Source organism: Mytilus californianus, unplaced genomic scaffold (genome assembly GCF_021869535.1).
Source record: "Mytilus californianus isolate M0D057914Y unplaced genomic scaffold, xbMytCali1.0.p SCAF_12, whole genome shotgun sequence".
NCBI lineage: Eukaryota > Metazoa > Mollusca > Bivalvia > Mytilida > Mytilidae > Mytilus > Mytilus californianus.
This window is the reverse complement of record NW_026262604.1, coordinates 33,311,532-33,378,752: the sequence shown is the minus strand read 5'-3', so window position 1 is coordinate 33,378,752 and position 67,221 is coordinate 33,311,532. Positions and strand designations below refer to the sequence as shown.

The following is a 67,221-nucleotide window of genomic DNA, read 5'->3' as shown; positions in this document are numbered from 1 at the left end:
TTCGGTCAAGGTAAAGGTAGGATTTTTTTTATCAACTAAGACTTAAGAATTGGTTTTAGGTTTTACGAAAATTTTAATGAATTTGTCATAACAGTAAAAAAATACTTTAAAATTCGGACTGACTATGCATTACCTGCCATTAAGGCTAGTTTGTTTGCCATCATTCAGTATCCCAAAAAGGATTGACGAAGTGTCTCCTATCTACAAAATGAAGATGATCTCGACGAGTTAAAACCACCAAACATAACAATTATTATGGACATCATATCTGGACAGTATGTATATATATTCTATATACTAAAACTGTCAAAGTTGATATTGAGCGTTCTCGTTCTTCCTGACAGTGCAATTGTGTTGTCCTTGTTTCATATCTGACTACTAAATGTCAGTCTTTAAACACACAATATCACTATCGACAGTATAGTAATTGACAAATTCTGACCTATGAACATTCTGTTAAGGTGTTATTAATTTACCAATTTTTAGCTCACCTGGCCCGAAGGGCCAAGTGAGCTTTTCTCATCACTTGGCGTCCGTCGTCCGTCGTCGTCCGTCGTCGTCCGTCGTCGTCGTTAACTTTTTACATTTTGAACTTCTTCTAGAGAACCACTGAATGGAATGAAACCAAACATGGCATGAATGTTCCTTATGAGATGCTGACCAAGTGTTGTTACTTTGAAGCCGATCCATCATCCAAGATGGCCGCCAGCGAGGGGGACTTAGTTTAACATAGGACCCTATGGGAAATACATACAAATGTCTTCTTTTAGAGAACCACTGAATGGAATGAAACCAAACATGGCATGAATGTTCCTTATGAGGTGTTGACCAAGTGTTGTTACTATGAAGCCGATCCATAATCCAAGATGGCCACCAGCGGGGGACTTAGTTTAACATTGGACCCTGTGGGAAATACATACAAATGTCTTCTTTTAGAGAATCACTAAATGGAATGAAACCAAACATGGCATGAATGTTTCTTATGAGGTGCTGACCAAGTGTTGTTACTTTGAAGCCGATTCATAATCCAAGATGGCCGCCAGCAGGGGACTTAGTTTAACATGGGACCCTATGAGAAATACATACAAATGTCTTCTTTAAGAGAACCACTGAATGGAATGAAACCAAACATGGCATGAATGTTCCTTATGAGATGCTGACCGAGTGTTGTTACTTTGAAGCTGATCCATAATCCAAGATGGCCGCCAGCGGAGGACTTAGTTTAACATGGGACCCAATGGGAAATACATACAAACGTCTTCTTTTAGAGAACCACTGAATGGAATGAAACCAAACATAACATGAATGTTCCTTATGAGGTGCTGACCAAGTATTGTTACTTTGAAGCTGATCCATCATCCAAGATGGCCGCCAGCGTGGGACTTAGTTTAACATAGGACCCTATGAGAAATACATACAAATATCTTCTTTTAGAGAACCACTGAATGCAATGAAACCAAACATGGCATGAATGTTCTTTATGAGGTGCTGACCAAGTGTTGTTACTATGAAGCCGATCCATAATCTAAGATGGCCGCCAGCGGATCTTAGTTTAACATAGGACCCTACGAGAAATACATACAAATGTTTTCTTTTAGAGAACCATTTAATGGAATGAAACCAAACATGGCATGCATGTTCCTTTTGGGGTGCTGACCAAGTGTTGTTAATTTGAAGCTGATCCTTCATCCACGATGGCCGCCAGATGGGGACAATGTTTAACAAAGGACCCTATGGACAATACATACAAATGTCTTCCTTTAGAGAACCACATACTGAATGGATTGAAACCAAACATGGCATGAATGTTCCTTATGAGGTGCTGACTAAGTTTTGTTACTTTGAACTTGATCCTTCATCCATGATGGCCGCCAATGGGGGGACTTCCTTTAACATAAGACCCTACGGGAAATACATACAAATGCTTCTTCTAGAGGTGCATTGAATGGAATAAAACCAAAACATGGCATAAATGTTTCTTATGAGGTGCTGATGAAGTGTTGCTACTTTGTTGCCGATTTACTGTTCAAGATGGCCACCAGGATTTTTTTTTATTAAATTACAGGACCAATATTAAACCAAATTTGGCCTCACTCATTATTAGGGTATCTGTTATGATTTTAATCTATTTTTACATGATTTCCAAAACCAAAGTAGAATCAGGTGAGCGACACAGGCTCTTGAGAGCCTCTAGTTAAATAAAGTGAATCGATTAGCAAAAGACAAATCCAAGGTAACAAACAGAAAATAAGCGAGCCCTAAAGCGTCGACGTATGTTGAAAATGTTGTTAGTTCTTCAAATTATGTCTTTTTATTGTACACATACACGCCAGTGAAATTTTAAAATAATAACCACCAAAACAAAATGTTTCATTCCTGTTGGTTTTCGTTCAGTTTCTTTCAATTAAATGAATTGAAAACTGATATTTTACAAAAATTGCAATCTACATATAAGATGTGTCGGAAATCTACCTTATGCAAATAAATATGAATACATCTGTTAACCTGGTTCGGGTTGCAAAAATCTATGAAAATTTTGTAACTATTTGAAAATTTTAGTTGTTATAGGAACCATACAAAACAGACCAAAATTTGTATTTTATTTCGTACTTGGATGTTCCAAAATGAACACTGTTTAATGCATGTACATGTATACGTGCACTTAGATAAGGTCGATTTCTATACGATGCAGCTCATTTGTTGAGAATAGAAGCTTACCTTAAATACTGATCTCTTTCCTTTCACTAATTTTTATAATAGAATGTGTTGTGAATATACCTATTTTCGAATGTAGCAAGAAAACAAGTCCGGTGACCCCATTTTTTTCTTTATTTTTTATTTTACCTGAAAAAATAACATTAGAGTTTTCCTCTCATATGTTTTCTTAAAACTCTATGGTTGTAGGTTTCTTATTATCACACAAAATTGGGATTTCCCTGCATACAAACCTTTTGCTAATCGATTCACTTTACAAAATCTGACAATTTGCAACAACCTGTAGCGTGAAAAAAAGCCCGGTGACCCATACTTTTTATCATATTTTTTCACAAATTACCAAAAACCTTTATGGGTTTTAATTTAGACCCCCCATCTACCTTAACATCATTTACAATACTCTTGATAAAATTAGTAATAGCAGACACACAACGCCAGTGGGAGAGACACCACTGAAAATTAGCAAAGAATCTTGGATGATTCAAAGTTAGCAGGTAGGGTCAGCAATTCCGGCCCAACAACTGGATTATGAAAAGATCTTTTGACAAAGGGGATTTGCTGAAAAGTCATAAAGAAAAAGAACCCATTAAATATAAATTTAACACCGACAATTAGATTTAAACTGTGACCATCTGCTAGACTTATAATTTGCCATGTTCAACTACTCCTGATAAATGCCGAAAGTATTCAAAGAGATGATTTTAACATTACAATATCTTTATTAAATTTAAATCTGTCTTTAATACTTATGTTGCAACACCAATACAAACAAGTAATACTCGAGACTTTGCAATTGACCCGACATAATAATTAAAAATCATATTTCGAAATAAAGGTCATATGGTCTTACGGAACTTTATATACATACACCATGGAAACTATATTGGTAATTTGAAATGTAATAAGCCTCTTAACGATATTTTCTCATTAAGTTGACAATGATTCTTTACTTTTCTGGTTAAAAAGCATCCAAGAGGAAGCCTGAAGATTTTTAAAGGATAAAAATCTAAAAAGTCTTAGGTTTTTCATGGGAATAATCATTTGTTCTTTGACAGTAATGGATGGTTTCGTTACCGAAACGAATACAAAATGATATATTGTAATTGGAGGCAAAGGATAAATGCTATAAACTGGAATCATCGAGGATGACTTCAGATATTAGCACAATCAGCAAAAACAACAAATTTGCTATTCAGGATAAAATGTTCATTTGTTCGAAGTCAGCTCGATAGACCAATTTTGTTTAAAACAATTTCTGATTTCAATTTAACCATATTGTGGTTGCTTCACCTATCTAACGACAATATCATTCCCCCCCCCCCCCCCCAAAAAAAAAAAAAAACAATATCTTTTTATTTACGTAGGCACAAAGTTTTAAAAAATTCTGTATTTAAGATGAGAATAAATGTGACATTTTTAAATGGTTGAGTTGGGTTTTTTTCACGAGAGAAAGTAAGAGAGAGAGAGAGAGAGAGATATTGTCTGTATTTTCTTTTAAAGATATATGGAAAAAAGTAAAATAACAAAAATACCGAACTCCGAGGAATATTCAAAACGGAAAGTCCGTAGTCAAATGCCAGAATCAAAAGCTCAAATACACCAAACGAATGGATAACAACTGTCATATTCCTGACTTGGTACAGGCATTTTCTTATTTAGAAAATGGTGGATTAAACAAGAGGAATGTATCCTCACCCTAAGCACAGAACGTTTCACATTAAGCATAAGACTATTAATAGCTGATAGAATAGAGGTAAGATCAACTGCAAAAAAATATTTTTTCGAACTATTCGTTGAGCTAGCAATAAACATTGTAAGGACAAACTGTGTTTCGTATGAATAAAACAAAATATAAGGTAAACTTAAGTGAACCAAACAAAATAAAATCGGAGCATACACCCAGAGGGTAAAAATGGCATTTAACAACAAATAGTTCTTTACGTCGTTGTTTGTAATCGTTCCGGAGTTTAAACAATCTGTAAAGAAAAGACTTTACCAGACTTCATAAGTCAGTGAAATTTGTGTCCGATCATATCTGTCTCTTGAAATAATTTAAATAGTTATAAACAATCTGTAAATAATGTAAAGCGAGACCTTCCTGTTTAGATAAGAATGTCATATGCGTATGCTGTGATGTAACACTACTGTTTCAGGTTAGGGTGAAGATTGACACCTGTAAAAACGTATAAATCCGCTGCATTTGTTTGCATCTGTCCTATATCAAGAGCCTGTTGTCCATTGGTTGTCATTTGTTGATGTGGTTCATAAGTGTTCCTCGTTTCTCATTTTTTATATAGATAAGACCGTTGGTTTTCCCGTTTGAATTGTTTTACACTAGTCATTTTTGGACCCTTTAAAGCTTGCTATTCGGTGTGAGCCAAAGCTCCCTGTGTTGAAGGCCGTACTTTAACCTATAATTGTTTACTTTTTACACAATGTGACTTAGATGGAGAGTCATTGGCACTTATTGCACATCTCCTTAATTCTATTCATTATCAACGACGAAAAGATCAGGATGTCAAGAAATACCAATTACTTTAAGGCTTAAACGAAAGGTTTGTCATCAATAAACATAACTTTGAAGGAAAATGTAGCTAAAAAATATATACAAATTTACAAGTGACCTTGGGAAAAAAGCAGCAAATGAACGAGTCAGTTGTTGACCAACCATCTCCCTTTTTAGTTGGAATAGCGTAATCTTTAAATTAAAATGAACTTTCATTAGTGCCTGCATTAAATAAATCTTATTGTTCTTTATTCGTTTGAGTAATAACCCAACTTTCGTTTTGCATTCATATTTAATATAAATTGCAATATAAGGTTTACTACGTGTCTAATAAGCAACATAATCTACACAAACTGTACACTCACAAATCCATCATCGAAACCTCATGCAAGTTCATATGTTTATAAGATGGAAGCATACGTTTGATTTGTTCTTTTTTTTAAATAGATCATTGGCTTTAATATAAATAGCAGTGTTTCATCGTCTGATCTTTTTCCGTAACTTGAGGTGTTTTTTTTGTACGATCAAACACATACCATATTGGTTTTCATCAATATCTATTCACGAAGCAACTGATCGAATTGTCATTTTTTATGTTTCATTTGTAGAATATTTAAAAACGGAGATTTCTGTCTTCATATTCAAGTTTATGGTGACATATTCATGTCATATTAAAGTTTAAAAAATTGTCTTATTTTGGGTATTGGTTCTAATGTGAAATAGTTTTAAAATATATTATTGATATACCCGGTAAACGATCAATATTATTGGTTTTCTGTTTTGTTATGATATACTCCTGATCAATTAGTTGAAAATAAGTTTGGAATGAATTAGACACCTTTCTGCTTAGGCTTAGGATAAAAGATATTCTTGATATGTTATAGCGTTTGAAAGTATATACTGTTGTTCTGAGATAATTTGTTTAAACAATTGCATTAAAGTTCTATCGAATTTGCAAACCTGTGTATACGTATATATATTCTTGAATTGGAAGTGGAATAGAAAATAGTCTGAGATGTAAAGTTGTCCTGTCATAACGTAAGTGCCTGCTCTAAAAAACATACAATGATTTTATAATGGCAATCCTTATTTTCCGTCAATCCTTTTTTGCAGTTAAATTATAATATGTTATGCAAATGCGTTTTACATACTAGTAATCATTTTTAAAAAATTTATTAGGGTAACAAACAGTTATCAATATAGGCATCAGTAGTTTGCCAATGTTGAAATATCAGTTATAACAACATTATATTGTACCTAAAACACTGTTAATTTAAAGTAATATATCCATACTGAGTTTTTGTCTATATAAATTAATCTTTCAATAAACCATAAGGTTATCAATTGTACTAATATTCATTTGACAACAGTAGATAATTCGGCGGTCATTGTGATTTGACAACAGAGGATAATTTGGCGGCCTTAGTGATTTGGCGGCTGTAATGGTATTTTATTTAGCCACTCTTTTTGTATCTATGAGATGATCAAATAGTACGGTTCACATAAGTATATATAAGGTTATGGTTGTCTTTCTGATATTGTTTAACATCTCACCCCTTATTTTATTGATTTTGTATTTACATTGTGTCATAGATCAAATTTATTCGTTAAGTGTATGTTCACTTGTTTCAGTTAATATGTCTTTCGATTAAGTAAAGTCATTTCAATTGATATTTTATAGTGTGTCTTTCTATGTTGTGATGTTACACTTTGTTTCAGGTAAGGGTGAAGGTTAGTACTTATTCAAACGTTTAAATCTGCTGCATTTGTTTGCACCTGTCCTAAGTCAGGAACCTGATGTTCAGTGGTAGTCGTTTGTTGATGTGGTTCATAAGTGTTTCTCGTTTCTCGTTTTTTTTTATATAGATTAGACCGTTGGTTTTCCTGTTTGAATGGTTTTATACTAGTCATTCTTGGCGCCCTTTATAGCTTGCTGTTCGGTGTGAGCCAAGGCTCCGTGTTGCAGACCGTACTTTGATCTATAATGGTTTACTTTTTAGAATTGTGAATTGGATGGAGTTGTCTCATTGGCACTCATACCACATCTTCTTCTATCTATATAAGGTTTCGTTTCGGAATTTTGTTCTTGAAATAATTTTTGCTAAGTTTTGTTTCTATGTTGTCAATTGATTAAATTTATAATGTTATATTTTGATTTGTTTTGTTTTTGTTTTGTTTTTTTCGATGTTTTTTTCTTTCTTTTTTTTGCTTGTATGCCTCGTTTCTTTTCTTTTCTGTTTTTTCTTCTTTTGACTTTCCTTGACTTAATGATTGATTTATTTATCGGTTGCGTGCGTTTGTTTAAATTGTTCCATATTCTTTCTCACTTTGATATATGTACGAAAGACGATGCTTCTTATGCCGTAATATAAATGTGTTGATATTTGGGATTTAAGCGCAATTAGTGTTAATAAGGGAGAGAACAGAACACAATTTTATTTTTCTCAATCAGTTTAGAGAACCATCCATACACCTCATAAAGTCTTTTATTCCGTAATTTCATTATTTCCAATGTCAATACATAAGCAGCGCACTACAATTAACATGTGTTTAAAGTACAATTGGAGGCAATAATTTGAAGATGGCATGCTTTGACCAATGCTTTAGTGCATTACATGTGCGAGTGGAGCCCAAGGTAATACTTCCGGAGCACCTGAGATAACCCCCAGTTTTTGATGGGGTTTGTGTTGCTCAGTCTTTAGTTTTCTATACAGTTGTGGTTTGTGTACTATTGTTAGTCTGTTTGTCTTTTTCTTTTCTATCCGCGACGTTGTCAGTTTATTTTCGAATTATGAAGTTGAATGTTCCTTTGGTACCTTTTGCTTCTCCTTAGGTTTCAGCTGAGTTTGATATTTTCAAATCACGATTAACATAAAGAATGCATATACTATCCTGGTCAAAAACGTTTTATGACACTTTTCACGACAAGTGTTTCATCAGGTACGTTCAACATCAAACGTTTACACTTTCAAAAAGTTTTCTTTAACTTCAGATGACAGAAACATAACAACCTTCTACCTTTTACCGCAAAAAATCCTTCTTTTAAAAAAAAAGTCCAATACGCTGTTATAATACTGTTGGACATATGTTTTCAATTTCAATGGTTAACATAAAATTACTAAGTGAAGAAACAAGTTCCTTTTTGTGCGATATTTTACAATGAACTCGGATAAGCAAGTTAACAAATCAATTGTTTTCATTTTAACATGACTTTTTTCCTACTTTATTAATATCAATATTTAGATTCATTTAGTGTCTTATCTTGCAATGTCCATTTAGATATTTCGCTATTTCTGTACATGAGTTTTCAAACAATATGAAGAAAAAAAGAAAATATAATTTGAAAACAACTTCCTTTTAACAGAAAATAATAAAAAATCCTGTTTATCTCATACGTTGTATATTGTAATCAAGCCGTAACATGAGGGTCTGGATGAGGGCCCTTCATTTCTGTATTCGTTAATTTTTTATGCCATTTTTTCTCTATGCTTTAAGTTTTTGCCCCCTTTTTCTCTATTCCTTATATTTGTGGACCCCATTATTCTCTATTCTTTATTTTGCGGCCAATTTTTCTCTCTTCTTTATTTTTTTCGCCTTTTATTCTCTACTCTGTAAACCCCAATCCAAACCCTGTAGCATAATTTGTGTTTTATTGGTTGATTGACTAACTTTGCTCCTCCCACTTTTAATAGTATGTTAAAGCTAGCATGTAAGATAACATAACACTTGTTCTCTGTTGTCTACTGGAACTTACGAAATTTTTTTTTTTAAAGTTCAGAGTGGTTACAGGACATTTAAGACAATATGTTACGAGACAACTATTAGCAACTTATGCATGGACATGTACAAGGCATATTCTGAGGTGAATATATTCTTATTAATGAACCTATTTCAATTCCAAATATTTTTGAATATAATTGGATAATATAATTCTTAAGTTATTACAGATGTTCCAGACTGAAAGATAATTGTAGATCGTTTATCAAGAGTAACTTATCGCTAAATAATATTTCTCAGCATGACTGCAAACATGTTCAGCACACTATATTTTTCTTTGATAAGAGTTATGATTTGCGACCATATTTATTCGATTTCTGCTAAGATTCAAAAGGGAAAGTTCCTGACGGAAAAGAACATCAATATATCATCAGCTGGAAGTCCTACTAAAGTATACATAAAAGAAAGGTCCCTCATGGAATGTAGTCGACGGCTTCTTATTAATGATGACATTTGTGTCGCAAGTTATGATACAGAAACGCACATGTGTATGATGTATACTTCTTGTTTCTCTCCTTTAATCGATGTTTCAAATACAGAAACCTTTCTTATTCACAGAGACTTATCAGGTATGTTTACTAAAGAAAGAGAAAAGAAAAGTTAGATGAATAATATCAATAAATTACTTTTTTAATTTATATATAATTATCTGTTTCTCATGTTTTTATATACCGTATTTTCTCTTTTCAAATATTTTGTTATCTGAACGTATGTTAAAACAACACATTAGAGACGTAGAAATAATCTATAGGTTAGATTTACTAACAGTGAACTGTGACATGATTGTTTTATGTTCTCTAATTGTTCTTGCTCACAATTATGTTTAGGAAAAATAAGCAGTCTGCCCACATAGATCTATCTTACGAATTTACGTGACTTCTACCAGTATAAATGTTAAACATATATATTCCAAACACATACTTTTGTTTTAAATTATTGTTTTATTTTTTCTTGTATACATGCCGTTGCTGGACCTTCTGATTAGCCAACGATCAAAAGTATCCAAAAACTTTAAATTATCTCATATAAACTTTATCAAGTTCAATATCAAGCCGTTCTTGAGTCATGTCCTTTCGGATTGTTATATGCAAGCGGGGGCATCATCTGTGTCCAATGGACACATTGTCTATTAATATTTTCATAAGCAGTTCTATATAGTTTGCTGTAGGATATACTTAGAACCTTGATGTTTTCTCGTAAAATTATTGAATGAAAACAAGAGAAAACTTTGCACAGCCGAACAATTCACATATCACTTTGTGAAGCCTAAGTTCCTTTCCTTTTGACCTGCCCATTATGATTGCATATTTCGATAAATAAATATCATATTTGAATAAACATTCACCTTGTCTTCGTCAAAACGCAAATTGATATCTTATGCCATCAATGAAAAAAAAAACATACATTAAAAAGAACGATATACAGTGGCGGAAATGATGATTAGCAACCTGAAAAGATTTTCTGTTCTGGATCAATGGAAACACATGTGTTAAAATGCTATTCGTTTATGATTGCCCTTAAGCAGATGTTGAAATGTGAATGGTTATTGCAAATGCAGAGTAAATGCAATATCTTCAAATAGATGCAAATAAGAGCACATGAAAAGTTATGACTCCGCAACATTTGATTCAGTTCCTGCTTTGTCTTCAAAACAATAAAATCTTCATGTTGTTAAAAAATTTAACATATGGTTATTTTTATACGAGAATATAAAACTCACATATAATGAGATAATTGATCTTATGAGATATTGTTTAATAGTTCTACGCCCACGTGACTGCAGTGACATCCACCCAGGAAGTTTATCAGGGGTATATATCATTTACCCAACAGATGAACAGTTTGTTGTTTATTGTGACATGGATACAGCTGGCCCTGGATGGACTGTAAGTATAAGTAATATTTATTCAGAAGTAAACAGGATATAGGTGGAAGATACCGTTTGGACATTCAAAACTCATAAATCGAAGATTAACTAACAACGCCATGATAAAAACGAAAAAAAAAAAACCGACGAAAAGACGAAAAGGGTGCACTAAACATTACATAGAAAACTAGACTTAGCAACACAAACCCCACCAAACACGGCTGGAGGGGAACTCAAGACCTCAGGTGCAGATCTAGCCGGAGGGGGGTTAAGATAAGATATGAATTATGTACGGAAAAACGTGTTTTTTTCTCTCAATAATCTTTATCGTGTTCGTCTGAGACATAACGTTTGGTATGCCAAAAAATAACAAATGTCACTTAGTGTCTCATTTTATTCGTACATACTTTATTTTCGCGGCATTATGTGAAATGTTTGTTCTTTGAAGTCCAGTTACAATCATTCCATTCATATGAATATTTAATACATCCTACATCTTTTACAGACAGCAATACACTTATATTTTCTTAAACCAAAAAGCTTCCTTTAACCAAAACTGCTCTAAAAGAGTAATGTTGAACAACTACTAAAATTTTTATTTACCATCTTTATCCTATTCCCGATAGTGATACTTTTACCGAGTATGGTTTCGTATGGCCGGAACTACGTGCATAACAGGCGACGATTACTCCTTCGATACGCCTAGTCTCGGTTCTTTTGGAGTTCCTGCGATTCCCCAAGTTTTTGTCTGTTACCATAGTTACCATAATTTGTCTTTGTAATCGAAAAACTAGATTTTTGAATACTGTTGCTTTAATTTATTAACTATTATTATTTGTTCATATTAACAGGTTTTCCAAAGGAGAACGGACGGAACTATCGACTTTTACCAGGGATGGTATGAGTTTGAGATGGGGTTCGGAAATTTGGAAACAGAATTTTGGTTGGGTAATTTTCTTTTTTGATATCTGCTTAAAAGTTTGGTTTTTGTTTTTAACTTTTCTTTCATCATTGTTTGTGATAGCAATTTGGGCAGACTCTTGAAAACCAAATTACCTTTTATTTTTATCTCAGTCTTTATTAACTTTCCAAAATCCAATATTCTTAGAATCAGATACTTTGATGGTTACCAGTCTGAACAAAACCAAAAATAGTGTATATTTGATAAGCCTTTGATTTTCAAATATTTCTGCCTCGAGCATCACTAAGAGACATTGTTTGTCGAAATACGCATCCTGGCACAGAAAAAATGGCACCATTTATGTTATTATATAGCTAGATATATAACCCAAAACAACATTTCTTACAAATATTACTGAAGTTGGAGACGATCAAAGTTTGATTCAAACGGTGAAAATTTCAAAACGCTTCTAATTAAGCTGATACTCTTATGATTATCTTTTGGTTTAACCCTTTTAAGAATAAACGTCGTGTTGTACGTGGTATATTATATTCACGTTGTCCATTGAATACAAGAAAATCTCTTTAAACTACACGATTGACGTCATTTCTGTCAATATGACGTTATACAATTATTTAATTGAATGCAAAGGATCTTAAAAAATAAATTTTTAATACTATCTAAGAAGTAAATATGTGTATTATTCTTTATTTTGTTTGAAAAGTTATGTTGACATATTCTAACGGGTGATAAATAAGAGCCTAGCGCGGCCTGCCGACAAGGAACATATATGCCAATAGCGCGGCAGAACGGTTAACCAGGATCAGTTGAATCAAACGAACTAAATTTAATTATTTATTTGTTAAAACTTGTTATGGAATTCATATACGAAGAAAAATGTTACACCAAACAAAATGCATATAGTTATTTGTACTTGTCAGCGTTTGTATTAGGTTTTGGATTTTCAAAGGTTTTGACCCCATGAATTACTGTAGAAATAATAATTGTCTACATGCTCATATAGTGCAGTCAAATTGATATTTTTTAAAGTTAATATGAGGATCTGGACAGGCTTTACGGAATAAAGAATAATTGAGAAACAGTGCAGAATAAAGGGCTAGAAAACAGAAAAAAGAGAAAATTAAACCAAAAAATAAAGCATGGAGAATAACGGGGTGCTAATATACAAAGAAAAGAGAATAATAGGCAAACTTAATAATGAATAGAGAACAATGACCTATATAAGTTAAAGAATAAAGAAATGAAGGACTCCCCATCCAGACCCTCTATCGTGTGTTTATTGATTCAAAAACTACAACATGTACAAATCAACATATCTCAATATACAACGAATTAAATTTCAAAATGTATTTTAAATTAAATTATTTTCTTAAAGACTTATAATTGTATAGTGTATGTGCTTATATTGTTTCTAAATTTGGTCTTCCACAGTAATGGTAATGAACATGGTGGTGTGCGTTTGCTTTGCTTCTTGCCGATCTCATTAGCTAAGCCCTATTCAACTTATTTTTACAATTTATTCTTCCGTTATGTAATTACACTACTGTCCAATGTCAGAACAGGTATGAGTGCTAAAACATATATTAAGCTCCGCCAAATTTGTATGTGCCTGTCCCAGGTTATGAGCTCGTAATTTCATAGTTTTCGTTGTTTGTTGTATGCAAATTTGTTGTTCGTTTATTGTGTTATGCATGCATCATGCCGTTGATTTCAATGATTCACATTTTATTTTTAATGGTCTGCACTGGCATAACTTATGGTATAGGTTTTGCTCATGCTGAAGGTTGTTAATTAGCTTATAGTTTTCTGCATACACTTCCTTTGGTCTGTAAAGGATAGTAATTTGACAATCATAAAAAATCTTTTTATTTTAAAACTGATATCAATTTCTGTATAAAACAACACAATATCGTTCCGTGAACATATGTTCACAGTATGGTCTAGAATTCATATGACTTGGTAAGAATATGTTAAGCTGCGTGATCATTTTTGGTTAATTGCATTGTATTTCATTGTCGAACAGGAAATAAATACATACACCTTCTTACCTCTATTGGAAAGAAAAAACTTTACATCTATCTTGAGGATTTTGAAGGAAATTCGACATATGCAGAGTACAGTGACTTCAGTATAGGTGATGCCACAACGAAATACACTTTGAATGTTGACGGATATAATGGAACTGCAGGTATAAATAAAAATACAACTGATTCAAATCCAAAATTATAAGTATGTATTTGCATGGTGGGTAATGCATGCATAATAAGAAATGCTTACCATGTCGATGAACCCAGTCTCGCTTCTTTTGGAATTCATGGAATAATTTCAAGTTTTGTTTGCTACGTTGGTTTGTCTCTTCCTTATCAAATTGTGAGATTTGAATATTGATTACCTCCTAATTATACTTGTTCCGTTTTGTACTCTGTTATAACGAAACAAACTGGTTGGGTACAGCATATTTTGTTTTAACAAAAAGTATTTTGTAAGGCATTACTCTCAAGTGTAATACAACGTTCGGTTAAAAGGTCTTGACGTAACATTGAAACCTGTATGAATAGCTTTAACGTTTTTTTCTCTCCTGGAAAAAAAGGTTCAATCGACATGTTTTTTGTAAATGTTTAAACTTCACCGATGAAGTTGGAACCCTTTATTACACCAGACGACGCCATTCAAGTGAACAAAACATTTACTTTATCAGAGAACGATTCTACCAAAAACGGCATTTTATAGCCGGGAAACATGTACAATGATCTTTCGATATTCTGAAAGCACTTTATAATGAGACATTATTTAAATTAGTTTATCTTCTGTTCGCATGCTGATGCTTTTCTCTGTATAATCCATACAACATATATTATTTTTCCACAACCTGTAGTTTGAAAACAAGCTCGGTGACCTATCATTTATATACAACATTATATGCTTAATTTTGGCAAAGTATGAACAAATAAGTTTTCATTTATACCCCTATATATAAATTTAATTCAACAATTGGTGTTGAGTGTTATTAATGTTAATAGAAACCACTTTATCAAAAAAAAAAAAACCAAACAATTCTTTCCAAAAAATAAGATATAAATTATTTGTAATCTGATAAGTACTTTCACATATATATATATATATATATATATACATTTAAATGGATACAAATAAGGCGTATGAGAATTGCTCACTATTTTATGAGATAATAGAAAAAAAAACAATAGATAAATGAGATACTAGTAAGTACATTATTATTGCCTTTATTTTTTACGATTGTATTGTTAAATTTATAAGTATTTATGTTCATTTGTATTCTTTTGTTTTTACATTCACAGGAGATAGCCTTATGATTCCTGGTACTAGAAACCATAACGGTATGATGTTTTCTACTAATTTTTTGTTTTACATTCACAGGAGATAGCCTTATGATTCCTGGTACTAGAAACCACAACGGTATGATGTTTTCTACTAATTTTTTGTTTTTTCATTCACAGGAGATAGCCTTATGATTCCTGGTACTAGAAACCACAACGGTATGATGTTTTCTACTAATTTTTTGTTTTTACATTCACAGGAGATAGCCTTATGATTCCTGGTACTAGAAACCACAACGGTATGATGTTTTCTACTAATTTTTTGTTTTTACATTCACAGGAGATAGCCATATGATTCCTGGTACTAGAAACCACAACGGTATGATGTTTTCTACTAATTTTTAATTTTTACATTCACAGGAGATAGCCTTATGATTCCTGGTACTAGAAACCATAACGGTATGATGTTTTCTACTAAAGATAGAGATAATGACAGATATTCTCCCTACAACTGCGCACAAACGTACAAGGGAGGGTGGTGGCACAAAGCGTGTCATTATGCAAATTTGAATGGAGCATATTTAGGTGGACCGCATTTGTCTTTTGCCGATGGTATCGAATGGTTTACATGGAAAGGATATCACTATTCGCTGAAGTCTACTAAAATGATGTTTAAAGGAAACTAAGAAAGACGGTGTTTTACCTTCCTTTTTAAAGTCCACAAGGACAATTAACATAAAATGGTTTAGAGTTACAACAGGACGAAGCTATATGAACTAACCTTTTCGAAACTTCATTCTCTATGAATCTAATAAAAACGTCTAGTTATCATCTCATAATATGTCTGAAACAGACCATTTAGACCAGTTGATATTGGAAAAGATGTAACGTTGAAAGTAAAATAACAAAATACCGAACTCCAAAGAAGTTTAAAAAAAACCCCGAAAATTCCCTAATAAAATTGCAAAATCAAAAGCTCAAACACATCAAACTGATGGAAATTAACTGTCATATTCCTGACTTGGTACAGGAATTTCTTAATATAGAATATGGTGAATTAAACGTAGTTTTATCATGTTTATGGCTAGCTAAACCTCTAATTTGGATGGCCTTCGCATAAAATTCCATTGTATGGACAGAAATGTGTTGTAAGCAAAACAAACTGAAATAAAAAGGTACAGCAGTCACCATTGTGTTCAAATCATTATCAAAATGAAAACACACATCTATGTCAACAAAGACAGGCAAAATGGCATATAACATGTATAATTAGATATAAGAAGATGTGGTATGAGTGCCAATGAGACAACTCTCCATCCAAGTCACAATTTATAAAAAAGTAAACCAATCAGCATATAAGCAAAAACGAAAGACCATAATACAGAAAATGTCCATAGCATAATAACACAATGGCGGGATATATAAATACAGAGCCACGGCAGAAGGTATTACCAAAAATAGACTAAACAGTAAAGGTTAAAAATATACAAATATAAAAAGAAAACTATAACACGTCATTGAGATGATAAAACGCGCTTAGCCTAGTATCAACAATTTATACTTCAAGACAATCGTGTATTATTTGTGAAGTTAATAAGGAATATTTATCACTTTATATATCTTTCGATGCACGTTTTAAGAAGAAGCACAAAACGTTCTTTGACATAACCCTGGTACGTCAACTTTCTGCTCAGACACTGTTGACGCTTTATAAAGGAGCAGCTGCAACAAAAAACAGAATGAGTTGGGAAATGTATATCCCATAAGCAGGTGAAGTTGGTATATTGATACTTAGGTGGACTGTATAATTTCACTTCTGTTCTCGTACTATGAACAACAAAATTATCTATTTTGTAAAAAATATTTCCGTTCCCGATTTATACTGTATACCTTACAACAAAATTATTTTCATTTAACTTTGTACATTATTCTATTTGGCGGCATTTTGTTCAAGGTTATGGTTGTTTTTCTGAAATTGTTTAACATCTAACCCCTTATTTTATTGATTTTGTATTTACATTGTGTCATAGATCAAAATTTATTCGTTCAGTGTATGTTCACTTGTGGTAATATGTCTTTTGATTGAGTTAAGCCATTTCATTTGATTTTTTATAGTGTGTCTTTCTATGTTGTGATGTTACACTATTGTTTCAGATAAGGGTGAAGGTTGGTACCTATTTAAACGTTTAAACCCGTGCATTTGTATGCACCTGTCCTAAATCAGGAATCTGATGTTCAGTAGTTGTCGTTTGTTGATGTGGTTAATAAGTGTTTCTCGTTTCCCGTTTTTACTTTTACAAATTGTGACTTGGATGGAGAGTTGTCTCATTGGCCCTCAAACCACATCTTCTGATGTCTATATATGATATAGTACACCACTATTATACTATTATACTATACTACAAATTTTACATAGAAATAATTTATGATACGACCAGTAAAACAAAATAACTTCGTGATTTATGAAGTTATGAACCCCTTAATTGCAAGAACTTTTTTCAATTTACCAAATCGAACCAGCCACTTTGTAACCAACAACTGTTATTGGCAAATTAAAATTTTATATTGTATATATTAATGGCATATTCTAGATTAGGTATCAAAACTAAAAATAAGCTAAGGTTTAAAAGATCCTAGTTTCTGTTGACATGATACGATTTTGACTGTTCTGTTTTAGATTTTGTAACTTAACGGTTTAATTATTTGACTACAAATTTGGTCTTGAACTTCTCTTACAAAATGTATTTAGATACGCATGAAGAAGGTTTGTCTAGGCAAACGTACCTTGAGCATTTCAACCAGTATCATTTATGTCCATTTGATACTAGACATATCTTAGTACTTCCGTTAGAGAGTATTTCTCTTTCTTCAACGTAATTTACATTGTTTCATGGTACTGTATTTTTATTAACGAAAAAAAGTATCGGTGAGTATTTTGGGGATGGGTTGCATATTACATTCAATGACGTGCGAGGAAAACAGATTAAAATAGTATAATTTTGAAATTTTACTGAATTAATTATTTGTATTTTGTCACTGGTTGATTATAACTTTTGTAAACAAATACAGTAAACCTTTATTTTAGTCTGACTTTATTGTTTTAACAATTATTTGTGCCATGAAAATTAGTTCACCCTTTGATTAAAAGACCAAAATAAGACCTACGGCGTAAGTTTGAATTTTTACGTATTTTGTGAAAATGATGCTCCATAACATATTTAATTTTTAGATAAACAAAGTCTAAACTCATAATTTTAAAGTTCAATCATAACAATCTCAAACTGCTTTTGTAATTCCATATAAGTTCATATAATTGTTTAGCCGAACAACTTTCAAAAACTAGCTGGTCAATGCGAAGGGAATGATTGTAATTTCAATGAGGCCTGTATGCCACGGGGACCGGACTACTATTGTGTTCATTTACCTATTAAGTTATCAGAAAGTAGCACACGTAAGTTTAATATTTTATTGCATATACATCTACACAAATTAATCTGATCAACAAAATGTTTTCATTCATGACTTTAAATGTGTTAACCCTCAACATTAATTATTGGAGTGAAACAGTATATTTCTCGTGTCTTTGCAACAGCTTATCACCAGCTTTTAAAAGATGAAGTTTCATGTAAACCTTCTATTTTCAAACACTTTTGTCATATTCAAACTTTATTATGTAAACGATGTTCTTCAGTGCTCGAGGTAAAATAGTTTTCTTGTTATTATGTCGTTTCGTATGATCTAAGACGAAATTGATTATACAGATCATTTCCGTTATCTTCTCTTTTATTATTAGAAAAGTGAAATTACGAATAGTTTAAAGAATAGTAAAGAAGGTACTCTAGATCACTGATACAAAAATATTTAAAACTTAAGGTGGTACCTAACACTACAGGGAGATAACTCTGTAAATATCAGCTAAACGTTTTAATCACGTTGTTTTGTTAAGGAAATATTACGCTTCTCAATGATCAAAATTAGTGTTTGTCAAACTGCTATGTAACCAACGAAATTTTTCTGATAAAGTGGTTGGTTCAAATTCTTTGAAATTTTTATATTTTTGTCAAAGGGTCAAAGTAAACATTATGTCAAAATTTTATGAAAATTAAACGAGCCTAATTAATTTTAGTCAAGGTGTTGGGTACCACCTTAATAATCAATAAAATGTGTTTCACTTGATAAGTATGACATTGCAAAATTGCAATCTTCATCAGTTACACCACACATGCAACACGAACAGACATGGTCTTGTTTCAGTGGCGACAGGTTCTTTACAGCAAGGACCAAAATGTAGAGATGTTAAAAAATCTGGAAAATGTTAAGCTTATATCAATATTATTATCACAAAGTGTCATCCTTCACTCATTATCCGTGCACTATACGTATATATTATCTGATATTTGAGATAAATATGAAGTAATAAACATAAAACAAATATATGTTTTAAAATAACTTCAGACCTTCGCATACGGGACTGCAGTGACCTTCCACAAGGAAGTTTGTCAGAGTATATACAAGATATCCATCAGACGATAAGATTGGTGCTTACTGTGACATGTATACAGCAGGATTTGGTTGGATTGTAAGTGTAGTGAAGAAGTAGATTTTATTCAATTGTTGTTTTAATGTAATAGCATCATTTTATTCGTACAGCATACAGATATTAATGTTAAGTGCATTTTACTTTTGAAACATTGGTGTTCACTTTGTCGAACAAGTGAAATGAATACCAGTATTTATAAAATATATTTTACACAACACATTTGTCGAATCAAATGATTGTTTTTTTTTTCTTTGTTAGCGCTGTTTTTAATTTCCTTTTTGTTTTTACGTATTTGCTGTTTGTGATAGGATAGATACAGTTTGTTTCACCTTCTGTCTTATTCCCGAGTTATTTCTTCATAAAACTCACGAAATTTGTTTAAGCTAACAGTCTGTTTGTTTTCTAGATCTTTGTTTCCATTTACCTTTGTCGTCTTAACTAAAAGGTTAAACCCTGTTCGATGCTTCTATTCGCTGAAACTCGATTAAAAAATAATGACAATTCGAAATTCAGAAATCAGATTCTTTCAAATTTCGTAAATATTGTAAATAACTTACATTATTCAAAATCTTTCTCTATTAATTTTCTGTTAGAAGAGGTAAATCAATTAACATTATATAAACGTATTTGACATATACGATATATATTCGAATGAGGAAAACACTTTTTAACATGATCAGGTACACTTGATTAATAATGTTTGGATATCTTGTGAAGATTTAAAATGCAGATATTCATATCTAACTATTTATATTGATCCATAACTGTTTATCAATGCGTAAGGACCACCAAAACTGTACTTTTAGCTAAAGTTTGATTCATATCATCTTTCAAAGTATTTAGAGCTTTCACATTATATCTTAAGAATTGCCAGAGATTTTACTCTCGATAAAGAACAATAAATGCATATGAACTGAATTTGCTTCTTCCGATTTCTTGATTTACCTTCATTAATAAAGCTTAAAAAAAATAAAATATGAAAGCGAAAGAGGTACAATGTGTTTTATTTATATTGAAGATAGCGTTTGCAAAATTTGTGATGAGGAGTGCAAGAGCAGTTAATTTATATGTAGTGTAACAAATTTAGACATGCACGTCCTATGTTGACCCGCTAATGAACTATAGCTGGTCTTCCTCTGATAACGCGATTTAATGGTCGAGCCCTTTAAATCGAATTATAAGAGATAACACTTGTTAAGAATAATATATATTTATTGGCGAAGTAAGATCACGGCTTCTGTCGCTTACCAACCCATGAACAAAGGGTCTTTGGGTAACCGTAAATTAAAATCTTTAAAATAGAATAGATAATTAAAATTGAAATAAAACTAAAATGTAATGAAGTTATGAATTAATAGTGTGCTGAATTGAACCCTGGCAAGAGATGTCCAAATCAACATGAGAAACTACGTTTGAAGTGTAAATGAAGATTAAATGGATTAATATTTTAAATTAGATAATAATAAATCAAGTTTATCGGTACTGGTGCAGCCTATAAAGTTCGCCGTCCATGACATCTGGCATAACATCATCTTTGATCATTGCATTATTATTGTCAATACATTATCACTTCTCCATATGAATGTCATAGTTCGGTGAATTGTGTTTACATAAACACAAACAGATACAGAAGCCTTGACAGGTTTTCTTTAAAGTTGAAGTATATGTACAACACACATAAATCTGTAAAATAAAAACAAAAACAGCAGTATCAAAAATAAAGGGAGAGGCTGGGTGGGTATCAAGTAATCATGTGTATACTAAATTAACTCAATAATCTGACCTAAAATCAATATAAATCCTTGAAGATAGCGCTTGCAAAATTTGTGATGAGGAGTGCAAGAGCAGTTAATTTATATGTAGTGTAATAAATTTAGACATGCGCAACCTATATAGACCCGCTAATGAACTATTGCTGGTCTTCCTCTGATAACGCGATTTAATGGCCGAGCCTTTTAAATCGAATTATAAGAATTAACACATTTTAAGAATAATATATATTTATTAGCGAAGTAAGATCACAGCTTCTGTCGGTTAGCAACCCATGAACAGAGCGTCTTTGGGTAACCGTAAATTGAAATTGCAAATCAAATCTTTAAAATAGAATAAATAATTAAAATTGAAATAAAACTAAAATGTAATAAAATTATGAATTAATAGTGTGCTTAATTGAACCCTGGATTGAACAGATGCCCTAATCAACATGAGAAACTACGCTTGAAGTGTAAATGAAGATTAAATGGATTAATGTTCTAAATTAAACAATAATAAATCAAGTTTATCGGTACTGGTGCAGCCTATAAAGTCCGCCACTAAATAAATTCGAAATTTTCTGTCATAACAGAATGTTTGGAAAATTGTTACCGCCAACCAGTACTATGAAGGTGATTTATTCAAAAATAAAAAAACCTGTATGTTAAGGAATCTGACCGCCGTACCTACAAGCTAACAGATTCCCGAAGTCATGGACCCACTTCGCCGTTTTATGGACAAATTGTATGTGAAAATTTTATAATGTCAAATAAGCCTTGCTGTATCCTATACAAAAACAAATCATTTCCGATATCTGATAAATGAACACCGTCTAAAAATAAATCTGGGTTCGGATATTTCTTAATATCTAATATAAGCACCACCATGTTTGATGATATATGTAGCTGCTAAACTATTTAATCTAACTCTAGCTCTGTAAAAAGATCTGTGTACAATCTCATTCCTGTATTTCAATCTGGGTAAAATTTGTGACCAAAAAAATTTTGACTGTGGTAGTAAGACCCGGAGGCAATCAATTACTTTTAAAATATCGTGTCCTAATACACATGACACTTTTTCTCCGATATCATTTCCACCACAGTGAAATACTAATACTTGCGGGGGTTCTTCAAATGTAAGCAAATGTTTGACTTTGGGTATTATCTCACAAATCCTCATTCCACTTTTTCCTTGCCACCATATAGTAGTTTTTATTCGTTCCAAACCTAAATTTACACCATCGACAGACCTTCTAGCATGTACAAATGCATGTTTGATGATTGAAGAACCCACAAACCAAACACTCTTTTGTTGACCTGAAAGTCTTAAAGTGACGATCAGGCGAGTATATATTCAAATTTTAAATTAATAATGCACAATATATACAAACAAATAAATGATGACACATATTAAATTTGACTTGCTAACTTAAGCGTTGGTATTCTGATATATCTTTAATAAGCTTTCAATTTCCAACTACCAAAATCCTGAATTTCATCATCAGAAAACCCCATTTTCGAAGATTGAGATGCAGATCCGATGACTTTGAAAATTATCCAATGTAATATTCGCCACATTCAGAGCTTTCTTTAGAACAGCGTTAAACTGATAACGTGCAACATAGTTTCCACCGAAGTGTATGAATGCAGGACCAATACTTTTGGGCCTGGCAATAAAATATTTCTTTGATAAATGAACAGGACATACATGAGAATTAATTGAAGGTATAATTATTAAACTACCTTTGCCTAACTGATCAGTTTTTGAAAATTTAAGGTTGATAGAAACGTTATTTTCCGAAAAACTAAAATCATCTAACGACAAAGTGTAAGAATGTGCCAGTGATTTATTGACTACTAATTCCCCTATCCTGAAAAGCCGAAATAGGCCAAACTAAACAACCCCGAAAAGAATAAGGTCTCATATTGTGACAGATATACAGATGGTAATAGTGAAATCAATTTATCTAAAATCTGTGGCGTAATTGGCAATCTTGAATCCGCTCGTTTGTCAAGCCTTTCCATTCCAATTAACATTTTCTTAATTATGACATTTTGAGTGTTATCAGTAATATTTAACATTTTACATTTAAAGGCTATACCAAAAATATAATACTTGACAGTAGACGGAGCATAACCTCGCACAGATAAATATGCTATAAAGTTACAGATAACATTAAGCGAGGGTGGCCAAGCAATGGCATGTCCGTGTGAAGATCTAAATTGATCAAATGACCTGACAGCAGTTCCATAAGTGTCACTTGTGTTTGGTGAGATTGACACCGTTAACAACTTGTTGGATTCAAATTTGAGATCACTTGCAGAAAAGACTGTGGGACCTTTTCTGGTTCTTGTAGAGCCTTTTGAGACATGCGACGAAACCGTGGCCACTGTTGACGAGAAATTGCATCCGCAATACAGTTTTTGTTTGATGTAATATGCATTAACCTTCTTGATCTAGACGTTTTAGAATTCAAGATATGAACAAGTGCTTTATTGTCAACGTGTAAGATATTTTTTTTATTCGCAAAGGTCTCAAACCACAAACGAAAGGCTAATACAATAGGTAATAACTCTAAAAATGTAATGTCCTTTAATATATTGTAACTTTACCAAAATGACGGCCAAGGAAAGAAAGCCCAATAAGAATGTTAATACGAAGCACATCCGACAAACGCACTCCCAGCGCTATCAGTAAATAACTCCATGTCATCATTTGATATCCAATCGGAATCGGGAAAATAAAATTTGCCTTTCAAACAATCTAAAAATAACGACCACAGCATTATGTCTTCCTTAATTGACGCAGTGAGCCTTATATGGTGCCGAGGATTTGATATTCCTGACATTGCATCATAAAAACGTCTGTTGAATGCCCTACCCGTAGGGATCACTGTCGAACAAAAATTCAAAATGCCTGTAAAAGACTGGAGAACACGTAGCGTTGTTCTTTTTTTGCCTAACAAGTTTGAAATTATTGTTTTCAATTTCAGCTATTTCTCTTGGGGAATTTTTACTGACATTTAAATTGTATTACTTTCAAGCCCCAAAAAAGTAAGAACATGAGTTAGATTGACGATCTTGTCATGTGCCAAAGGAACTCCTAAGTGATCACATTAACAATCAAATTCACTCATCAGTTGAATCAGCCCCCGGGCCTGCAAACAAAAAATCATCTAAGTAGTGTATAACACTATCCGATCCCGTTTTGTCCTTAAAGATACATTCTAAAAATGTTGAGAATTTCTCAAATGTTGCACAAGACAGACTACAACCTTGAGGCAAACAGCGGTCCACGAAGTAAAAGTCCAAAAATTTGAAACCCAATAACTCGAAATCATCCGGGTTTACTGGTAAAAGCCTAAATGCCTAGCTGATATCTTTTTTTTCCATTAAGAGCGAACTTTCCTTGGCTACCGACCATATCTAGTGCGTGGTCAAACGGCGTATAAGTCACAGAACACAAGCCCTTATCAATATAACATCTACGCTTAAACCGTGTGGAAACGATAAATGCTGTATAAGCCTCCAAGAACCATCCTTTTTAGGACATAAGCCAATCGGAGACAATCTTAGATTAAAAAGAGGTATATTGTTAAAGGGGCCAGCTATTCTACCCAAATTAATTTCTTTCAACAATTTTTTGGCATCTTTAACTTCGTTGCCAAAAACAGAAATTAGATTTCTACAATCAGTTGTCATCCTAGCTTCAGTGTAATTTAGACGAAAACCTTCCAAAAATCCCAAATATAATTCTGAAGCGACTATTTTATTACTATTATTTTCCAAAAACATCAGATCTGTTTCCCTCAGTTTTAGTTTGTAACCCGGATTTGTTTTCTCTCAATGGGTTTATAACTTATGAACAGCGGTATACTACTGTTGACTTTTTCTATCATCCTCACATGAAATAACCATTAAAAAAAAAATATCACACAACAGCACAAAAGTATACAGACAACACTTTCTTGGTAGAATCTCTCATGTGTTGTGAAAAACGGGAAAAGGGTTTTTGTTTTGTGTTTTGATTTTCAAATCGTATAAAAAGTCAACAGTAGTATACCTTGCACTATGCCCGGCGCGCTAGACTACTTGACCACCTATGCTCGACTATAGAAATACAACAATAACATTAAGAAACAAATAGAACATGTAGAATGTAACCCAACATCTGAGCAAAACTACAACACTCCGGTGGTACTAAATAGCAAGTTATAAATCGCGATAAAGATTGAGCAAATCTAAGAATTACCACTAAGATACGCTTAACTACAAAAAAGAAATACACAACAAAAACAGTAACTTTGGACAGGTAAATCGATATTTCGTGAATTGAACTTATTCCTATCCCATGTCGATATTGTCATCAGAATTTGTGGATTTCTAAATGTGTGTTTATGATTTTTGTTATGGGGTAGGGTGTTTTTCTTATATTTATATGGGAAATCTTGTATAAATGACATCTCCTAGTTAGTTCCTGTGTTATTGTTTTACCTTTGTTTTCCTATGGCGATAAAGAGCTTGATGAACGTGACCTACCAAATTAGACGGGTTTGTACTAAAAGGGGGGAGGGGCGAAAGAAACCAGAAGGACATTCAAACTCATAGATCGAAAATGTTTTTTACTAAGGACCAGGATAACGCAAAAGATTCAGTTAACTGCGCACAATCCAGTAAGGGAGCATGGTGGTACAAGTTCTGTTATCATTGTAATTTGAATGGGGAATATTAAGGAGAACTACACATGTATCCACACCAAGGAATGAAATGGAAAGCATGGAAAGGGTATTTCTACTTATTAAAATCTACTAAGATGATGATCAAACGACACTTATAACCATTTAATGAAAGACTTACAATTTCTGTTTCAAAAGTAACAAAAAACCTCATGAAAATGACACAGTCATTCTGGTAAACGATAAATAAAAGAAACAACAACATCACAATTCATTGCCTGAAATTTCTCTAGTAAATCAAATTTAGTCTTAAATGGAAAGTTTTTTTTATTTTAATCAACTTAACTTAACATTCTGAAACTAAAGAATTAAGAATAATAAGATAGCAACATTGAATACATATAAATAACAAAGTCTTATTACGAAATCAGTATATTCATTTATATATTTTAATATTTCATTAGCTTATCATAAGCACTCAAAGGTATCCCACCGTTTCATTATTTCAAAAAGTCAAATTTTGCTTGATTTTCTAATATTAATATATGAAAATGCACCATAGCTAGGATAACGTTTTATATCATTTTAAATAATATCATTATGTTATCCAAAATAGATAAAAATTCAGTAGGGTAACAAGTATTTTATATAAGATTTGAACCAATGATAAGAAATGATTACCCCAATCAAGTCGCAGATTCTCTTTGCCTTGACATATATCAGGAATACTTGTAGTCATAATTTTTACATAAAACTGGTACATGGGGTATGGAATGAAAAGGTATGAAGAGAGCATCGTTTAGATTTGAATTCAAGATTCTCCAATCAAAGGTCAAAGTCAAAGATTAAGGTCAAATTTGTAAAATACAGACAAATTTGACATAACTTGTATATTCCCACTTATAATCTATGATGCTGTTGATTGTAAATATTCATTTGAGATATTGCTGAAGAATGCAAATGCATCCAAATAAAAATTGAGTCAATTTTCAATCTCCAAGTTCAAAGGTCAAAGTCAATTTCTAATCTTCAAGTTGAAAGCCAAAGGTCAAGGTCAAAAGCAAGAATTTGTTTTTTAAATTAACATGACTTCTGTCTTACAACTGGCCTTCTTGATATTTTATAGCATTTTTCATGTTCCCCACAGAGAATCAGATAAAGCCAAATATAAGACAAAAAGATTAAACTGGTTTTTGCGTCAGTTGTTGAAAGATCCAGGTCAGATTCTACGGTCAACAGTATGAATTCATGTTAAATAATACAAAACTGTTTTGTCTCCACCGATATTGCTACAAATGAAAAAAAGATTAAATTATTATGTTTTGTGTACTGTTTTTTGCCATGATTTCGTTTTTGTTTTCTTTTTTCCACGGCATTGTCAGTTAGTTTTGGACTTCTGAGTTGGAATATCTCTTTAGTCTTTTGACTCTCTTGAGCCCATGTAAACAATCTAAAGTCAAAGGTTAATTTCAAATGATATGATTTAAAGTTTTAAAAAGTTGAGAGTAGATGATTATATTTTATCCTCCTGAGGTCTTCAGTTTTTTCTGTGAACTGTTCGTTCAATCATATATGGTCTCATGAGTTAAGTTCCAACTGATATATTAGGTCAATAGTTCAAAGGTCAAGGTCCATGTAATGAGGCAGTTGTAATCTTGACAAAATAAGATATTGGGTTAAATATCAATGTTAAAAATAGACAAAATATGACTTGAGGGTACAAAAACGGTATATATACATCTTTATTTAGTTTAACATGTGATACAATTATATGTGAATGTCCTTTACAATCAAAGTCAGGGCCAAAATGTTTTAAGATCTTGATGAATAACAAGCTAGAGTGACACACTGTCCCGGATCTCTTGTTTGAGGCATCTTTCGTCATTTTCCACTTCAGCAGATCTGTAATCTGTAGGGCTAGTATTCAATTTTTCAATGCCAACCTTAAATATGCTGCCTCAGAGTATCTATGCACTTGCTTTTTGTTTGAGTATTGTTGAACTGCCTGTCAATCTCTGTCGCTGTATCCTAGGAGATAAAATGCATATGACATACAGCTATAAGATGTAAAAAAATTGTCTAAATGTCTGTTCGATGATATCTTATAAAGCCACATTTGCTTCAACTGTTTGTGATAGTTAGCAAAACAATGTCATTTCCATGTTGTTTTAGCAGGTCTTATATCAAAATAACTTGTTGGCACATATATATGTCTTGCCTTTTTGGAATAATGATAGTTTAATGTAAATATAGAATCATAATGGCAAATTTTAAACATGTAATCTATGCAAAACATTCAAAGTCCATGAATCATAGTCTTAAGAAAACTTAAAAGTTAGTTTAATGTTGTCAAATTAAGCTAAGAAACATTGATGATGAATTATTCACTTGCAAGTGAATAATTCGACCTCATTGAATCGGTTTTCATGTGAACTTCAATTTAACCCCTTAGCTAAAGATGGATAACGCATGCATTGTTATGTTATGTAAATAAATAGAATATCAACATTGAAAGTGAAACACATGTTAATCATTTGATTGACTGATTCGATCCACAACAATCATACTTATACATGTAAAACCGATGATTAACATATATTTTTAATCTATAATATGAAATTAAACATACGTAGAAAAATCTTATAACACAAGTTCGCTTTCTATTCAAATCTATATTTATGTTTATATCGCTTATATGACCATAGGAGATCTTCGGATGTCATCTCGGTAGTTAATTAGATTGCCTTTTATAGCTAACTTTGCGGTATGGGTTTGGCTCATTGTTGAAGGCCGTACAGTGACATATAGCTATTCATTTGTGTGTCAATTTGGTCTCTTGTGGAGAGTTGTCTCGTTGGCAATCATATCACATCTTCGTTTATACTCAGTCAAACCTTTTTTCGTTTCGGATTAACGATTTTTATTATCACCTCAGTAATTGTAAAAAAAGTTAATGTGTTTACCTACAAAAATCTTATACTTTGCAACAAATTTAAACAGATTGTAAAACAAAAAGGGAAACATTAATATTTAGATTTTATTTCAATGGACAGACATCAAAGGACTAAATATTATATCCAATATACGACGCATCAATGAAAAGGATTTAAAATTTTCATATTGTATTAGAAAGTATTCATTAGCAGACATTAGAATAAAATGTTATTCCATCTTGATAAAATCAAATAGCAGATACAAAGACAAGCATGACAAAACAATTAAAACTGCATAATAAGAAGACAATGCAAAAAATATCGGCATCCTTAGGATAAAATTAGATGGACAGGTGACGTAATAGACAACTTTCGAGTTCGATGCATTTCCGTCAAAATTTTTGTTTTTAGTGAACATCATTCGTGCGTTTAGAGGCATCGTCACTTCCGTTCCCATGTTGAGCGAATGGTTGGAAAACTATGATGCTTCATTGCACGGATTGTTCGGCAAATTGAATTCTCATAATTGACAATCAGCACTGCTCTCATTAGGGAATTGTGAGTAAGTACCTACGGAACAAACATTATTGCTAGTTTATCCTGTACAATTACGATCACTAAGACGCATGATGAACGTTAATAGTGCAGGGATACAGGAGATCCCCTCTATCTGGTAAATGACGTCATAAAGGCGCGCATAATTGACAATTTTTTTTCTGGTGAAGGACAAACTCGAAAGTTGTCTATTTAACAGTGGGTCGATACTGTTTCATACAGAGGAGATTGATGTAAACAAGAAAAGACTGTTAATACAGTCCTAATTATGAAAACTGACTAAAATGCTAGGCGAAAATTTAGCACACACATTGTCATGAACTATTTTCTCTGAATTGAGCGCATTAACACATATTTTTTATGTGTCTATATTTTCTCAATTCACTCTGTTCAACCGAAAATAAATTATTCATGTACTCTAGGCTCCTTATTTTCTGACGACACCCTAATTCCAACCACGAAAAATAATACGTATGTCTCAAATATTTGCAGTGAAATTATTTCTGTATTAATAAAGACAAACACCATTATAGAGACTGTCAGGTGCGGTGACCATCTTCGAGTGTACAAAGAAAGCATGTCAGATGCCTATTATTCTAAAAACAGACAAACGTTTATCAATATTGTCAGCAATGTATCAATCTTTTGCGTTTTCGGTTTTCCAACGACCGTGCGCTTTAAAGAGTCTGTCTGAAATTCCATTATTTGCGGCTGCAGAAGCACCGCCTGATCTGAAACTATGAAGGCCAAATAATTTGGCATCTAGACCAATGAAAGAAAGTGCAGCTTTGACAATTTCTCTTGCACGTGTATATGACAATTTTGCCTTCTTTTTTCTTAAAACAAATTTATTATATTTCTTAACATATACAATTGATCTGAAAATATACATACCAGAAGTCAAAACAATGTCACCTGCTTTTATGTAATCTAACAAAATTGCTACGGGACAAAATGGTGTATTCGTTTTAGCTATAACAACGCTTTTTCCTTTCCCGTAACAGTCTGTTTTGCTGCTAGAGATAAAGATTTCTAAATATTCTGGTTCGAAAGCCAGGTTATTGGCCTTAATTGAACAAAGTTCACTATATCTCAATAATCCTGCGTATGAAACCGTACAAATAGATAATAATCGCAAATCTCTAAGTGTCCTGGGATTACAAAATCTATTAAACAAAGTTTTTATAGTAGTAGCTTCTATGGGTTCTTTCTTCTGTACAGGCCTATTCAAAATCCTTTTCGAAGATTCGACTATACTACGAACTAAATCAGATTCGCCAGAATCAACTAAATTTGCTAACTTGTGTGCCCACTTTATACTGTAGAAAGCCGTTTCAACTGAACTATAATGCTTTACTGTCTGCATGAGATGTTGTAGATAAAGGCTTACGTACAATTCACTTGCCGGTAGGATTGAATCTATTTCTGGATATTTTTGCGTCCAGGCTAAAAATCTTTTAAAATCGTAAGCATACTTGGAAACGGTAGTCTTTGCTCTCGAATCAATTACTGTGGAACGTAAATGAGACAAAAGTCTTTTCAATTCTGAACTTTGTACACGGTCACTGTCATTCCAAAATCCAGATGAAAAAATTCTCTGCAAACAAAACCTTCTTTTAAAATTTTTAAGGAAAACATTGAATCAACTTAAATATATAAATATAATTACCTCTAACGGCCAGATGTGGCCCAGTGACCAACTATCAACCAGTGGTAAACACAAAAAAGGTCCAATGACCAAATAAAATCCATCTCAGAGGTCCAGTGACCAAGTACACTACCAACGTAGGTCCGGTGACAAAGTACATCTGTATAAACATAGTCCAATGACCAAATAATACCATGTCCAGTGACGAACGTTTTCTACAAAAAAGTTTTTAAACATTAGCATTTAGTTTTACTGCTAGAACTGTACAGGAAAATTTTCCGTTTGCAAATATTGAATTCAAGTTATGTCTAGGTACAAAAATTCTATCGTTCTCATGAAATTCTAATACGTCTTCCACGTATTCCTTGTAACATAAATTCTCATAAAACAGTAAAGGCCAAAATGGTGCCGAAGGCCATCTAGGGACAACCGAAGTACCTTTTGCTCTGCATTTAACTAAATGGTTAATTGTCTTCGATGCTTGCGAAACTGGAGGTACTAACCAATTGTTTTCACAAGACCAATTACGCGTGAAACCATCTACAGCTGATGTACCAGGGTTCCAATAAATCGAACTAAATCTTTTAGTTTTTGCGTTTTCAGTATTCGCAAATCTATCAAAACTGTGTGGGCCCCACATCAAATCAAGAAATCTAAAACATTCAGGGGAAACACCCCAATCATCTACATCTACTATTTTACTTAATAAATCAGCTTTTTCGTTTTGCTCCCGAGGGATCCAAAGTACGTGTAAAGAAATATTATGTAAAACACAAATATTAAAAATGTCTAATGCTAAGTTCTGTAACTCGGGCACCTTACTGCCTTTCCGCACTATACTCACAGCGTTTTGATTGTCTGTGTGTTCTGTAACCGTACTATTTCTAAGTACTTTATTAAAAGATTTTAAGCATATTTGTATGGTTTTATCTCTCTCCAGGTGGAGCTTCTAAATTTCTCATGATTTAACCACATCTTGTGAAAAACATAAGCTGTATCTGAGACAAAACCACCAGCGCCTGTGTTACTCGCATCCGTAAATACATGAAAATCTGAATAAATATTAAACAATTCAGAAGGTTTTAGCGACAAAATATTCTCTTGCCAAAATCTCAACTCTACAATACAATCTGGGAAAGTAAAAATATTTTCAAATTGATCCCAATGCTCACGTTGATTGATCACTGAGAAAATATTTCTAGTCATAATCTGTGTTACATTGCCAATAGCAGGCTTCAATGAGATAATCTTACCGCAAAATCCGGCTAAATCTCTGATTTTAACTCGTGAACCTGTTTGTAATAAATAGCATAACTGAACAATATCACTTAATTTTTTGTCTGGAACTGAAAATTTTCCCAATTTCAAATCCCAGTGAAAACCTAACCAGTCTAAATCTTGCGATGGGTTCCAGTTGCACTTATCTTTGTTAGGTACAAATCCCGAGTTAATTAGGTCTGTTTTCACTTTTTGAGAATGTAAAGTACATATATCAGACGTTTTTTAGCAACACCGAACCCGTCGTCTAAATACACAACTACTTTTTGTCTGTGTGCATGTGATGATAGCCCGACTTTAAATCAAAAATGAAACCAAAACTCTTTGACTTAATATATTGACTGACTGTTTTCAAATCTTCAAATTTAATTCTACTCAAAACTGCATGCTCATTAACATGACGTAAATCCAATATTAACCTTTCTTTACCTTTCGAACTGACAGATACCGTTAACGGATTTATTACATGTGGTCTAACGGAAACTACCTCAGCTGACCCTGAAATAACAAGATCTTCAATTGCCGAATCTACAAATTTTTCATGCATGAAAGAAGATTTATTATTTTGTAAAATTACACTATCTGGTTCATTTCTCATTGGAATTTTATACCCGTTTTCAATTACATCAAGAATGAAATTAGACGCTCCAGTATTTTGCCAAAAATTAAGAGCTTTTGTAATCTACCGTTTTCATGAATATTTTTGAAACCCTCTTCATAATCACAATAAGATTAAATATGTTTAAATTATCATGTACCTGAAAAATGTCACTGTGTGGTCCATATTGTTTAAACGGCACCTCCTCTGTATCCAGATTTTTTGTCCTTAGCTCGGCAATCTCTAGCCCAGTGCCCGAAGTTGGCACATGAATAGCACATGTCTCCGGCCTTGGCTTGTCTACTCGGGCCAGCTTGGCCCTGGCTGCCACGAAAGGGCTGTTGTGTAGAAATAGTAGGAATAAAGCTCCCGCCATTATGTGTACCTTGACTAGGTGCTCATGCTGCTTCAGCGGGTCTTTTATGGCCTTGTTTTTTCTCCGTCTTTGCCGTCTTGATTTTCCTAACTGCTCTACTTTCCGCCGCTCTGATAAGTTTTTCATCCTCAGAATTACTGGCAACATCATCTGAAAGATACTCTTGAACTGTCTTCCAGCCACCCTCCGACTTATCGGCTATCCGGATCAGCTTGTTACGCTTCTTAAGTATTTGAATCGACTCTTCAAGAAGCTTCGTAGCTCTAGCGGGCCTTTTACTGTCAATATACTCCACGGCTCTTTCAATACTGTCTACTATGTCTGAATTCAACCCAAATTGTATCTGGTTACCTTTGAAACGAAACGTGGTCTCAACTTGCTTCACCTTCTTAGCTAGACTGTGAGTTTTGTCGTCCAAGTTTCTCTCGATACCCGCCAACTTGCTGTTCATGTAAGTCTTGAACAAGGAAAAAAAATCTGCCTTAGTAACGTCTTCGTCGGAATTTCTGTCTGGTTCAACGGACTCCTTACTTGGTACGGGTACTTCACTGTCAGACATTATAACTCTTCCTATACACAAATACACGTACACACTACTCGTTAGATGGTCTCCACCCTTGTCGATAACTTTTCTCGTGCACGCACGACTTTAAATACTAACGGAACTTCTCACTCTATTGTTATTACAATTCGCCCGCTACCTGAACTCGAAAATTCATACGCTTGTCGTACATAAATAAATTTATATACTGAACAACACAAGCCAACTTATTTCAAAAGATAAATGAAAAACAATGGAATATGGTATTACTTCTTAATTTAGTTCGGGGAACTAAACTTATTATGTTTAAGGATGAAGCAAACATCTTTCTTTAAAATAAAGTTGAAGATGTAGTGTGATTGGCAATTAGAGAACAACATTTTCAGGCAGATGTTTAATCGTTAAAACACTACTTTAATCAAAAATGACTTCAACTTTATTTTTTGCCTTTCTAACTTTCTTTTTTTTGTGCGGGGAGGGGAGTACGGTTTTTTTTTAATTCATGGTTTCTTACTGGAAATATTGACTTAATTTAAAAAAAAAATCTTTTTGAAATTTTATATATTCTTGAACTCAATATAAAACTTAAGCTGAACTAATAATAGTTCGTGTTTTCTAACTTCCAATAGACTTGAACAGAAAGACTCCAGATAGAAGGACTATCCAAAGAAAATTTTAAAAATTGTTTGCAAGTTAATGTTGAAAGGTTGAATGGAAGATTTTAGAAGTTGTATGAAAAGACAAAGTGAATATCTAAATATTGAAAACGATTTATTGATAAAACATCAGATGTTTGAATGTTCCCTAGTTTCTCATTAAAATGCTGGTTTTATTAGATTTTTTCTGCAATAATGACGAAAATCCATTTACCAAATGGCAAATGTCACTTCTTCATGAATTTTGCAGTATAAATGTAAGATGGTGTTTGTTATGTGGAGCGTTTAATTTTTTTTGAACAATATTTCATATTTAGTTGTTTAAAAAGCCCGATTATCATACAAATCAATTTCTTTATTTTCCAAATTCATTTGTAACAGTTCCCATCTGAAAACCGATTAAAAGAGACTCATTCGCTTGTCGATCTTGTCAGTGTTATGCTATGACAGTCAAATAAACATACCCAAAGTGATTCTGAAAAAGTGGAGAAAACTTAACTTCTTTTCATGGTACTTCAGTAGGCACAACATGAACCGTCTAACATATTTGTTAGTTTTCTTGTTTGCTTGGGCAATATGTGAAATAGTTGTTATCAAAAAACAAAAAGACGTAATATATAGTGGTCACGTGTTGTTTACGGTATCTATGCCGATGTGGTCATTATGCGCTCAGTTTTGCTCAAGAGTACAGGTATGCAAATCTATAAACTTTCTAGCATGGAATAAAACTTGCCAGATAAATGATGCTGAACCCGGTGAAAGTACATGTGGATTCATTGAAAGTACTGGAAATAGCTTTGCTGCTGCCTCGACTTTCCCAAAGGTAATTATGATACAGGATCTATAAAACAAATTATTGCAAAACATTTCCAGAACATTTAGGATAATAATATACTAATCTTTTGCAATTGAATTCTCGTTTTCATTTTAAACATAATTTAGTCTTTAAAAAGCAAGTTTTCAAAAGTTCTTGACATAGGCTGTAAATTCAGAAATGATTGCGATATTTGTATAAATGCGAAAAATGCGACTGTTTCAGGTTTATAGTTCAAAAAGTATAAACATTTGAAAATTATCTCGGCTAAATTTGTTGTAACATCGGGAGAAATTCAGACAAATGATCGAAATGTTGATCAACTTTCAGCAACTAGCTGGTCAATGCAAAGGAAATAATTGTAAGTGCAATGAGGCCTGTATGCCACGGGGACTGGACTACTATTGTGTTCCATTACCTATTGCGTTATCTGAATGCATCACACGTAAGTTTAATATTTCATTACATATACATTTATACACATTATACAGATAAACAACTGTTTCATCCATGACTGTAAATGTCCTTACCCTTCACATTTGTTGTTTTAGTGAACACGCATGTTTTCCGTGTATTTGCAGCAGCTTATTTCAAGATTTTAAACCCAGTTATTTAAAAAAAAAACTTTGTCATATTCAAACTTTATATGTCAGCGATGTTCCACAATAATTGAAGGTAAAATAGTTTTCTTGCATTTATGTTGTTTCGTGTGATCTCAGAAGAAATTAATAATGGCGTTATACAGAAATTTCCCATTATCTTTCCTTCTTATTATTAGAAAGGGAAAGTACTTTTGATCAGTGATACAAAAAAAAATAAAACTTGAATATTAATTATTATGTGCTTCACTTGATCATGTTGATCAGTATGACATTGCCAAATTGCACTATCTACAAGAATAATCATGGTCCTCTATCAAAGAGAAAAGGTACTTTAGGTTACATTTATGTAAATATAGACAATGCAATTTCTCATAGGAACTCTCTTTACGGCTAAAACTTTTACAATAAAGTTTTGTAAAAGAATATATCTTAGAATGGAAAGTTGATACGCACTACTTTTTTTATTCAAAGCTCAAAAGATAGGGCTGTGCGACATATTTTCAACATGTATATTCCCCGAACTTCTAAGAGTTAAAACGTATACTAAAATTCTGCACTACCCCTCCCTTCATTTTATGTCTTACTAAGAATTTAATTCAACACCTACTATGTGCATTTATACTGGGAACATTTCCAAGTTTTGTCTCTATGAGATCAACCATGGAGATCATATCTAGGAACCAGTATATAAACAAAACAAAACATCTCTCCAAAAGAGGCGTGGTTTATGAAACGGCTGTATTTACAATGTGCAACATATAAACATGTTACATAAAGAACAAGTATGCAAAGAAGTACAAAAAACTGGATAATGATTAGCTCATACAAATATTATTACCACAATGTGTCATTATTCATCCATTTTCCATGCTCCCTACGTATATACCTGATATTCGAGATAAATAGTAATAAACTAAAAAAAATCTACTTTTTAAAATAATTTTTAGAACTGCGCCCACGAGACTGCAGTGATCTTCCCGTAGAAAGCGAATCGGGAGTATATACAATATATCCAACAAATGCGATATTTGATGTTTACTGTGATATGTACACAGCAGGATTTGGATGGACAGTAAGTGTAGTGAAGATGTAGATTTTTATTTAGATATAGTTATTACGTAATTATATGTTTTATTACATAATATTGTATTGATATAATACATATATTAATGTGTACTTTTATCCACTTTTGTAAAACCGTTGTATTTTAGCCAAACGAGTGAAATTAATATCGGTTTTTCTCAGATAAAAATATACGACACATTCATCAAATCAAAAGCTGATTGTTTTACTAAATGAACAGCAAACATTAAAAGTTTCTTCTTTTATTTTGTTATTTTGTTTTTAAGTTTTAGTTTCATCCTTTTTTTTACGGTGGGTGACATTGTATTGGGGAAGATATTATTTACTGTCTATATAATTAATTTTTTTGTATATCTGTTTTATCCCCGGGATCTGTAAATTCGTAAGAAAACCAGCGAAACTTTATGTAAGATATTATGTATTCCTTGACTTTTTATCTGGATTTTTGCTCAATTGGTTTAATTGTCTATACATGCAAACATCGTTTTTATATTGGCAAATGTAGTCATATTTGTTGTTCGAAATTCGGTCTCAGAGATTCAATGAAAATTGAAGATTTCGAGTATAGTATGTACTTCATGTGTAGGCCTTAACATATTTATATAGAAACCTATTTGATTTTTACATATTTTACGGTTCATTTTAACAAAACAAAACAGACATTTTTTATTGATTCATTCTTTTTTTTGTTAACTGTTAACATAAAAGAAGATAACTTTTATAAAAAAAAGTGCGTTGTGAATTTGCCTATTTTACGAGTCCAGTGACCACTTTTTTCCTTTTCTTATCTGAGGGCATATCATTAGAACTATCTTTTCGTATTACTTAAAATTATATGTGTAATTTTCCTATTATCACACCAAATTGTTTTCCAATTGTTTTTCCATACTTAATCTATACAAATTCTGACATTTTTGCACAACCGGTAGGTTAAAAGAAAGTCCGGTGACCCATACTTTTCATTATATTTTTGATAAAAAAAAACATGATATAATTTGACAAATTATCTTAAAAAGTCTATGGATTTCAATTTAGACCTCGCATCTACCTTAAAGGTTAAAATAATGAAAATGTAATTCAAAATGTAAACGGATAACAATACAGCCGATCGAGACCCAATACAAATGTACGAGAACTTTATAAAGGATCAATACGAAATCATCGATTTGGCACAGCTTTTTGTAATTTTGGATCCTCAATGCTCTTCAACTTTATACTTGTTTGGCCTTCTAAGTATTTTGATATGAGCGTCACTGATGAGTCTTGTGTTATAGACATAGACGAAACGCGCATCTGGCGTATCAAATTATAAGCCTGGTACCTTTGATAACTCTTTACACCACTGGGTATCACCAGCCCAGTAGTCAGCACTTCGGTGTTGACATAAATATCAATTGTTGGTCGTTTTTATAAATTTACTGTTTGCAAAAGTATGAATTATTCGAATTACTAACGATTTTCCTATCCCCGCCATAGATTACCTTAGCCGTATTTGGCACAATTTTTTTATTATTTGGGGTCCTCAATGCTCTTCAACTTAATATTTGTTCGGCTTTCTAACTTTTTTGATAGGAGCGTCACTGATGAGTCTTATATATATATGTTGACGAAATGCGCGTCTGGCGAATCAAATTATAGGTCTTTAACCTTTGATAACTATAATGACACTTTTATCAATATATAATTAATAACATCAAAAAGCTGACCGAGAACAGAAACGGCTGTAGGAAAACTAAAACAGTAGAAGGGCATATGGAATTGTAATAAATAGAAAATCTAAAACGTGTGTAAAGTCCATAGTTAATACATTTTTATATTAAACATCTGCATCCATTGACGTTCTCTAAACGTTCGCAAATAAATTAACAAAATTTAAACGTGTTTAACATGTACGATACCGATTGTAATACGTAAGACACTTTTTTTACTTTCATTCGATATACTTATTTGGTAATGTTTGAATAGTTGGTGATGATTCTTTCAGAAGATATGTGTATTGTGTTGATATATTACTTTGTACTGAAATTTAGTGACAACTGAAAACTATAATCTTAAGCCAAATTCATAATTTCAATCATCCTATTGTCAGCATATAGCGTTTTCTTCGTAACACGTGATCTCCAAAGCATACGGTTTTATGCACACTATCTGTTAGGACATGATAATGAAATATCTTACACAAAAAAAAATGTATACAAAAAATAGACATATTCCAGAAAATTACATTATCAAGATGCTTGATTTCTTGATTGACAACATATTTGTTACGTTTGGAGGACGTGTTTTTCAACAGACTGTCGGCATTCCAATGGGAACCAATTGTGCCCCTCTTCTTGCCGACTTGTTTCTTTATTATTATGAGGCTGACTTCATACAGGGACTTCTCAAGAAGAAAGATAAGAAGTTAGCAATGTCCTTTTACTTTTCTTTCCGCTATATATATGATGTTCTCTCACAAAATAATTCAAAATTTTGTAACTATGTTGCCTAATGTTCTGACTTACATCTAGAAATTGACCATAAGGGTCGGTTGAAAACAAATCTTTACGACAAAAGGGATGATTTCAGATTCTCAATTGTGAACTTTCCATTTCTATGTAGCAAAATTCCAGCAGCGTCTGCAAACGGAGTGTATATCTCCCAATTGATACGATATTCCCGGGCTTGTGTTTCCTATCATGATTTCCTTTATAGAAGGTTGCTGCTCACAAGGAAGCTATTAAACCAAGAGTTCCAAATGGTGAAGTTGAAATCATCCCTTCGTAAATTTTACAGACGCCATCACGAGTTGGTTGACCGTTATGGAATAACCGTTTCACAGATGATATCGGATATGTTCCTTATGTCGTTACTAAAATCCCCTTCCCTTTTCACGAATGTGACCTACCGAATTAGACTATTTACCGGGTTTGCACTAACATCAGCAACACGACGGTGCCACATGTAGAGTAGGATGTGCTAACCCTTCCGGAGCACCTGAGATCACCCCAAGATATTGGTGGGGTTCGTGTTGCTTAGCCTTAGTTTTCTATGTTGTGTCTAGTGTACTATTATTTGTCTGTTTGTCTGTTTGTCTTTTTCTTTTTTAGCCATGGCGTTGTCAGTTTATTTTCGATCTATGAGTTTGACTCTCCCTCTGTATCTTTTGCCCCTCTTTTAAAACCTTGAATATTATATAACATCTATAATGATGTGCATTAAATATCAAAACTAAGTTCACTTCTTTTGTCTTAATCTATTTCATGTGCTTTAGACAGACGGATCGTATGCAAGAAGAATGATTTACCTTGAGTTGAATTAATGCTACATTTGATTTACTCAATATTTTAATGCTCTACGATTCTGATCTTTGTAAAGGTTTTCCAGAGCAGAATGAATGGAACTACGGAATTTGACCGAGGATGGATGGACTATGAAAATGGATTTGGAAGTTTGACATCTGAGTTTTGGTTAGGTAATTTCTTTACAATTCATATAATTCTGATTTAATTTTATAGAGGTAGTATTACCTATTTACTATACTTATTATTTCTAAGTTTATATACCAGTTTTAGATTGTTCTCTATTTATTCCTAAAACTATTTACTCTCTACAGTATCTAAGTTTATAATTTTCAAAACAAGAAAACTGTCATGATATCCACATTGACGCTGTAACGTAGACACTAATAGTCTATGTTCGATATCTCTTGAACAAAGACAACTCAAGTCGTTTTCATGGTTACGAATTTGGATGTGTTACCTGTTTATCCTGAAATATATTTATTGACTTTAAGTGTTAATTAAACTTACCACAATACGTATTTTCACTAATGTCTAATGTCATTGATTAAATCGGAATAATAAATAACAACAAACAAAAAGCATGTATTTATTTGATTCTTCAATGCAAACACATTTTTTTCACAATACATAGGATTTAAATAATTTTATTTTGTTTTTGCTTCAATGTTTGTTATTTGTATGTTGCTTTTTGTTTTTTTTTTAATTTTAGTGAATGATACAAACGTTATCACTGTTATGTGGTCTTTTATCTTCACGTCGCTTTTTGTTCTCGATCATTATAATTGTTATGTAGACTGTTATCTTCACGTCAGTTTTCGTTCTCGATCATTATCACTGTTATGTAGACTGTTATCTTCACGTCAGTTTTCGTTCTCGATCATTATCACTGTTATGTAGACTGTTATCTTCACGTCAGTTTTTGTTCTCGATCATTATCACTGTTATGTAGACTGTTATCTTCACGTCAGTTTTCGTTCTCGACCTTGTTATTGTCGTCTCTCTTCGACCTTTGAGTTTTGGTTCTTCTTCTGTTATCATTCGCCTCTTTTTACGGTATTGAACATGTTGAATTGAGTACATTTATCAAAGCTGACAATATGTATCCATTACGACATTTTTTGGATTATTTAAGCACACGTGAGGCAGGATCTTCTCACCCTACCAGAACTCCTGAAATCAATCCCGGTTTACGATATGGATCGTGATGTTCAGTCTTTAGTCTATATGTTGTGCTTTATGCACTATTTCTTGTCCTTTGATCTTTTCCTTTTTTTGCCATGGAATTATCAGTTTATTTTCGACTTATGAGTTTGAATATCCCTTTTGTATCTTTCGCCTCCCTTCCAATTTATAGCATAAAGTAAGACACCAGGCGATTAACTTCCTTTTGAATGTTGTAACGTCATTTTACTTTTAAACAGGAAATAACTTCATACATCTTCTCACTTCGACTGGAAATTACAAGCTTTTTATCCACCTTGAAGATTTTGAAGGAAATTCAGCATATGCAGAATATTTCGAATTTAGTCTAGGAGATCCTGCAACTGATTATACATTGAATGTCAAAGGATATTGTGGGTCTGCAGGTATAACATTATAATGTCATATATTTATAAATATCATATATACATGAAGATATAGGATGAACGTCAATGAAACAGCCAGGTAAGGGACATCATACAACCTATACTTAAAATCTGATCATTTTAGTATCTTCCGTCCTTGATACTCATTGAAGATATTGCACGAATGTGAATTTGAATTTAAATAGCACTTTATGAATGTGTTACATTCGAAGCGCTTTTCTTGATTTAACTTCATCAGGATCGAGCTTTAATACAAAACCACTGTTTTAATTTAATATGAGGTAATCGGAAATGTATGACGCACAAGTGGCAAAATATTTTTAAATTCCATTGTAATGCTGTTAGGGAACGACCATTTAACTTGAAAGGGGGGAGGGGGGGGGGGTATTATGAATCCACATTTCCCCATACCGTACAGTTTTGAATTATGATCCTGTCAAAGACGTCAGTAGAAATTGTGAATGTGTGACCCCAGCTTAACACATTAGTTTGTACAATGTAGCAATATATATCATGTATTTGTACTCGCTACGATTATAGAAAAAGCTCGGAGAACATCGTCTTTCTCTCTCATTTAAATTCAAGCTTACACAAATAAATGTTACGTACTGTGGATTCATTTATTTTCTTGGGTATCAATTTTCGGGGATTGAGGAAAACTTGAATTTTCGTGGATATTTGATTTCGTGGTTTTGCCGATCTCTGCATACAAAGCCTAAAAAAAATTTGTAATTCGTTGAACATTTGAATTCGTGGTTCACATGTACCCACGAAATCCACGAAAATTGGTATCTAACGAATAATTGTGAATCCACAGTATTCCGACAATGAACGAATTTTGTATTTGTAATTTACAATGACGACTGTAAGGGGAGATGGTCACATTAGTGATAAACTGTGTGAACGGCAAGCTACACCAATTATCCGAATATTTGATACGCCTGAAATGTTGAAAATCCATTTACAGGAAAAATAGTATTTTGTGACACTCACTTTTAGCAATAATTACGTGGTTGGTCTTCTTAAATTTAGGAACAATTATTTAAGCTTACCGATATATTATAAAGCCTGTACTAAAAAATATACCTAAGCATACTAGCTTTTAACTTCAATTTACTTTTACGTTTTGAGCCCTATGACCTTACACTTTTGGTCCATCGCACTTTAGCATGATATACCATCGTACTTTTGCAAACAAACAACCATCCAACTTTAGCGTGAGACATCATCGTGCCTTATTGTAGACCATCTCACTTTAACATTCCATATATATATATGTGTGTGTGTGTTTATATATATTTTCTAATTTATATAAAACAATAACATTACGAATAAATAGAATGCTACCCAAGATCTGATTACTAAATAGCAAGTACTAAATCGTGATAAAAGTTTACCAATCTAAGACTTACAATTTAATCATATACGTTTAACTACAAAAAGAAAAAAAAACCACGGTAACTTTGGACAGGTAAATCCATAATTCGTAGATTAAACCTGTTCATACCCCATGTTGATATTCTCATATAAGTTATGGATTTCTAAATATTTGTTTATGGTTTTTTATGTGGTAGGATGTTTATGTATTATTTAAATGGATAATGTTGTATAAACGACATCTAGTTTATTTCTTTGTTATTGTTTTACCTTTTTTTTCCTATGGCGATAAGGAGCTTGACATATAATATAAAAAAAAAAGATATGGCGACTTCAAGATGTGTTATCATACATTCTCTCTCACACACCTCAGAAGAGATAACGTTATTATGTTTTTCCTGATTTGTAGGAACAAATATTTATCGGAATATGCAAGAAAACAATACAGTTTTATAACTTTAATGCTTGGTTCAGGTAAAAAACAACAACATGAATTCAATTTTGAAATATGTTTCCAAAACAAATGAAATAACTTTCAAACAAAATGAGCTTTAAATATCTAGTTTTTGCAAAGTATTTCTTACCTAAATTATAATGGAAGTCAACTATAACCAATCTTTATTTATTTGCTCAGGAGATAGCCTTACGTCCCACAACGGCACGATGTTTTCTACTATAGACAAGGATAACGACAAACGTTCAAGATTCAACTGCGCACGTAACTATAAAGGAGCATGGTGGTTCAATGCATGTCATACAGCTCATTTGAATGGGGAATATTTAGGAGGAAAGCACACGTATGTTCGCAAAGGGATCATATGGACAGCATGGAAAGGCAGTAAATACTCACTAAAGTCTACTAAAATGATGATCAAACGACACTAAGAACATTTTATGAAAGAATAACAATTTCTGTTTCAAAAGTACACAATCAATTGAATTTTATGAAAGATGTTTAATGAACATGATGAAGGAACCTATAAATAATTTGAAGATAAGCACAAAGTATAACATATATGCTTAATATAGAGATATTAATATTCGTATTGTGTTTGTCTTTTTTGTTTATCAACTACCTATTCTGTTTGTTAGAAGATCAAATTTTAAAACTAAGAAACATCGTAGTTAACAAAGTATAAGATAATGCAGGCGTCTTTGCAAAATACAAAAAACAAAACATTCACAATTCATTGCTTATATTTCTCTCGTAAATTTACTTTTCCTTAAACAAAAATTTTCAATTTAAAATCAACTGAACATTCTGAACCTAAAGAATGAAGTCTTGTTTAGAGTTTGAAGTTATTATTCAGATATTTTGAGATATTTTGCGTGTACTTAATCCAGTTTCTTCAGCAGCTATTCTGATAACTCAATATATTGATGTTTGGTAAAGTAAAAAGTAAGCAAGAACAGTCTGAACACAGAGTAAACATATTTATTTAATTGACTATAACTAGTGAATGATTTTATAGGGTATTCGGGATATGAAGAGTAAAGCGATGGTACAACAGACAATGCTTTGAAAGTCAATTGATATAATGACATGCGACATCATTAAAGCTATATTCAAGTTCTTATCGTACTAGTGCCCTATCTTCTTTGATAAACATTGGAACAAACTGCATGAATTTTAAACACTTTATTTCAACAAAATGTAATCGGTAATCTATTACTCTCGAGTGTCATTCAGAGTTTAGTTGTAATCTGAAATTTGGTTATTAATTTGATAGAAAAGGTATATAAACTTTTTGATTTCAAAAGTGCATACATTACTATTATACAACAGAAATATAGGGTTTCGGAAGCAAGAGGAACTTTTATAAATCCGTCTAATTTAACTCAATGACAACATTTGGTGCATAGTGTAAAAAAACCCGCTATAATGTAATTTTCAATTAACATTACATGTTTATTCTGTGGTTTGCCCGTTACTCGGAAGTCAGTTTGATCGAAAGATGTGATCAACTCATATCCTATTGTGGTCTTACATTAAGGTGTACATATGTGTAACATGCGTAAATGATTCACAAAATAGAGTTAAATAACAAGGTTCCAATATCTAAATCGACACAAAAATATGAAAATTTATAAACCAAAATCTCCTTGTTTCGAAATTAAGCTTTGTACAATTTTATATTTTAAAAATATTTTCGTTTTCCTCATCACTGATGAGTTCACTACCTGTTAGTAATGTTTGTATATTAAATTTTTCTTTGTAATGTGGAATTGGTTTATGTCCTAATGAGTCTTTAATTCTGAAATGCTAGCAGACAATTAACTTCTCTCAACTTGTCCGCATATACCATGTATACAGAGGCTGGAATGAACAATATTTTTTTTTGAAAAGGTGTTCATTTAAACCACTGCAGTCAAACCGTAGTCAGGCATGAAGTACTTTGCTTTTTCTACAACCAAGATTAAATTATGTAGGTATTTTCTTAAAGTTAAGTGATTTAAATATTTTTGCAGGGTTATTTTTTTATGGATTACATCTTACATCTTGTCGAAGGCTGTTCCACTCACGAATAACAGTTCTAGATTGTAGGATTGAAATTTCACTAAACAATGTTCTACATTTCATGTTTTAAACATTAAAGCCCTTCTAGTATCATAGTTATAAACTTGGCATAGTTGTTGAGGCATGAGACTACAAAGATAATCAAGAGTTTGATCATGACACATTTCTGAAATCAGACTCACACTTCTTTTGAAATGAGTTTTACTGTGCATATTGCCGTGTTTTTTGTATTCTACATTGACTAGAGGTAAAGGAGGAGGGTTGAGATCACACAACCCGACCGAAGAGCAGAAAACAGCCCGAGGCTACTACACATATTGATTTTGCCACTTGATTAGGGACTTTTTGTTTTAAATTTTCCTCAGAGTTCGGTATTTACGTTATTTTACTTTTTCGTGATAATTTCAAGTCTTTCAGTTTCATAATAAAATTTTGTTTTAGAACAAAGTTTGGTGCCTCCTGTGACAATACGAGTCGCTTCTATTTAGATGTTTTTTAGTTTGTCTTTTAAATAAGTTGGTATGTTATCCAACACAGTATCCACATATTCGAGTATAGGTTTGATGGACCTGATATAAATAACTTGCATCAACCCATCGAAACAACATCTAATATAAAATTTAGATATTTGGATAATATTTTGACTCTCAATAATGACGACTTCAGTATGTACAATAAAGAGATTTATCCTGCTAAACTGGCTTTAAATAAAACCAATACTAACAAGGAACACTGCCTTTTCCTGGATCTTAATATCTCTATCTTTAACAGGAAGCTAATACCAACATTTACGATAAAAGAAAGGATTTTTCATTTCCTATTATTAATTATTCATTTTTAGATGGTGACGTTCCCTTGTCACCATCTTATGGTGTTTATATATCTCAACTTGTTCGATTTGCTCGTGTTAGCTTATTTGATTTTAACGAATGAAATATCTATAATACTGACAAATTATTACACCAGGATTTTCGATATCACAAACTAGTCAAAACATTTACAAAATTTTATCATCGGTACAAGGACATCATTCGTAAATATAAATCAACTTGCAAACTTATTTCACATCCAATCGTTTTTGGTAATATTCTATACAAAGCACAAAAATGTCGTCATTCAACTCAAAAGCTAAACAAACCTTTAAACAGACTTATTCAAAAGGGATATAGTACTGACACTGTAACTTCATCGGAAAGAAACACATTTATTCTGAAACCAGTTGTTGTCTTGATATAGGATATGTTCTTCTCATATATTAGGTAATGGTATGATACTAAACTCATAACGGAAGGGATTGTGCTTGATTTTCATATGATACAAATCTATCAATCTGTTTAATTGAGGTCTAGAGCTGGCATGTCAGTTACTGCTAGAAGTTCTTAATTGATAAGTTATGTATCATTGTCATTTTACTTAGCTTCTTTTGTAACCTGTAAACTGACATCGGACTCGGACATCTTTTGCAGTGAGTTTTACTGTGCTTATTGATGTGTGTTTAGTTATACATTGGCTACAGGTAAAGGGAAGGGTTGAGATTACACAAAACATGTTTTACTCGCCAAATTTTTGCGCCTGTCCCAAGTCAGGAACCTCTGGTCTTAGTTAGTCTAGTATGTGTTTTTAAAGTTTAGTGTGGCCTCCATTTTCACTGAACGAGTACTCATTTTTGTTTAGGTGCCAACTGAAGCCCGCTTCCTAGTGCGGGATTTTCACACTGTGTTGAACATCCATTGGGCTTGTTTCTGCTCTTTTTCGGGTTGTTGTCTCTTTGACACATTCCCCATTTCCATTCACAATTTTATTGCAAATGATTACGCCATAACGTAAACTTTAAGTTTCTCATAACATTTAAGCGCAGGGTAACTTTGTCAATAATATAATGTAAATGACTTTCCCAACAACCGTTTTCTTGAAACATTAATCATAAATGTTTACCTTGTTCAACCTCTTGTTTAAGCGTATCATTCATATATATTGATGGATTATGGGTTTTACTGTTTTTATAGATATGGTCATGGTTTCATATTTCAAAATTAAGGAGCAATTGTTGAGACCATCAGTGATTTTTTTTTAATATCAGAGTTCATTAATTCAGCCGTAGTATACTCGGCCTCAACCACTATATATAATGATGTATCGTCAGTAAAAAGTCAAATGTTGGATGATATGTCACATACAATATTATTTATAAAAACTAAGAATGATACATGTCCTAACATTGAGACCGGGGGGCACCGATTTTAATACTATGAACATCAGAGGTATATCCTCCTATGACAAATTCTGTCTTCTCTCGGATATATAAAAGAGGGACAAAAGATACCAGAGGGACAGTCAAACTCATAGATCGAAAACAAACTGACAACGCCATGGCCAAAAATAAAAAGACAAACAGACAAATAATAGTACAGATGACACAACATAGAAAACTAAAGACTTTTGAACCATTTTATGAGCATCCATCTTATTCCATATTTTTCTAGTTTATGAAAGAGGCCGTTATAACAGACCTAGTCGAACACTTTACTGATACCACAAAACACAACTCTGATTCTATTCCAGAGCCTAGGACTTTCGCAATATCGTGTGCGATATAAATAAGTTGATTGACAGTGCTATCTCCTGCTATTACACCTAATTGCATCTGTGTAATTATCTTACAGTGAGAAAGAAAATTTGATAAATATTTAAAACACATTTTGTCCATCGTTTTACCAATAACAGAGAGATTGCTTTATTGAAAATTGGTATTACATTTGCTGTTTTCCAGTATGGTCAAATGCACTAATGAAGAGATTTACTGAACAACAGAGCTAGGGGAAAGATTTATTCGCGAGCCACATATTTAAAAAAAATCTTGGAACAATGTTGTCGAGGCCTGTTGCCTTAGACACGTCTAACAAAAAGGAATTGGTCATAAACTTCCACTTGCGTTATAATTATGTTATCTTAATTATAAATGACGTACGTCATTTAAATTTAAGTTTTGAACATTTGTAGATGAGTCATCAACGCTCGATTACTCACAAAAATAACGATTAAAAGTATGTGCCTTATGTTTATGATCGTCTAGGTAGTTACTTCTAGTAGAATAGGGATATCCGATGATTTGGAAGGAAATCCAGCCAAGTTATGCATTTTTTTACAAATTCTAAATGGAATATACATGTGATTGTATTTCAAAATATAGGGTTTTTGCCTGTCAAATCAAATTTGCACATTCATTTCTAATTTTTTTTTTTTAGAGTTTGTCCAATACTCAGAAGTATTGTAATTTTTGACTTATATGTGCAAACGTTTCTGTTTACGAATTACGAAAAAAGAACGTTAAGCATGTTGTAACGTTTAATCGATTAAGTGAGAATTTGTTAGCCTAAAATATTTAGGACGAAAATTAAACTGATTAAACAATTAATGAAGTTGTTGACGAACCCATTAAATGCAGATAAGCAAAAACTTTTAACAAAAGAATGTTTCTTTTCAAACTGTCATGTTGTGTGGTTCGTGTTGCTAAGTTTTTAGTTTTCTATATTGTGTTTTGTGTACTATTGCTTGTCTATTGGTCTTTTTCTTTACTTGCCATGGCGTTGTCAGTTTATCTTCGACTTATGAGTTTGCATGTCCCTTTGGTATATTTCGACTCTCTTCATTCACAGGGTTTTTTTTATAACAAGTGGTTGTGTGTAGCAAATTAAGCTCTGGATGTACAATTCATTCAAATGTGTCAATCATACGAGTGACACAATTTCGAAAATTGCAGAAATAATGATATTGCATTAAATTCGAAACAACTGTAGTTAACCGATGTTCACATTTATAAATTAATTAGAGAAGATACAAGTCAAGAAAAATAAACACTGGGGGAATCGCATCAACTCCAAAAGAAGCCAGATCGGTTGCGTCGACTGTGTAAGCGCCTCCTGATAAGCATGCATCACCCAACATCAGATAACGGTCATTCTTTCTCTTAACTCCGAGTGAGCAATTTTATTAAAGGGGAACACCCCTGTTTATTAAGTCCATGTAGTGTGAACATAAACGAACGTAACGTATCACATTTGATAAGTAAACGTCATACGATGAGGCGGAGTTTATGTTCCTGCTGAAAAATTGGAAGTGAACAACAGGAAAGTTAAAACCGTTATGTTTGTCATAATTCTGGTTTAAAGTCGTCCATGTGTGTAAATATCAAGTTTAAAGACGATTCGTATTTTTTTAACATTTAATGATAATACCTGATTTTTTTTTAAATAGTGCATGTCTACGTTTGTATTTAACAGCACGTTTTGTATAATTGGTGCTCAACATGTTCATGAAATATGTATATAATGATTGAACCAAACTCAGCTGTTTGTCTGTGAGTAGTTGAACTTTTAAGAGTAAAATTAACTGATCTGGCAGTTTTTGGCGATATTCGAGAAGGGCGTTAAATCAATGAAATCATATCAAATGACAAAGGAACTGCGATTAGCCGGTTTGCTGGACAAGGCGGTTACTACTAAACTAAAGGTATATTGTGCATGTACCTTTCATCGGTAATTGAATTTTGGTTTTTTAACGTCATTTTTATTTTAATGTCATCTGAAAAGTTTGAATAGAATAACTAAAAGAGCTTTAATTACGGAAATAATTTTTCAAAGTTTGATCGTTTCGTTAGTTATAATTTGATGGGCCCGAATTCTCATTAACATCGTATAATAAATGATTACAGATATAGAAAAGCTTACTTTTTAAGTGTGTAATTACATGAAAACCAATTTCTTTGTGCCTAGGTAAGAGATTAAACGAAGAGATTAAGCGAATGTACTTTGCTGTCAGTGTAACCAATTGAAATACAAAGATTACCGCTGGTCCAAATACAGACGAAGAGTGAGACTTTCCAGCCTTTACATATGAAGTATTTGGCACTAGTCGGTAAGGAAACAACAATCATTCTATTAATCTGCATTCGCAAAGGGTGTTCCAACATGGTTGAATTAGCTTTTCTTCAACTTAACAGAAAAAAAAAACTAGACTGAAAATGTTAAAATGTGTATAATTTCCACCGCTTATTAACTTGCATAACATGCATATCTGGTTTATGTTTTATGAATAAGTAGAGTATAACCTTTGACCCAACCTATTTGTTTGTTATTGCACAATGAAAGTTAACTATGAAATCGGTTTTAATCATTCGTGTGTTTAACATTTCGAGAATTCACGATTAAATGTTGGGTAGCAAATACATTTTTTCCATAATTCCAATATCAAACATTGCTTATATTTTGTTGTTGTTTGGTTATAAGATAAATAATGATCGGTTAGACTAATTTAAACAAAATTGTCATTTGGACAAGGTTAAAGTATGAGTGCTTGGCTTCGGTTAAACGTACATAATGATCATAAAGATGAATATATCTAAAAAAAAAAAGGCGACAGATAACAAAGGGACATTCAAACTTATATGTCAAAAATACACTGACACATCATGGCTAACAAAAGAAAAAAAGATCAACAGACAAATAACAGTACGCAAAACACAAATTTTAAGACCGAATAACACGATTCCTAACAAATACTGGGGATGATATCAAACATAGATTTTTTTCACTTTCTTTTATAGTAGGCATGTGTATTTCCTCTAAAGTTCACTTTGGGTGCGGTTTATCTTTGCGATTTCAGCTCAAATGAATTTTTTTCTTTAACTGTATTAGACATTGTTGTTTCTTACATAATGCATATCTTTCTTAATATTGCGTTGACTGCCATTTGCATACTATTTACCAACTTATTTTTGCGAGCGATTTCTTTTCGCAACTTTCGCGAGTATAACAATAACGCGAATATAAATCGTGACGAATGCGTAAAACTTGGATCTTTCATTATTTAACTTGATCAAGTAAATTTGAAAATCTCGAAATTAATCCGCAGATGAATGGGCTAGTAAGGGCTAAACGCGAAATAATGTATCCGAGGAAATAAGTTGGTTTACAGTATATTAACGAACTGTCAATATTTTATGAAGTTGAGAATGGAAATGGGGAATGTGTCAAAGAAACACAAACCCGACCAAAGCAGAAATATGTCTTTACATGTAGTAAATGTTATCATATTTGGGCCTAATTGACTTACCTATACTGAGTTTTGAAAGATCACGGAGCAAAACCTATATATAAACACCCAATCAAACCTTTTTTCGTTTCGGATTTACGATTTTCAAAAGCACCTCAGAAATAATGAAAAAAGTTAATGTGTATACCTACACAAATTTAGCACTTTGCCACTTATTTTAACAAATTGAAAACCAAAATGTGGAAACATTTGTATTTAGATGGTCATGCGTATCTTTTTTTTTTTTTTTTTGAGAGAGATAAAACTTAAGGCAGATTTCTTTTTGATTGAATGGGAAATTTTCTCAAAATGAAGCATGTTAAACCTTAAACACTCATACCTCACAAACCTTTTACTTTTTAATTAATGTTTGCATGGACTTGATTGTCTGTGATATTGTAAAATATCATACATGTATCATCAAATTTAAATAAACTGACCAACTTTAGATACGCAACACTAGATTATTCTTTTTATTTCCCATTTTCAAATATGCAATTTTTGTTAAACAAATGTATGCACATAAATTTCATTCATTACTTCATTGTTGAAAAACAATTGCAGCGCGAAATGTGAATTGATTATGTCATTTGTAATGTTCAAATCTTGTGGTATGAACTGAAACCCTGGTTTTCTTCTTATCAATTGATGTATCACCATAGAAGGCAATGCCTGCCTGTAAAAGAGGGACGAAAGATACCAGAGGGACAGTCAAACATAGATCGAAAACAAACTGACAACGCCATGGCCAAAATAAAAAGACAAACATACAAATAATAGTACAGATGACACAACATAGAAAACTAAAGACTAAGCAACACGAACCCCACCAAAAACTGGGTGGGGTTCGCGAAAACGATTGTCAGAAAGATCAACCAATTCTGTTGGGCATGTTCAGACCTTCTGATTTTGCAATTGTCTCACCCATTACACTGTGTTTTGGCAATTATGCAGTTTAATCTTTAGGGCTAGAAATGTTTTCTCTGTAGTCGATTCTTTGGAAATTCAGTTTATGGGAAACATTTATGACATAAATCTGTCTGTCATGGCATTCGGCGATTTTATAAGCAGTTGACGTTGCGGCCGTAAACATGTCTCGTAAATGATGTTGCGTAATAAAATTCTATTGATGTTGCGTAATAAAATTCTATTGATGTGGCGTAATAAAATTCTATTGACGTGGCGTTGTCACAACATATTGATCTGGTCATTGGTGGTCATCAACAAATGCCTGTAACCTCTATCGTTGTTGGAAGGATAGAAAGAAGAGTTTCTGACGTCAAATTGGCTGGTTACAGCACGTTCACGTTTTCCTGTCTGCAATTTTCATATGGGATTATTCAGATTTTCGTTGCTCAGTCTCGGCAATATCGAGATTCCACATGTTTTGATTGATTTAAGTGTGGTATGGATTGAAGGAATTGTTTAACGAAGAAAAAACCGTAAAAAATCATTTATGGGTTTCAAATTTCGTCTTTAGAAATTCGTGCAACTTCAATAATCCGGTATGTTCAATAAGCTCAGGCAAGTCAAACATTTAATTTTTCCCTAAACAAAAAGAAGTAAGGTAAGCAGGAATAGTAGTTATTTGAGAATCAATCATGGTTTGGTTAAAAAAAAAATCTACAAAAAGCGTGTTACGTATTTAAAGACCGTCAGTATAGTTTACCAAAGGTAAGAATGAATAAGCAATTTGTTCCATGATAACGGGTCAATTATCATTACATTATCATTTATACCAATTGTGTACTATAAATGTACACGTGTTATAAATTATCCCCAATAACTGTCTTAATCTCAATGGAGGAATTCAGATTGCTGCATAATTTTTCATCTTATATATATCTTCAATTCTGTTAAATTATTGAAGATGACTTTTAGACCTTTCACAATAAATACAATTTGGTTAATTTTGTTGGAAGTGTCGGATCTTTTACATTTTTGTTTTCATTTTTCGACGAAATAAATGTTGGCAGGTAGAGTGTTTTTGGGTCAAATCTGTATCGAAAGCAATTATGTTGAAATGAATATATATTAAACGCTTTTAACGCAAACTATTTTCTTAAAGATACACATAATTCATATTTCAATCCTTCTCTTTTCCTGAAATAGCATGACAATATCATAAAGACCTATTTAACTATGCATGTATTTCAAAGTACAGGTATCATAGGACTAAATATTGAATTCAATATACGACGCATCATTTTTAAAAGGATTTAAGTTTTTCATATTGCATTAGAAATTATGCATTAGCAGACATTAGAATAAGATATTATTCCATCTCGATAAGATTAAATAGCAGATACAAAGACAAGCATGACAAAACAATTAAAACTGTATAATAACAAGACAATGCAAGTTAAAAAAAAAATATGCATCCTGAGGGTGAAATTAGATGGACCGGTGAAGTGATTTAATAGGTAATTGATGCATCTGTATTTCCTTTAACATGTTTATTGCAAACAGTTAGATATAGCTTTTGGATAACTTACAGGCGTACAGTTTTACAGGGGGTCAATACTGTTTCAGAGGAGATTGTTGTAAACAAGAAAAGAATATTGACGAAGTCCTAATTAGGAAAACTAATTAAAATGCTAGGCGAAAATTTAGTAAACACATTTTCATGAACATTTTTTGTCTGAATTGAGCACATTAGCACACATCTTTTAGATGTCTTGATATAATGCACAACACAGGCCAACTTATTTCAAAAGAATAATGAAAAAAATAGAATTTGACATGAATTCTCAATTTAGCTTGGCAAATTAAACGTGTTTAGTTTTAGGCTGGAGCAAACTGAGGATGTGTTTTTGTTTTCTTTCTTAAGATAAAGTAGGAGATGTAGTATGTAGATGTTTAATCGTAAAAACACCTGATCAATCAAAAATGACAATTATTTATTCCCTTTCTCTTTTTTTTGTGCGGAAAGGGGGGGGGGGGTGTAAAAGGGGGGGGGGGGGGGTTATTTTATGGTTTCTTACTCGAAATAATTTACTTTCTTTTTTGGAAATGTTTTTTTCTTTTTGAAATTTTATATCATCTTGAACACAATATAAAACTTAAGCTGAATTTCCTATAGACTATAACAGAAAGACTTTAGATAAAGGACTATCCAAAGAAAATTTTATAAATTGTTTGCAAGTTAATATTGAAAGGTTAAATGTAAGATGTTAGAAGTTGTATGACAAGACAAAGTGAATATTTAAATATTGAAAAACGATTTATTGATCAAACATCAGAAGTTTAAATTTCCCCTAATTTCTCATTAATATGCTGAGTCCATTAGTTATTTTCTACAATAATGACGAATATCCAATTGTCACTTCTTCATGAATTTTGCAGTATAAATGTATGAAAGGTGTTTGTTATCTGGAGCGTTAAATTGTTTTAAACATTATTTCATATTCAGTTGTTTAAAAAAGCCAGAAAAACATACACATCAGTTTTATGCAATGACAGTCAATTAAGCACGACCAAAGTATTTCTGAAAAGCGGAAAGATCTTTACTACGTTTCATGGCACAACATAAACCGTCTGACAATTTTGCCAGTTTTCTTATTTGCTTTGGCAATATGTGAAATAATTCTTATCAAAAAACAAAAAGACGTAATATATAGTGGTCACGTGTTGTTTACGGTATCTATGCCGATGTGGTCATTGTGCGCCCAGTTTTGCTCAAGAATGCAGGTATGCAAATCTATAAACTTCATATCATGGAATAAAACTTGCCAGATAAATGATGCTGAACCCGGGGAAAGTACATGTGGATTCATTGAAAGTACTGGGAATAGCTTTGTTGCTGCCTCGACTTTTCCACAGGTAATTAAGATATAGGATACATAAAACAAAATATTTTAAAGTACTTCCAGAATATGTTTGATAATAAAATACTTTATCTAATAATGCTTATTTCGAAATAAAAAAAATGAAATTAATAATAATTGATTGCAAACTAGTTTTAAAGATGTTTTTACCATAGAATTGCTCGTATTTCTTGTATTCATTGTAAACATATTTAAGTCTTTAGGAATGCAAGTTTTCGAAAGTTCTTGATATAGTCTGTAAATTCAGAAATTATTGCGATATTTCTATAAATGCGAAAAAGCGACAGTATCAGGTGTGTAATTATGATATCCCTCAATTTTATTTTTAGTCATAAATTTTTTAAATCGCAATAATTAAATTTCACATGTTTATCAGTGATTAGTGATTTGCAATAAAAATTGCACGCATTATTATCTAAAGTAATAGGACAAAATATACAATTAACAATTGAAATCTTCCTTTTCCAAAGTCGAAAATTATTTATATTGATAGATATCTAATGAAAGTACCATTTGAAAATAAATCCGATAATTTAATGTATAATTTGAAATTACACAAATATAAAATGACTCATTAAAGCTACATGGAAAAGACATTAAAAGACCATACGCCATATTGCTATTTGTCCCTTATTTCAGAATATGTCAATCCTTGACAAAAAAATTGAATGACATCGCAAGAAAAACTATGTCATTACATTACAAAGAGGGTCATTGTTTGACACAAAAAGGTCACGTTTTGCAAAATTAGGAACAACTGTCACAGAAATCTAAATAGCTGGTGTATACATAAAAAGCAGATTTTAAAACCTCTGTGCTAGCCAAAAATTGTCTACCAAGGAATATCTTTATCTAATTCATTTCCCTCAATACATCCCATAATGGCGATATGTATTGTGACCTAATGATCTCATTCATCAATATGTTTTGGGATCTGTATATTAATGTTTTGGTCTAAATCTTGATGGCAAACACATTTTTTTAAAATTTTCAGCGTATATATATGATATGGTACCAATTCTATTACACTATTATTCAAGAAAAAGAGTAGGTTCACAATAAAGGAAATTTTATACAGAAATAATTATGATACGACTAGTAAAACAAAAAAAAAAACGTCTTTATTGATGAAGTTATGAACCCCTAAATTGTGAGAAATTTTGCATTTTATCAACAGGAACCAGACACTTTGTAACCACCACCTTTAGTGGCAAATTATAATTATATATTGTATATACTAATTGCATATTGTAAATTAGGTATCAAACCTAAGCTAAGGTTGTAATAAGCCTAGTATATGTTTACATAACACGATTTTGACTTTTCTATTTTAGATTTTGTAACATTGCGGTTTATCTATTTTTAGGCAAAACATTTGGTCTTATGCGCCCCTTACAAAATGTGTTTTTGAAGAAAGTTAATCTAGAAAAACGTACCATTAGCATTTCAACGAGTATCAGTTATTATCATATAGCAATGTTGTCATGGGATATTACACAGATCTCAGATCTCCCATTAGAGTGTATTTTTATTTCTACAAAGTAATTCACATACTTTGACGATACTGTATTTTTTATATACCCAAAAAATGTATTGCTGAGTTTTTGGGGGAATGTATAACATATTACATTCCATGACGTGCGAAAAAAAAACAGATTCAAAATAGTTTAATTTTGAAATTTTACTGAATTCTTTGTTTTTTAACTGGTTAGTTGTAACTATTTCTATCGAATTCAACATTTTTTTTATTTTAGTTTTACATTATTGTTTAGCAATCATTTCTGCAACACTTTAAAAATTAGTTTTACATTTGAGTAAAAGCCCAGTTGAGATTTACTGCATATGTTCAATCAAGTGTTAACTTATTTTGTCTACATGAACATTGTTTTTGGAAAATGATGTTCTTATGCATTTTATTTAAAATAAAAACATAGTCCAAAGTCATAATTTTAAGGTTCAGTCATAACAACCTTAAAAGTTATTTGTAATTTCAAAAAAGAATTTATCAAGGCTGAAATTGTTGTTCCATCGGGAGAAATTCGGACACATGATTGGATGTTCATTTTCATGTAATTGTTTGGCCGCTCAACTTTCAGCAACTAGCTGGTCGATGCAAAGGAAATGATTGTAAGCGCAATGAAGCCTGTATGCCACGGGAATCGGACTACAACTGTGTTCCATTACCTGTTAAGTTATCTGAAAGTGGCACACGTAAGTTTAACATTTCAATGCATATGAGTTTATACAATTTAATATGATAAACAAAGTTTTTGTCATTCCTAACTTTAAATGTCTTCACCCTTCACCTTTGTTGGAGTAAATCCGCATTTTCTCGTGTCTTTGCAGCAGCTTATCTCAAGCTTTTAAAACTAGTAATTTTCAAACAACTTTGTAAGACTCAAACTTTATTATATCAACGATGTTCTTCAATGCTTGAACTAAAATAGTTTTCTTGCAATTATGTTATTTCATGATATCTCAGACGAAATTAATAATGACGTTATACAGAACATTTTCATTATCTTCTCTTTTGTTATTGGAAAAGTGAATATACCATTAGTTTCAAGAATGGTAAAGAAAGTGATATAAAAAGTATAAAACTTAATAATTATTTGGTATGTGCTTCACTTTAAAAAAATGGAATTGTCAAATTGCAATCTTCATCAGCTAAATCACATTAACTACAAGAATAAGAATAGTGCTCTATCAGGAATGAAAGGTATTTTTGACATGTTACATCAAGGACCAGTATGTAAAGAAGTCAAAAATTGGAAAACGTTAAGCTCATAAAAATATTGTACCACAAAGTGTCATTGTTTATCTATAATCGGTGCATTCTATGTATATATCGAATATTCACAATAAATATTAAACTAGTCATAAATGAAAACAAATCCACTTTTTGAATTTTTTTTAGAACTGCACCCACGTGACTGCAGTGATCTTCCTGTAGGAAGTGAATCGGGGGTATATACAATATATCCAACAAACGCGATATTTGATGTTTACTGTGATATGGATATAGCAGGATTTGGATGGACAGTAAGTGAAGATGTAGATTTTTATTTAGATATAGTTATTTCGAATTTGTATCTTTTCTTTTTACATAATATTGTATTCATAAAATTGAGAATGGAACTGGGGAATATGTCAAAAAGACAGCAACCTGACTAATGAGCAGATAATTGCCGAGGACCACCAATAAGTCTTTAACACAGCGAGAAAATCACGCATTCAGAGGCGGGATTCAGCCGGCGCCTAAATAAAAACGTGTTCTAGTTCAGTGAAGATGGACGGCATACTAGAAATTAATGTGTTCTGTTATTCACTTTTGAAAAACTGATAACGAATTTACGACACATTCATCAAATCAAAGGCATGATTGTTTTACTAAATGAAAATCAAAAATGAGAAGTTTCGTTTTTTTATATAGTTTGTTGTTAGTCTTGTTTTATTTTGTCTTATTTTTTTAAGGTGGAAGACATTATTTTTTAGAAGAAATTATTTACTGTCTTTGTTATTAATAATTTGTTAATTTCTATTTTATGCCCGGGGTCTGCTAGTTCGTAAGAAAACCAGCGAAACGTTATTTAGCTTATGTATTGCTGGACTTTTTATCTGGATTTTTGCTCCATTGGTTTAATTATCTACACATGTAAACATCGTTTCTGTAATTTTTGTGCTATTTTCACATTTCTTGATCGGTGTGAGAAAAAATATTTCTCCTCACTAGTGAAATATCTGTTCTCGGCAAATGTTTGGTCGAAATTTAATTGTGAAGTCAAATTTTTCTTGGTCTCTTCTGAATTTTCCTTTTGTGATGTCACGAAAAAAAGCAACCATGCCTTATGACGTCACAGAAAAGAACACAACGTTCTTCATATCTTTGAAAAGTGTAGGATAAAATTCATTAGGGAAACAGATTCCAACACTATAACTTGTGTATTACGATATTTCTCCACTCTTAACAGATAAATTTTAATTATCTAAAAAGCTCGACAAGCCGCGCGCTTTAAATATTAAAATGTAACTGTTGCGAGTGGAAAAATATCGTAACATACTTGTTGAAGTGGTGGAATCTGTATTTCTTCACTAGCACATGAGGGTTTATTTCTTGTTTGGAATTCAATACTCTTCTACTTCAAAACGGACCTATAAAGGTAACAGTAGTATACCGGTGTTTAAATGTCATAAATCGATTGGGGAAAAAAACAAATCTGGGTTACAAACCAAAACCGAGGGAAACACATCAACTATAAGAGGAAAACATAGGAACAACAGGGACCCCGAACAGCATCAAAAACAAACGCCAACACACACAGAAACGAACTATTTGAGAACAACTGCCATATTCCTGACTTTGTGGGGATATTTTAAGACAAAATGGTGAGTTGAACCTGGTTTAATGGCATACCAAACATCCCGCTTTAGAAAAATACCGCTAAAACACTACGTGACAGAAACACAGCACAAACACACGCAAGAACATTCATAACAGAGAGACGTACAAACAAATAATAAAATAGCCGACACAACATGCAAACCGCAGAACACCAACGAAGATATTCCATCAACGACAAACACCACAGGATATCAAAAATAGTGACGCGCTATAATACACATTCAAAAGGCAGTCATTTTGATTTGATAAACAAAAAGCGTTAAAAAAAACAGTTGACCGATAACAAAATTGACATATAAACCTAAACTTACTTTTAGAATGATTTTATTTAATTTCGTAGCGAGGAACACCAACAAAACTGTATATTTCGACCTCCGGCGATGTTCAAAATACAACTGACGTTGCAATCACGTGCAGCAATGTTTTATTGTAAATAGAGTATGGCTTTGTCTCCAAAGGGAAAATAGGGCGTCATATTAGAATAAGTGTTTTATTTTATTTTACGGCTGTAAATAACAAAAGACAGATTATTAATATTGATCCCTTTTACAGCTTTGTGACATGAGGGAATATAACATTGATACAGTAACTTTTATAATAGAATGTATTGTGAATTTACCTATTTAATTATTTAGAAAAAATCAAGTCCGGTAAACCCTATTTCCTTTTTCTTATCTGTAAGCATATTATTAAAGCTATCTTCTCATGTTTTATCTTAAAATTGTATATAAAGTTTTCTTATCATCGCACACAAATGTGTTTTTCCAAGCATAATTTATACAAAATTTGAAAAGTTTGTACAACCTGTAGCGTGAAAGAAAGCCCGATGACTCATACTTTTTATTAAACTTAGAATACAAACTACAGTTGGACAAATTATTAAAACATTCTATGGATTTCGATTTAGAATTCCATCTACATTAAATGTTTAAATAATTAAAAAATCTAAATTCCGCATATAAACGGATAAGAATACACCTGATCGAGACCCCATATGAATGTACGAGGTCATTATAATTTCAAGCTATTAAAAGTTAAAATAATTTAAAAATCTAAATTCCGCATATAAACGGATAACAATACACCTGATCGAGACCCCATATTAATGTACCAGGTCATTATAATTCCAAGCATAAATTATAAAAAATTTTACAAGTTTGCAACACCTGTAGAGTGAAAGAAAGCCCGATGACCCATACTTTTAATCATATTTAAAAAAGCTAGAATAAACTACAGTTTGACAAATTATTTAAACATTACACTATTGTTTCAGATAAGGGTAAAGGTTTTGTACCATTAAAACGTTTAAACCCGCTGCAATTGTTTGCACCTGTCTTAAATCAGGAATCTGATGTTCAGTAGTTGTCGTTTGTTGATGTGGTTTATAAGTGTTTCTCGTTTCTCGTTTTTTATATAGATTTGACCGTTGGTCATACCGTTTGAATGGTTTTACACTAGTCATTTTTGGGGCCCTTTATAGCTTGCTGTTCGGTGTGAGCCAAGGCTCCATGTTGAAAACCGTACTTTGACCTATAATGGTTTACTTTAATAAATTTTGACTTGAATGGAGAGTTGTCTCATTGGCACTCATACCACATCTTCTTATATCTATATTCTATGATTTCAATTAAGACCCCCATCTACATTAAAGGTTAGACTAATTAAAAAATATAAATTCCGCATATAAACGGATAACAATACACCTTATCGAGACCCCATATGAATGTACCAGGACATTATACATGTTTTACGGGATTAATAAAAAAACTTCCATTTCATGACACCTTTATTAATCTATAATAAAAAAAATCCAGCTAAATGAGAACAAAGACGGGTGTTAGAAAAGTAATACAGGATCAGTAGTAACTTATTGAGTTATTTTTTTTCTGTATAAAACTATATTAATAAGTACTAGGGCACAAGGAATTGTGATAAATGGACATGATAAATGTCTTGCACAAAATTGTATATAAAAGATAGGCATATTCCAGAAAATTACAATCTTGAATATCATATAACATAAATAATGATGTGGATTAAAACTCAAAAAATATTTTTTTCTTGTCCTTTTTTATGTGTTTTAGACAGATGGATCGTATGCATGAAGAATCATTTACCTTGAGTTGAATTTATACGACATTTGATTTACTCAATATTTTATTGCCCTACGATTCTGATATATTAAAAGGTTTTCCAGAGCAGAATGAATGGATATACAGATTTTTACCGAGGATGGATTGATTATAAAAATGGGTTTGGAAGTTTGACATCCGAGTTTTGGTTGGGTAATTTCTATAAATTTCATTTAAAACTTTTTTTTCAGTTATACATATTGTCAGATTTGATAAACTCAATGCTGTGGAAAGAGGCGAATGATAACAAAGGAAGACCTAAAACTCTTACGACATTTTTTAAAAATAAGTTAAGCACTAGTGAGACAGGATCTGCTCTCCTTTCTGGAGCACGTTAGATCCACCCCAGTTTTTGGTGGGAGTCGTGTTGCTCTTTTTTTAGTTTTATCTGTTGTGCTTTGTGCACTATTGAATTTCCTTTCGTCTTTTCCTTTTTTCCCTAGGGCTTTGTCAGTTTACTTTCGACTTATTAGTTTGAATGTCCCTTTCGTATCTTTCGCCTCCTTTTAAAGTGACCATTCATAATAATGTATACAATTTATAATTAGACTTATAACCGGGTTTGTACTAACATGAGCAACAAGACGGGTGTCTCATGTGGAGAAGGATCTGCTTGCTCTTCCGGAGTATCTGAGATCAACGCCAGTTTTTGGTGGGGTCGTGTTACTCAATATTTAGTTTTCTAGTTTTGTTTTGTGAACTATTGTTGTCTGTTGTTTTTTTTCTTGTTAAACCATGGCGTTATCAGTTTATTCTCGACTTATGAGTATGAATATCCCTCTGTTATCTTTCGCCTCTCCTTTACAACATTAAATAAGACACCAGGCGATTATCTTGCTTTTGAATAATGTAACGTCATTTTACTTGTAAACAGGAAATAACTTTATACATCTTCTTACTTCGACTGGACATTACAAGCTTTATATCCACCTTGAAGATTTTGAAGGGAATTCGGCATATGCAGAATATTTCGAATTTAGTCTAGGAGATTATGCAACAAATTATAGGTTGCATGTCGAAGGATATTGTGGGACTGCAGGTATAACATAAACATACATGTATATATTCTGTTTATAAATATCATACATAAAATAATACATGGGATAAACGACAGTGCTTTTCTTGATTTAGCTTCATCAGGAGTTCTCATATAAAAATAAGTTTTCATTCAATACGAAGTCATTAGGAAGTGATGACTCACTAGTTTAATAATTCATTTGTAATGTTGTTATTTCAACAACCATACAAAGCTAAGACATTTCCGCAGGTCAGGTACGCAAGTATTAAATCGCGATAAATGTAGACAAAGACATTCCAATACAATTTTTTTGATTTTTTAGATAAGTTTTGTGCTATTGATGATCCTTTTAATTCGGTGAACACTTTTGATTTTTCAAATCTTTACACAACACTTCCACACAATCTTATCAAACAAAAATTTTCCTATTTAATAGAATAGTTGTTTGAAAAATCTGATTGCAAATATTTTTGCTGTAACTCATAAAAGCCTTCTTCTCTAAGGAATAAAGTAAATATAGTATTGATGAATCTCATAGATATTTTCTGTTTAATTTATGACATTTTTTAGACCTGATTACTTTTACATTAACGTATACCCTTTATATATTTTATCTGATTCATGCAGTCAGCTCTTTTTGTGAGATTTCGTATACTACTCAACTAGATACGCTATCTTCTCTCTGAACCATTATTTAATCTTTTAAGAAGGTGGATTTAAAGAGCAAACGATAAAGAAAAGATTCTTCCTGATTTTACTAAGAATAGTAAACATTTATGCATTATTTTTTGGGGATACCTCACTTTAATGTATGCATGTTTTTATATTAGATTCCGGATTTTTAAATAGTTTGGCCTCGAACGTCGTTGAGGAGACATAATTGTCGAAACTCGCATCTGGTGCAGTTAAATTGATAGCGTTAATGTGATTATTATCACTTGGTAGATACCTCTGCTGGTGAACTGTTAGTCCCCAAGGTTATCACCAGCCAAGTAGCCAGTACTTTGATACTGGCCTGAAAAAAACTTATACTGTTTGTTTGCAATTTGCTGTTTTAAAATTTTGGAAATCATTTTAAATTAAGGAATATATCTCCCTCATGCTAAGTTCTGATTTAATGTCCGGATAAAACAATACTTGAGGTCCTGTTTGTTCATACAAAGTTCTGATTTATTGTCCGTTTTAGGCTATTATTGAGATCGGTTTTGGTTTGATCAGCTGTTTAACGTTGAATTAAGTTTTGCATTTTTAAATATTTTCGCCTCGAGCATGACTGACGAGATATTAATTGTCGAAACTTGCATCTGGTACAGTAAAATTGGTATTGCTAATGTCACTAATACTTGGTAGATAAATTTGCTCTTTGACTATTTGCCCCCCGAGGGTATCACCAGCCCAGTCGCCAGTACTTCGGTACTGGCATGAAAACATGGATATTTGCCGTTAGAAAATGTTCGGAATCATTTTAAATAACGGAATATATCTCTTTGATGCAAAGCTTTAATTTCTTGTCCAGATTTGACTTTACTTTATGTCCTCGAATTATATCTCCCTCATACAAAGTTCGGATGTATTGTCCAGATTAGGCTTTACTTTGTGTCCTCGGAATATATCTCCCTCATACAAAGTATTGATGTATTGTCCAGATTAGGCTTTACTTTATATCCCCAGAATATATCTCCCTCATACAAAGTTCTGATGTATTGTCCATATAAGGCTATACCTTATGTCCTCGGAATATATCTCCTTCATACAAAGTTATGATTTATTGTCCAGATAAGGCTATACTTTATGTCCTCGGAATATATCTCCCTCATACAAAGTTCTGATGTATTGTCCAGATAAGGCTATACTTTATGTCCTCGGAATATATTCCTCCATACAAAATTATGATGTATTGTCCAGATAAGGCTATACTTAATGTTCTCGAAATATATTTCCCTCATATAAAGTTCTGGTCATTGTCCGGATTAGGCTTTACTATATGTCCTAGGAATATATCTCCCCCATACAAAGTTCTGATTTATTGTCCGTATTAGGCTATACCTGAGGTCCTGTTTGTTCATCCAAAGTTCTGATTTATTTTCCGTATTAGGTTATTCTTGAGGTCCTGTTTGGTAATACAAAGTACTGATTTATAGTCCTGATTAGGATATACTTGAGGTCATGTTTGGTTTCATCAGATCTTCAACGATTGTATTAGGTTTTGGATTTTCAAATATTTCGGCATCAACCAATACTGAAAAGACACTAAGTGTCGAAACGCGCATCTGGTTAAGTAAAAGTAGTACCGTTAATTTTATCATTTTTTCAACATTTTTCTGAAACAAATGACATAACATTTAATCGAAATGAATTATTATCACCAAATGAGGTATTACCACCCAGTTTTTGCAAAATGTTTCTTATATTAGTTAATACGCAAGTCAATTATAGCTACTCTTTATTTACTTGCTCAGAAGATAGCCTGATGTATCCTCGACACGACGTCCAACATAACTGCATTTCTATGACAAACGAGAAGATTTTAATTTTGAAATTATCAATTGTCCCCACCTTAGTAGCAATATACCAACTTCATCTGCATATGGGATATATATTTCGCATCTCATTCGGTATTCAAAAGCTTGCAACTGTAAAAATTAACTAATCCATTTAAATCAAAAAGCAGAGGAATAACGATGGATATTTAGCCAAACATTTATACGTCTTTAAATAAATTTATATTCACTTTTTATTTACTTGCACAGGAGATAGCCTAATGTCTACTGTCAACAACGACCGCTATAATCAAAACGGCATGATGTTTTCTACTAAAGACAAGGATAATGACAGAGTTTCTGAAAGCTGCGCACTTACATATCAAGGGGCATGGTGGTACAATGGTTGTCATTATTCTAATTTGAATGGGGCATATTTAGATGAACAGCACTCGTCTCTTGCCGGTGGTATCGTATGGGGTACATGGAAAGGATCTCACTATTCACTAAAATCTACTAAAATGATGATTAAACGACACTAAGAACCATTTTATGAAAGACTCCCAATTTTATTTTACAAAGGTTTACAGTCAATTTCAGGTTTGGAAAGTTGTTCTATGACGTAACATATACTCAATTTGAAGAAACGCACAGAGTGTAAAATAAAGGCTTACTGAAGAGAAATAAACTTTCCTATTTTGTATGTCTTATTCTTTTTCATTAACTACCTATCAACGTTATGTTTGGTGAAAGGTCGATTTTGAATAATATGAAATAGCTATCGGAACAGAGAAGAAAACACTAATTTGGGCGTCTTCGTACTACTCCTTACAAACCAAAAGCAGTAAAGAAACTGATAAAAATGACATAGTAAAACTGGTACACGAAAATTACAAGAAACAAAAACCACACAATATAACACTGCATGAGAATTCTCTAGTAAAACAATTTAAGTCTTAAACGGACATTTTGATTTTAAAATCAACCGAACATTCTGAACCTAACAAATTAAGGCTTGTTCAGAGTTTCAAGTGGTTATTCAGATATTTTTCCCTTTGTTCATTCAGTCCTAATCAGATATTTTGCCTGCAATCAATCCAGTACTGTTCAGTAACTTTTCCGGCAATTCAGTATGTTGTTGTTTTGTGACAAGTGAATAACAACTACTGAACAATCTGAACATAGACTGGCCACATCTTAATTGACTGTAATGAATCAAAGATTTCTTAGAGAATTCGAGATATGCCGAGTACAGCGAGTTAAGTGTTGGAGATGCTACAACAAATCAATGGATATACTGGGACTGCAGTAACATTGAACTTTTATCTGTTTATCATATACATGATATATAAATGGATATATCGGATTTAACG

At 32.4% G+C, this 67,221-nt stretch overlaps 3 protein-coding genes across 3 annotated transcripts; all 3 read left to right on the top strand.

The window, feature by feature from the left end:
• Positions 1-10,740: 10,740 nt before the first annotated feature.
• On the top strand, positions 10,741-15,769 carry LOC127722404 (ryncolin-1-like). Its single transcript, XM_052229277.1, has 4 exons — positions 10,741-10,884; positions 11,717-11,813; positions 13,811-13,975; positions 15,504-15,769. Exons 1-4 carry the CDS (start codon positions 10,741-10,743, stop codon positions 15,767-15,769), a joined length of 672 nt encoding a protein of 223 aa, XP_052085237.1.
• A 24,737-nt stretch (positions 15,770-40,506) lies between these two features.
• Positions 40,507-44,266, top strand: LOC127722402 (microfibril-associated glycoprotein 4-like). The gene is made up of 3 exons (XM_052229276.1): positions 40,507-40,588; positions 41,840-42,004; positions 44,016-44,266. Exons 1-3 carry the CDS (start codon positions 40,507-40,509, stop codon positions 44,264-44,266), a joined length of 498 nt encoding a protein of 165 aa, XP_052085236.1.
• Positions 44,267-62,412: 18,146 nt separating this feature from the next.
• Positions 62,413-66,540, top strand: LOC127722401 (ficolin-2-like). The gene is made up of 3 exons (XM_052229275.1): positions 62,413-62,503; positions 63,225-63,389; positions 66,119-66,540. The coding sequence occupies exons 1-3, from the start codon at positions 62,422-62,424 to the stop codon at positions 66,388-66,390; spliced, it is 519 nt and encodes a 172-aa protein (XP_052085235.1). The 5' UTR covers positions 62,413-62,421; the 3' UTR covers positions 66,391-66,540.
• Positions 66,541-67,221: the final 681 nt, after the last annotated feature.

Excerpts from the sequence above, each read along its gene's own strand:
- LOC127722404 (XM_052229277.1), top strand. The coding sequence starts at position 10,741 with ATGAGATATTGTTTAATAGTTCTACGCCCACGTGACTGCAGTGACATC. Across the intron at positions 11,814-13,810 it reads GGAAACAGAATTTTGGTTGG|GAAATAAATACATACACCTT; the intron begins GTAATTTTCTTT and ends ATTGTCGAACAG. Across the intron at positions 13,976-15,503 it reads CGGATATAATGGAACTGCAG|GAGATAGCCTTATGATTCCT; the intron begins GTATAAATAAAA and ends TTACATTCACAG.
- LOC127722402 (XM_052229276.1), top strand. The coding sequence starts at position 40,507 with ATGAATGGAACTACGGAATTTGACCGAGGATGGATGGACTATGAAAAT. Across the intron at positions 40,589-41,839 it reads GACATCTGAGTTTTGGTTAG|GAAATAACTTCATACATCTT; the intron begins GTAATTTCTTTA and ends ACTTTTAAACAG. Across the intron at positions 42,005-44,015 it reads AGGATATTGTGGGTCTGCAG|GAGATAGCCTTACGTCCCAC; the intron begins GTATAACATTAT and ends TTATTTGCTCAG.
- LOC127722401 (XM_052229275.1), top strand. The coding sequence starts at position 62,422 with ATGAATGGATATACAGATTTTTACCGAGGATGGATTGATTATAAAAAT. Across the intron at positions 62,504-63,224 it reads GACATCCGAGTTTTGGTTGG|GAAATAACTTTATACATCTT; the intron begins GTAATTTCTATA and ends ACTTGTAAACAG. Across the intron at positions 63,390-66,118 it reads AGGATATTGTGGGACTGCAG|GAGATAGCCTAATGTCTACT; the intron begins GTATAACATAAA and ends TTACTTGCACAG.